This window comes from Protopterus annectens, chromosome 7.part1, assembly GCF_019279795.1.
Source record: "Protopterus annectens isolate FY-2018-M chromosome 7.part1, PAN1.0, whole genome shotgun sequence".
Lineage (NCBI taxonomy): Eukaryota > Metazoa > Chordata > Ceratodontiformes > Protopteridae > Protopterus > Protopterus annectens.
The window spans coordinates 105,257,350-105,329,438 of NC_056740.1; positions in this window are offsets into that span (position 1 = coordinate 105,257,350).

Sequence of the window (72,089 nt, forward strand, 5' to 3'; positions counted from 1 at the left end):
GTTGTCTTTGGAATCTTTGGCAATTTTATTTTCGTAACTAGCTTTGGAGGATTTTATGAGGCATCTCAGTTTCTTACTGAGGCCAGTAAGGGAGTTTTGCATCCCAGGATTTTCCTCTTTTCTGCAAAAGTTTCTTCCTTTTGTTGTAAAGTTTGTTTATGGCAGGGGACCACCAGATTGGCTTCCTTTTTTTGGATGAGAGCATTTTGGTTCTATTTGGGATGGCACGATTCATGCATGAGTGGATGTGCTCGTACAGTGCCTTAGTGTAGGATTCAGCAGTTGAACTTTCAGTTCCCGTCTGCATGGGTGTTATGAAGTTTGTCACTTCTGACTTGAGTAGCATGAAGTTGGCTTTGGAGAAGTTTTTTATGTTGGTTTCTTTACTGGGGGTGGGGTGGGATGTGGATGTTAAGGGTGATTAGCTTATGGTCAGACCTGACTAACGAGGGGTGACCATAGGTATGGAGCATTGATTTCCCATGTTGGTAATGACCAGGTCTAGGATATTGGAGCCCCTGGTGGGACTATGGATTAGTTGATCCAGGGCATTGGAATTTATGAATTCCAAGAACCGTTGCGAAAAGGTGTTGGGACATGAGTAGTTTTCCCAGTTAATGGCAGGGTAGTTAAAATCACCCAGTATTAGGGTGTTTGGTTCTATCTTAATATTTTCCAGTATGTTTAGAAAGTTGTAGTGAGAATCTTGGGGTATGGTGGGGGATCTGTAGCAAGCTACAATTTGGATTGCAGTCTTACCTAGTGTTAGTTGCACTTGGAGAATTTCAGACACATTGTGTTGGCCAACTAGCCTGGTGGTGTGAATATCCTTGGTGAATATCCTTGGTGAATATTGACACTCCTCCACCTTTAGCGTTTCGGTCCTGGTTTTGTGGCCGAAAAGTGTGGTAAGAGTTGTAGCCTGGTATTGCAGGGGTGCTCTCTGGAGCCTTGAACCAGGTCTCAGTTACTGCACAGATATTGATGTTCTCCATTTTTAGGAGTGCCTCGAGAGAGTGCATTTTGAGGTTTAGACTTCTAGCATTGAGTAGCATTACCTTCAGATTTTGCATGCTTGTACCTGTTACGGTGGTGGTTTTGTCCTTTGAAGTTTGCCTAAAAAAGCACTATAGGGGTGGCAAAATCCTTAACCAGTAACCTGAATCCCTGGGCGACAGGTGCAGACCATCTCTGGCAAAGCATCGTGGTCTGTCAATCATGTCATCCCAGGCAGACAGATACTGGATCCCCTTTGAATGACACCATAAGCTTAGCCAATTGTTGAAGTCAATCATTTTATCCTTATATTGTGGTATCATTCTGGGCGAAGGCAGGATGCTACTCAGGGCTAGGGTCATACCTGCCTGGGCCACATGATCCGAGAGCTCTTCCATGTCTCTTTTCATGTAGTCCAGGGAGGTACGTCTCAAGTCATTCACTCCAACATGGACAATGACAGAGTCATATTTGTACTTGTTGTGGAGTGACTTGAATGCATGCGTTATGTGGCGGATCCTGGCACCCGACAGGCAGCTGACTGTAATTTTCTCCTTATTCAACCTGGTGAGAGGGACATCAGTGTGCCAGACTATAGAGTCACCTATGACTAAAGTGTTAGGTACATTGTCTTGCCTTAGGGGCTGTTGCTGGGTGGCACACTGGTGTTGTGAACTATGTGACACATTGGTTGTGATTGGTGTTTGTTTGCAATTCAGCTTCAGAGGTCTTTGTTGCTTGGGCAGGTTACAGTTAAGGGCCTCTGCATATGTGGATTTAGTGTTGCTATATGTGGGTGTTGGTGGTGCAGGTTTAGAAGGGCTATGTGTTGCTTGAGATGTAGTGTGGGTGTTAACCTTCTCCTCTTGACTGTTTAGCACAATCTTGGGTGGAGAGAGCTTTGCTTCCATTTTGGCTATGTAAGTGCATCTCTCACAGGTTGTAGTGTTGGGTGGTAGGAGGAGAGGGTTGTCTGTGTACATGAGGCAATTGCTGCATTGCCCCAGTATGCCCAGATTCACCAGGTGGACAGGAGAAATCACCGGAAGCTGACCCCTGGACATGCTTGGTTTGGAGCTTTTTTTTTTCTTTGTAAAGTATAGGAGCTGTTTACTTATCAAGGTACTTTGCAATTATAGGCTGTTTAGTGCCTACTATTAATTTCTCCTTGTTAACAAGGAGAGTTCAGTGTTTGTATGAGTTTAAGGCTTCCTAGTGCTTTCCAGCAGGTATTAGAGAAAGTGCTAGTCACAGGGATGCTTAAAGGTAAGATTGAAAAGAATGCACTGCAGTGTGCACTAGAGAAGTTAGATGTGAAAGTAGGTAACTTGAGTTTTACCTGTTTAAAAAGTTAAGGTTTAGTGGAGAGTTACTATTTTTAAAACAGCAAGATGGATTGAAAGGGGGTGGTCACTTTTATATTTTGGTACTATGAAATACTGTTGTGTCTTGTGTGTATGACTCTGTTGATATTTCTTCAAGGACTATGGTCACTGGTACTGTTTAGATGGTGTTTACATAGTTTCATTGTCAGAACCTGCCAGATGATGTTAAAAATTAAATTTTAAATTCTCCTTTGGGTAGATATTAAGTTGTTGAGCCTCTCCTACAGAGATAATGAAATAGTGTGATGACAGGAGCAAGCTGATACAGGGAATCTCTAAGATTGTTCAGCTCTCCTTTTCCAAACTTTCTAAGGGAATCTCTTAACTACTCATCCAGTTTTAGTATGAAACAAAATAAACAGTCTCAACAAAATGCAGATAAACAGATGCTTAAGAAGAAATGGCAAGACAGTTGCAAAACAAATTCTGGAAACCCCAAAACCAAGACAGTTCAATAAGTCAGGAAAGACTATTTAAGATACTTTGTTTTCCCTTCCCAGCCCGATAGCTTCTTTTTTTCATCCAGAAAAATCTGAATCTCCAATTTTCTCTCTGGCAACAGATAGGTTCAGACAAATGGGTTCTGATCATTCACCAAGGTTATAGATGATAATGAGAGGAAATTCCTCCTTTCCAGGAGGTAATTCCTCATCCTCCAGACCAGACTCTTGGTTTCTACCTGTACTTCATCAAATGCTGTACCATGGAGTGATAGAACCAATTCCGCCTCCCAGGTGAGAAAGGGGTTTTATTCAAGGATATCTTTAATGCCCAAGAATAAAATCTTTGGAGACCATTTCTGGATCTTTTTTCCTATACTTATCTGTGATAGTGCTCAAATTCAAAATTATGTCACTTCACAGACGGTTACCTCTTCTTACTTATTCAAATTTCCTAACACTAGAGTTAAAAGATGCTTATCATCACATTCCTATTCATCAGATATTTTCTTAACGTTTTGTGCATGTCTAGTTATCAGTTCTCTGCCTTACCATTTGGAATATCCAATGCACAAAGAATGTTCACAAAGTATCTAGCTCCAATTATAGCTTATTGCAGACTAGAAGAAGTCCACATTTCCCATATTTAGATAACTCGCTTATCACTGCAGATTCTTTTTCAAAGTGTCAGAAATCTCTGTTTTGGATGAGAGATCTCTTATGTGAGCTGGGATTCCAAATGAACATTCAAAAGTCTTTACTAACTCCTTCTTATAGGATTGTTTTCCTGGGGTGTCAGCTAGACATTATAGTTCAAAGAGATGTTCTTCCACAAGAAAACATAGAACTGCATTTAATTCTAATTGTAAGGTTTTCAGGTCAGACTTTGTTCAATGTTAGGTGATATCTCAAGGTTTTGGGTCTGATGGCATCTGTGATTCTCGTGTTACCCCTGGCAGGTTTCCACGTGAGAAATACTTTTTTTTCAGATCCTAGTGCTGGGGTTTGTGAGAAAAGAAATCACTTGGTGGAGACAACAAATATCTGTACATCCACATCTTTCCTTCTTCCTCCCTGGTCCAAAGCAGTCATTCTTCACAGATGCATAGATTTTTGCTTGGAGAGCAGTTTCAGGAGGGATAAAAGTTCAAGGTGTGTGGGACACCAAGAACAGATGCAAATATTTAAATATAAAATAAATGCTTGGCCTAATCAAGGCAATCAGCTCACTGAATCATCTTTGGTCCATAGGACCTTTTCAAGTTGTTACAAACAATACCACATTCATGTGGTACATCAAAAAGTAAGGGTGAGGGGGCAGAGCCTGAATGGTTAACTGAAAGCAGCAGTATTTTAGAGCTCCATATAACTAGTTAAATAAGACAGGAAAAATATTCATTTTTTTCCTTCAAAGTATAAAATCTTATAGATAAAGGATGAATTTATATAATTAGAAACGTTGGTGAAGTTTTGCAAATAATTTCCTGTCAAAAAGTTTGGAGATATATTCACTTGTTAAAATGAGCAACTCAAGAAATTCTCACCAGGATGCTGCCTTAAAGAAGATACTACAATAGATGACATCTACCCTGCAGGAGTTATCTTTGAAGATGGATGGTTTTAAAGAGAACCTAGAAAATCTTAAAACAAACAGTCAAAAACAGGCTGACGAAATGCTACAACAACACCAATTAAGGATAACACGAATAGAGGTTTCTCTAAATTACTTAGAAAGCAGACTTAAGGAAAAGGAAACACAGAAAGAACTGCTTCTTAAACAAAACACTTGGTTGGTTAATAAAGTAGATGACTTGGAAAATAGAGAGAGGAGAAATAACATCAGGATTTTTGGATTACCTGAAAACACAGAAGGTGAGGATATTATTTCCTTTTTATCAAGCTGGATCCTTGACTTTTTAAATTTAAAAGAAGGACTTTCCTTTGGCATTGAAAGGGCACACAGAGCACTTGGGAAACCTGCCACTAACTCAAACTCTCCTCCTAGGTCAATAATTATCAAATTTCTTTCATACTTGGACAAGAAACTGATTTTAAGATCTGCTTGGAGGAAGGCACCTCTAAAATCTAAACAGAGCCTGATAAGATTTGATAACAACTATTCATCTAGAATAATGGAACAAAGGAAAAAAGTGTGGCCAATGATAAAGTTTCTGAAACAAAATAACATCAAGACACAATTTGCATATCCAGCTAAGACAAGAATACTGTATGCCAACGAAATGAGGACTTTTATTGACTTAGAAGAAGCCTCTTCATTTATTAAAACTAATAATGTGTTTACTTTACCAGAAGATATGGATTGGATATCACCTTCTCTCAAGAGAACAAAAGAAACAAATGTCTGGACAGATGTCAAAAAAAAGAAGCAAAAGACTGATATTGTTGCAACCAAGTCTCTCAAAGCATCTACTATGATATGAATTGTTTTAACATTACTTTAAAGGACCAATTTTACTGCTTGGAATTTTAAAACAAAGGTAACTAACTACTGGAATCTTTATCTATATTTTTTGAAAATAGATGACACATGAGAGTTTTCACATTACTTCAGGTAAGTAAAACAGGGTACTTTTCTTTCAAAGAAGGAGGGTTATATAGCACATACAATATTTATACTGTAAATGAACATACATAGCATATGTGTATTTTCTATTAATTTTCTCTTTTCTTTATCTCTCTTCTCTCTTTTCTCATTATTTGTTTTAACTGCATCTTGTCTCCCTTTCTAAATTCTCTCTTATTTACTATACTAATATAGTCTGTATATATTTAATATCTCACTATCTATACAGAGATAAATAATAGTCTAAAATAATCTAGTTTTAAGGTAGACTAATTGGAATGGTGAACTTAATTAATTGTTATTACAATATTAGATTAATGATAGCCACTGTTATGCTTATTGGGACTGGGGACATGTTCGTGATTAACTCTGAAATGCTCCATTCATGTACATATGTCCTTTGAATTATTTCCTTTTAGTATTAATAAATATATATATATATATATATATATATATATATATATGGGAAAAATGTACTGTTGGTTAAAAGAAGTGAAGCTTTCTTCACATTCTATTTGCATTGCCATAGAACAGTAAACAATTGCTGCAGTTTCTAAGGACACTGTGAACCTGCAAAGTGCATTTAGCCTCACAGATAACAAATAATAAGAAAAAGTAATGTTGTTTAGTTATTAAAATGAAAAACAACCTAAGCAAGTTAAAATAAATGCATAATAGGACTATTTGTAAATATTTTATGATTTATCCTCGTAGGATTACATATTCCTGGAAACACAACTGAAATGTTCCCAAACTACATGTGCGCTTAAATGTAACTGCTTGATTAAAAAGTATTAGTTTAACATGCTGATTTCACAAGCTGTCTGCACTGTAAACATTACATTTTATATTTTACTTGAAACTGACAGTCTCTAGAGCACATGAAAAGATACATATTACTTTTTGCAACATGTTATCTTTGCAGTTACCTCACACTCTGTACAAACTCATTTGGCATCTGATAGCTATTCATTTAAAATATCAGTTTAAATATTAAATGTACCCTTGAAATGCTATTGACATTTTGACAAAATATAATCTGAACTGTAAAATGAATGACTTGAAAGAAGTGACGTAATGCATAGATTTCAAAAACAGTTCTTGACACTACAGTATAAGTAAAAGTTTATATTCACAAGGAAGTATTGAAATGTTTTAGTCTTCCAGTTAAAATAGCTTATTGTCAACATTTTGCGATATCAGAAAGTTTGAAGAGCTAAGAAATTACTATTATTTGTCTTTATAATGATTATTAGACAGATGTTAGGCTCTGCTTTTATTAATGAATTGTGACACATGTTTATGAGGAAAAGTGGACTCAATTCTCAGTTACTCACATTGGACTATACATTCCTGGAAACTCAACTGAAATGTCCCCAAATTACTTGTGAACTTAAATTAAACTGCCTGATTAATATGCATAACTTACTTTAACAACCTGAATCCATAAGCTATCTGCTCTATATATTCTACATTATATATGTCACTTGCATATGACAGTCTTTAGAGCACACGGAAAGATACATATTATTTTTGCAACATGCTATATTTGCACTAACCATACATTCTAAACTAACTAAATTGACAACTGACAAGTTTATTTGAAACATCAGTTTAAATACTAATTGTGCGTCTGAAATATTGTTGCTGTTTTGACAAAACAAAACCTGAATTGAAAAAGGAATGATGTGAAGCAGTGAAGTATTGTACAGATTTCAAAGACAGCTACTGACACTACAATATAAGTAGAAATGTATACATGCAAGGAAAATTGAAATGCTTTACACTTTTAGTTAAAATAGCTTATTGTTAGCTTTTTGCTTTATCAGAAAATTTAAAGAGGAAGGAAATTATTTCTAATTTGTCTTTATAATGTTTACTAAAGTGATGTTAGTCACTGACTTGTTTAATGGATTGCGAGTCATGTACAAGACAGACTACTGAATGTTATTTCTGTTTACCTTTGTTTGCTGAATTTGTTTTCTTAGTACTGATTTAAAACAAGGGAAAGAAAGGGAAGGGAAATCTCTGTTTTGCTCAAGGGAGGAGAGGATTAAGAGTATTTTAACTGCCCCGAGTACTCGCTAAGATGCTCTAAACACTATTTGATTAATACTTACCTAAGGTAAGTCTTGATTACCATATGGGTACCTACACATTCATTCTAGACTTGATGTTATTACCCATTCTGGAAGCAGGAGGTGCCCTATGCATGGCGGGAATTGTCAGGGTGATCATAGTTCATCCTTAGACTGCTTTGTAAATCTATAAATATGTAAAAACACTGCACACTAGAATGTAGGGTGCCTATACTCAGAGTCAGGATACCACTGATAAGGCATGTCTTTTCATAAGTGTAAGTTGAAGTTGATGAGCTGAAGAGTGGGAAAGTAAAGGAAGACAGTACACCTACAGTAAATTCATATTTCATTGGTAATCACTCATTGTCTCCTACAGAGTCCTTTTAGTCAAATTATTTTAGTAATAATCTATTTGTTGTTGGCTTATTTTGTGTATGCTCCTCTGTTGCATTTAATTTATCCGAAATGACATATCTGACATGTTTTGGGATCTCTTAAGGGCAACTAAATATTGGATATTTTCTAAGTCAACATAATAATTGTTTACACTACTAACATTCCATCCTGATATATAAAATACTACAGAGTGATAATAGAATAATATAGAATTTTATATCTCTTTTAAGAAAATTCTCCATACAATAATTTAACATATGGAACTCAGTTGATATTGTTGGTTAAAGGTATGAATGGTAATCCAATAGCTCTATCTTTATCTATTGGATTAGGAATGACTTTCATTCCACGTTTAATGGGAAATTCATATTTACTTATATTTGATACTTAGGATTAATGTTTTATAGAAGCACTTTTTTAAAGCCTGACCAGAATGTTACCCTACTTGTATTTAAAGAAGAAAGAAAATTAAATTACACTCCCAAGTTTACACACATAAAAATAACATTCAGTGTTATCAGAGAATATGGTATAATCAACATATGATATAATCAAAATACTACTATAATCAAAATAAAAAAAAGAAGCAAAATGTTTCTTCCAAAAATAACTTGAAATGGATTTAACATTCTTATCATTAAATACTAACAGCTTAAATAATGCAAATAAAAGATCAAACTTTTTAAAATATTTAAATCTAAATAAGGCACAAGTAGTATTTCTCCAGGAAACACATTTTTAAACTAATGAGAGCTTTATTTGGAACCCTAAGGACTATACAGTCTTAGCTCAATCCTCCTATAGAACAAAGACAAAAGGACTATCAATTCTCTGGAAGGAAAACATAATCACTCCAAAAGTTATTTATAAATATGAAGACAAAGAAGGTCTACTAGTGTTTGTTATAATTAAAATTAATAACAGGATATGGACCTTAGCTAATCTATATTGTTTCCCAGGAATTGGAGCAGGAATGGTTAAAAACACCTAGGTTTTATTTCCAAAAATTATAAAGAAAATCTTATACTGGGTGGAGACTTTAATTGTACCTTAGAAGCTTCTGAAACCACCAAGAACCACTAAAGAAGTCTTTTTGCATAGTAACTATTTCAAAATCCTTAAAAGGGTGGGTTGATTCATTTAATTTAATAGACATTTTTAAAGTAAAAGATGATAAATCCTTATTATTTTTCCAGAAAGACCATAGATTTGGAACACAAACCAGAATAGACAAATTATTCGTTGTTCAAGATTTACAAACAAAAATCCTCAACTTCTCAATAGTTCCATGCCCCTTCTCAGATCATGAAGCTCCAAATATAGTTTAAAACTTTAATCCTCTCAACTAGAATTCCATCATATATCACAAATATTAAATAATTCAGACCCTGGATGTTGTCAGAACTACAATTATTTCTTGAAATTAATAATACAACAGAAATCAGTAGAGTCATGGTTTGGGACACATTAAAAGTGTATTTATTTGGTAAGACCCTTAGCTGGTACAAAAACACAGAGAGTGGGAATCTGAATTATTAGACTTGCAAACCAGACTCTTAACAGCAAAATCTAAAAAAAAATCAGAATTGTCCAGAAGTCAAAAAAGAAATAGAGGAATTAAATAAAAATATAATGAAATTCTAACACACAAAACTTGTCTAGCCTTGGAAAAATTAAAAATAAACTCATTAGTCACCTCCCCCAGATACCTACATAACTTATCTACAATAATTAAAATACACTCTAAAGCAAATAAAATTAGTAGTATATATCATTAAAAGAAAGGGGGAAAGTATGAGATATAGGAGACATCCTTGATGCATTCTGGTTCCATTATATAGAACACTTCAAAAAATAAGATTTAGATACCAACCAAATAAACACCTCAGAATATATCCATATAACAAAAGGTACTAAACAAGGATGCCCTCTTTCTCCTATTTTATTTGCTTTGGCTAGAGAAGTAGTTGCAGAAATAATATGCAATAATCCAAGAATAAAAGGAATAGAAGTCCATTATCAGTACGTATCTAAAATAATGCTTTATGCTGATGATATTTTATTAACCCTATCAAAATCCAGAGAGTCATTAGGAGAGCTAGAAGAAGCAATGGAGACATTTTATAAGATTTCAGGTCTACACTTTAATAGATCAAAATCAAAATTTCTATTTTTAAATAAGAAAAAACAACTACAAGTTACAAATAAATCCATCACAGGGAAACAAGAATTTATGCTAAATTATTTAGGAATAGTGTTATGCAAAAATATAAACGAAACAATATTAATAAATTATAAAAACATTATTGAAACAATAAAAAATTTTATAGAAAAGTGGAACAAAATTATATTAACTTTTGAAGACAGATTGCAATTAATAAAAATGATCTTATTGCCAAAAATACTATATGTAGCGTTAGCAATGCAGTTAATTCCTGAAAGATGCATTCTTAAAGACATAAATTCATGTCTAATAAAAATTTTTTGGCATCCCCAAAAGAATAGAGTAGCTCTAACTCATCACATCAGACCCTGGAAACAAGGTGGATTGAACTTCTCAGAAATAGAAACATATATAAAAGCATCTGTGCTTAAAACTACAATAGACTGGATAAACCCAAATTATTTTGCCAACTGGAAAGAATTAACAACAGCTATATTAACAAATTAATTTAATCTGTTAAAAATGTTTAATAGTAGACAAATCAAACAAACCCTGGTACATACTATGCATAAGTATACAATATAATATAACAAAACTTTCTAAAACAACACTGACTAATCATTACATCAATTCCTTTAGGAAACATCAATGTAAACATAGATCTAAAACTTTGGTTTGACCTTTTAACCCCATTTACCATCATTAAGAACTTTCCTCACAAAATATATAGGGAAACAATAACCTCCTGGGAACAAAATGGATTATTATGCTGGTTTCAATGTGTAAATAAATTAAATGTTTTAGATATACATGTGATAAAAACTGCTTACAATATTCCAACACAGGGCTGGTTAACCTTACAAAGCATTTTAATGTACACTCAAGATTTATGCAGATTAATTAATAATCCATCATTTAGAGCTATTCCAAATCTAATAAGTTTTCTGTATGAATTTATATATAATAGTTGTGAAAAGAAAAATTCCATTTCAAATCTATATAAAGAGTTAATAGCATATAAAACAATCCCCAAACCATCATACTGGCAGTTCTTAATAAAAGGTAAGTCATTGCATTAAACCGAAGAAATTAAAAGTAACGTCTTGCTATCAGTTAATTACACCTCTAATACACAGTACTGGAAAATATTTAACTGGAAATACTTACATAGAGCATTTTTAACACCAGATAGAATTAAAAATATCAGTACTACTACAAATGTTTTTTTTGCTGGAGGTGTGAAAAGTCAAATAATGCAGACTGGATTCATATTTTTTATGACTGTAATAAAATTAAATCATATTGGAATGGAATCCGTCATTTTTACAAGCTTTATTTAATGAATTCTTTACCTTAACTAAAGCATTGATTATACTAAATGTAAATGAAGGTCCCTATCTGAATAGGACAAATATGCATTTGTTATGGACAATACTTGCTATATCTAGGAAGTGCATAACTAGAAGGTGGAATTCAAATACACCCCTGACCTTGGAAGAATTCTATACTTTACCGAAGACAACTGCATCGATGGAAATAAAAATCAAAGAACTATGGATCTATCCCAGGCCATGTGCAAATAATCCTTGGAAGAAAGTTATATCTTTGCTGGACGCTCTGCAATAATCAATGTTGTATCTCTGATAACTGATCTGTTAATTCTATATTTAATAACATATACAGTGTATATAATTGAAAGTCAGGCTATTGTAAATATTGCATATAGTTGTTTAAAATTATATTTAAAAATATTATGTAAATGCTATTTTAATTGAAAATAATTTTTTTGAGGAAAAAAAAAAGTAAGGATGAGCCAGGTCATAAAGCTTGGGATATAACTTCATAGTACAATCTCTCTACATTCCATCATTGTACAATTGTGTGACAGACGACCTAAGCAGGACAAGGGCAGACCCCCATGAATGGAAAGTAGATCAGGGATCTTCTATGATATGATAAGATATGTTTCTGGGGAATTCCTCATGTACACCTCTCTGCATTCTGTTTGAACAATTATCTGGCAAGATTCTGTTCCAGGACTTAGCACAAGAAGGCCTGGAAGATAGATGCCTTTTCCTTTACTTGGAAGGGAATGTTCCTGTATACCTTTCCACACTTTCCACTAATATCCATGGTAATTGTGAAGATTCAGAAAGAATCTCCTAAGATCATTGTGGGGTCCAGGCAACCATAGTTCTGCTTCTTTTGGAAATGGCCATGGGCACTTACAGCAAACTTCCTCACATACTGGATCTACGTTTACAAGAACAGGATGTTTAATACGCACCTACACCAATCAACTTCAGTAGACTACCTGGATAATACCTGGATAATATGGTCTTAATTTTTTTTTAGTAACCTGTATATCTAGGACAAGCAACAGAAGGCTTGCTTCAAGAAAATCATATATTAGCAAATTGAAAAGATTTTCCAGTTGGTGCCAACAACATAAGAAACACCATTTCAGGGCTATTTGTTCTCTGGTTTTGCAATATTTGTGTGAGTTACTTACTATACAATGGAATTTCTTACTACTCTATGAAGGTTCATTTACCAGCCAGTTCAACATGTCTACCCATGGATCCTCCTCTTTCAATGCTTTCTCATGTCAAAATGTTTTTGAAAGGGATTTTGCATAACAGGCCTTCAAGAAAACAGGTGGCTCATCCTTGTGATCTTAATTTTGTGTTACAAAAGCTAACAGTTGCCCAATTTGAACCAGCTAACCTTGAGGTTCTTAACATGCAAAACAGTTTTAATAATTGCTCTGCCCTCTGCAAGAAGGGTATCTGAGTTACAAGCTCTTATGGTGAGTCAATCTTATATTTTTTTCTACAAGAACAGGGTGTCTTTGAGAAGGTATCCTTCTTTATGCCTAAAGTGGCATCCAAATTTACTTTAAGCCAAACTATCCATCTTCTTGTTTTCTTTCTTGAACACAAAGATAAGGGAGAAAGGATACTTGAATAATACATATCTTGGATATCTACAAATATCTCAGGTACTATCTTGACAGAACTAAATCTTTCAGATCTTTCAATCAATTGTTCTTTTCTTGGGAAGGTAAGAAGAACGGGCAACCTGTGTCAAAACAGACTATTTCCAAATGGTTTTCTATGGCTATTACCTGTTTCTATACATACCACTATGGCTTTTTGGAAATGGTCGGATTCTAGAAGCTGCCCTTTGTACATAGTTTTACAATGGAATAGAACTTTGATTCTTTCTCTAGGTCAAAATCAGGATTTGCAAGGACCATTCTGTAGGGGGTCCTGGAGGCTTCTCCTTTGACCCCCCCCCCAAATTAAGTGAACTAGATTAATCTATCCGTATAGCTACTGCAGCAGTGATTGGTATGATGAACATTGCACAGTTGTGTAAGAAAACTTCCCATAATACCGGATGTTTGAATGATCACTGCTGCAGTAGCCACTCCATCCCTCCATCCTCCTTACTTTTTGGTGTGTTGTTTATGCCAGGGTGTGGTTATTTATTTTTTGTTCTTCCTAGCATTGCCCTTTCAGGGCTTAGCCTCCATCTCCTGTTGGCAGGAGAAGAGCTCTGAAGGTCTCCGCACCCAAACTTGTCTTTTAATTAGCTGACCTTGAGCTGCTGACAGTTTGTGCACATAGAAGATTCCCTGAAACTTTGGAAGATGGCTGGCTGTAGGATATACTCCAAATAGCTAAGGCTACTACAAGAATTATCATTTGAACATCTATTGTAATGGTAAATGCTTACACAACTGTAATTTTTTTTGTGAACCTTGTCTTACTTCACCCCAGTGGTTATTCAAGGGACAATAAATCTCACTAAAAAGAAACAAGCTAAGAAGTATCCTTTATTCTGTGGAAATGACACATATTTTAAAAGTGGGATCCCCAGACTTTTCTCATCTGTTTATTTAACAGAACCAAAATTCACCCATCTGCACTTTATTTAATTTACTTTCAAGCATCCATGGCTTATTCACTTATACAAAGAGGAACTTGTTTGAGACCATCCCATAACAGACTCTTTAACTTAAAGCACATATAAAGCAAATAGACCACACATTGAAAATGTGGAATGGTAACCCCAAGGATAACACTTTATGCAACACGTGTGAATCTTGCAATGCATGCTAGCACTCATGGACCCCCTATAAATCTACAATTAGTACTGAGTTAGCCAATTTTATTTAGGGGCCAGCAGGCTGATCAGTTCAGGATTCCAAAGATATTACTTAGGTCCCTAAAGACTTTGAATGTGATTGGAACCCTTGCATACACCCACTACCTATGTAGCAGCTGTTGATAGTTCCTCTAACATGGCCTCTGCAAATTTCAGGGAGAATGGAAGAATAAAAAATAGATTCTGTCCCCACTGGCAATACATTTTTTTAACCTAATGTCCACTGAGGAGGTTGGACAGAGTAGAGTAACACTCCTCACTTCCCTTTTCAGGCCAATTACAACTAATGTGGCCAGAGAGGAATGGCCATGGGCAGAACAGGAACAGAGGACATTGCAGATCAACTGTATCTTGAATTATATTTTTTCTAAGGACCATAATCTTGTTCTTTTGGGTGATAACATTTATAATTTCAAAAATGAGACTTTTACTGATGAACTAATTTGTTTAAGTAAAGGATTTTCGTTTGTTTCTAACAAGCATGCTAATCTAGCAAGGATGTTGATAGACTTGAAACCATTTTATCAAAAATTAAATTTACAATATTTATTTAGAGATGTTAGTAGCAATGATGGTTTTAAATTTATGTGGATATGACCACAAGTAAACTGTCCAAAAGGATAAAGGAGCACTTGTATTCTATTAAAAGGAAGGATGAGAATAATGTTTTCATTAAGCTCACTAGATCTTGTCTATCTTTTAAAAAGTTTTATTTTAGTGTATTGGATAGGATTCTCCTAGAATATAGGGGTAGTCATTAGAAGGAAACATCATGGCAGATCAGGTTACAAGATTGCAAATTTCCAGGTCCACAAATACAATTGATTATTTATTGGTTAGTATGCATTTTTTAATGATTGTTTTATATTATATTTCCTGGAATAAGACATAAATAAAACAATTACATGTATTAAAATATTGTAAACAAATTAAACATAAAAATAAATATATTTATTGTAATATATTTTATATTAACATTTACACAAAGCTTTTTGTGTGTGTACGTCTTTACAGACTTTTAATTGATAATGTTAATGAGTTGTTAGTTTTTTTGGTTGTCTCCAGGTATGATGGACTATAAATATATTTTCATTGAATGTGGCAGTTATTCTGAAGAAATCAGGTGTTTATTTGTGGGTTGATGAGAGCACTAAATTTATTCACTTTTTTCATTGGGGCTCACTGTTGTTGGTGTCTTTTGCTTTAAAACAGAGTAATAGCCTAAAAGAAACATATAAGTCCTGTCTACATGAATTACAGAATCATAGACATTTTATTCTTTCATTAAGAGAAACATTATTGTAATAACTATAGAACAACCACTGGCCAAATAAAAATTAACACTATAGCATTAATTTTAATAACTAAGATCTCATGACTACTTTTTTTGACTTTCTATATAGGTTCATAGGTTCATAGGAAATTACTAGGCTAGCAGCCCTAGAGCCCTTACAAGACTGTTAATCTGAAGTTGCCTCAAATGTCCTTATTAAGTGAAAGTATTTTGCACAGCTATTCTATTATCAAGACCAACTTCTCCTGTCCATGAGGGACATGGGTGCCACTCCTGTAGTGAATTTGTGGTCTCCCATCCATTTTTCAAGTTGCGCTTGAATAGGGAGGGGGGAGGGGCTTTGCTTCATGTGAATTGGAAGTTTGTTCCAGAAGAGTGTCAGTCTCCGAGAGACATATTTGTCTCTCCAAAATGCTCTGTTGATGTCATAGACTAGGTTAAAATCCCTAGATTGAGTGACTCTTGTGCCATTACATTTGCGGATAAGAAACATATCCATCATGGTAGGGTTGGAGACTGCCCTGTAGGCCAGATACAAGTCTCCTCTCAGCAGTCTATATGATGCAAAGTGCAGTGTTGGGGCTTTTAGTCTATTCATGTATGTCATGGTGTGGATGCCATGTATTTTCTTGGTGAGGAACCTCTGTGGTTTCTCCAGCTGCTGTAGGCATCTGTTGAGGTACATGCAGAAGGGAGCATTGTACTCTATTAGTGGTCAGTTGAGGGTCAAGTACAGTGGGGCTAAAACATCTTTTGATCTGGATGCTATACCCTTACTTATGAGGTGCACAACATAGAAAGTTTTCCTTGCCACAATGGAAACTCAGTAGTCAAAGCTCAGATTTCTATAAACCTATGTTCCTAGATCTCTCACCTCTGGGCTTGAGCTTAGGGGGGTGCTGTCAATACTGTATTTAGCAGGGAATTCTACTTTGGAAAAAGGAAATAATAATGCACTTACTTTCAGACAGTAACATTAGCACCAGTTATTTGACTGTGTTAGCAATTCCTGTAGTATGTTAACATCATTGGGGGACACAGTGTTTGCACCCAATTTGCAATCATCAGCAAACTTGGTAAGCCAAAGGCAGTGTAATTTAGCCTGGACTTCAGAAAAGTAGATTCCGAACAGTAAGTGACCCAGCACATAACGCTGCAATACGCCACTGGTGACAGGTTTACTGGTAGAGGTGGAGTCACCAACTTTGACATTATATGTTCTGTCGGTTAGCCAATTGGCTATCCATCTTGTGATGTAAGGGTTTATTCCTAGGTGATAGCGTTTTTCAATGATACCTGAGTGTGGGATTGTACCAAAAGCCTTGGACAGGTCAAGATAGGCGATATGTACTGTCTTATCTACATCCAGGGCTTTGGTACCTTTCTTGAAGAAGTCTGCTAGGTTTAATAAGCATGCTTTACCCTTAACAAAGCCAAATTCTGCTGGGTCTACAGTTTGAAGGTTGCCTATATCCTTGTTGATAATGTCTATGATAATTCTTTCCATGGCCTTGCAGATGAGACTAGTTAGATTTATGGGTCTATAGTTCCCAGGGTCTGTTTATGGCCCCTCTTTGTGCAAGGGGATTAATGCTTTTTTTTCTCCACTTTGCTGGAACAAAGCCAGCTCTCAGGCTATGGTTAAACATAGTGTTAAGTGGGTCTGCTAGGTCATGTTTTAGATTGCTTAATAAATGCATGTGTTCAGAATTCTATAATATTACTCTGTACAGAAAACCAGTCTTTTTACATTTTTTCCCTGTCAACAATTACTAGTATTAGGCAGGAAGCAAATCATCAGTTACATACTGAAAACACTGAGGAATCCATCTTATTATGAAATTATATTAGAAATGAAATATACGCACTAACATTTTTCTTTCTCTATATGCTTCACATTCTTCTATCTGATGCTGTAAAGCATTACTCAAGCCATAATGTTTTTCAGTGACTGAACAATGATTACAAATCTTCAGATGAACAGACACTTTTTCACTGGTTATCAGACATTCTTTGCATGTTGTTGCTTTCTATTTTTGGCATAAACAATATTTACATAGTTGCTTCAGAAATAAACTTCTAACAAATAAAACATGCTTATGTCTTGATAGGTTCTGTTGGTTCACATAGTCTGATGTCAAAGGGATCTTTGTGCACAAGAGGTGGTCCTTTTGACACGTGACACATGGTTTCAGGTGACGAGGCCTTCACAACGAATTGCAGAAGCACTTGTGAGCAAACCCAAGTAAGGTCCTTTTCATCTGCGGCTAAGCGAGGTTTTTTTTTTTTTTTTTTTGTGGAATGTGTTTCAATGAAGACAAAGTCTCCGGGTTGCATGTCATAATGATCCTGCTCTCTGGGTCATTGGACTGCATGCAGAATGACATTATGTTATTTCTGTAAAATAGGACAAACAGGTTTACAAATGAAATTATACATTCAAAAACATTTTGTAATTCTAAGTTCTTAGGTTTAGGAGTAGCAGACATTTTCATAGGTCTGATGATGAGGACTTTACAATGGGGATAATTTTCTGGTGGTACTAACTGCACTTCTAATACTAAATAAAATTAAATACAGTGCTTCTAGTCATTTGAGACCAGTCTTCTCAAAAACCTCAGCTAATCTTATTTTTAATATCTGATTGTCTCTTTCCACTATTTCTGAAGCCTGTGGTCTATAAGGACAATGGAACTGCAATTTAACATTTAAGATTTTGTAAAGTTGCTGTACCAGTTGGCTAGTAAAATGAGTGCCCTGGTCTAACTCTATGCAATAGGGAGCACCAAATCTGGGAATTAATTGTAACCAAAATGTGTTTGTCATTGTGTCTACATTATGCTTCAGTCATGAATATGCTTCTTTTCAGAGAAAATGTCAACCATAATTAGTACACAGATAAATTTCCACACGTGCAGAAGTTCAATAACGTCCCACTGCAAAAAGCAGAATAGTTCCCAAGGCTTTTTTAATCATTGAACAAGCGCAGTTACTAAATTAGTCACATTATGTTCCAAACAAACTACACAAGTATTTACAAAATGTTGAGCAACTTCTGAGAGGTGCAGGGCATACTAATCAGGGGAAATCTGTTTTATTAATATTTTTTTGTCCAAAATAAAAGATAGACAGCAGGCTTTTACCAGTTGATTTGGGACATTTTGTGGGGTTACTAGCCCACTGTCCAGATGGTGCAACTAAAGGTCTGGATATTGACTGTAACCATTACTTATCCACCTCCTTTTCTCAGTCTCTTCTTTCTGATCTTGTAAAGACAATAACTCCTACAAAGAAACATTTTTATTTGTAGCCATTTGCTGCAAAATATAGCCTGGATAGTATAATACAATGCAGCCTGTCTTGCTGCCATAGCTGCAAAAGTTTTACCCTTTGTTACAATGAATCATCTGTCTTGTGTTTGGTATACTTTACTACAGCTATTATCTTTGGTAGTAATAAGTTATTATTAATAAAAGCATCATTTTAATAACTGTCCCTGCTAATGTTAAATGGCCTCTTTTTTTCCAGTGTTCCAAAATCATGAACTACTCCATAAGCATAACAACAATTTGTAAAAACGGTTACCGACTGATCTTTGCCAGTCTTACAGGCTTTAGTAATAACTGCAAGTTCAACTATTTGAGCAGAGAGATTTCCATTTAATTGTCCAGGTTATTAAATTGTCTTATGTGCAAATAGAAAAGGCTGCTTTGAGTTCACCATTATCTATTCAAACCCTGGAGCTATCCACAAAAAAATTAGGGTTGGATTCTTCAAAGTAGCATCTTTCAAATCTAATCTAAGAGAATGCACAGTGTTAGTAACAACTACACAATCATGATGTTCTCCTTCATCTGCTGCAGAGATTAAAGAATTGGAGTTAAGTGGTGGACACTGAACAATTTGTAATGCAGGGTTATTAAGTAATGACAATTCATATTTGTGCTGCAGATAAATATTGTGTTTTAGACTTGAATAACAAATATCTAGAGAATGCCAAACTGCCATGTAAGTCTCATCCCAGAAAGACAGTGCAGTTGCTGTGTTTGCTAAGATGGCCACCACGGCCACCACCCTAAGGCAGTAGGGGAGGGCTGCTGCAACAGGATCAAGATTTCTACTGAAATAAGCAACTGGTCTAAAACCAGTCTATGTTGTGCTAATAATTCTAATGCCACTTTATTTTTGTGTGTCTGGATCACTATATCAGTTACCCTTTGGACTCTCCTCTGCACCAGGAGTGTTCATAAAGTGTCTGGCTCCATTTATAGCTCATTGTAGGCTACAGAGTTGCTACATGTTTTAATATTTCGACAACTTGCGTATATTTACAGTCTTTTTCAATGTGTCAGTAATTTCTTTCTTAGGTGAGAGACCGCTTACACAAGCTGGAATTCCAAGAGAACATTCAATAGTCTTTATTGACTTCTTTACACAGGATTGTGTTCCTGGAACATTAACTATACACCCCAGTTCAAAGAACTTTTTATCCACAGGAAATAATGGATTTTATCTAGATCTGTTTCTAAGGTTTTCCACTCAGACTTTGGTAACTGCGAGGGAATATCTCAGAATTCCAGATCTCATGGCATCTATGATTCCCATGATACCCCTGGCAACACTCCACATGAAAAAATACTATGGTATCTCAAATCATTTTGTTCCCAGCATCTACACCATTTATCTTTTCAAATCCCAGTACTGAGTTTTGTCAGAAGAGAAATATTTTGCTGAAGAAAATAAATATCTTTAATTCTAGGTCTCCCCTTCTCCCTCCCTGCTCCAAAGCAGTTAACTCCAAAGACACATCAGACTTTGCTCGGGGAGCAGTTTCAGGAGGGATAAAAGAGTGGGGGATTTGAGACAGCAAGAAGATTTGCAAGCACATAAATATCAAAGAGATGCTTGCCCTAATCAAGGGCCTCAATTCTTTTAATCATCTTAAGTCCTCATGACAGGCTGGGTAAAGGTCCACTCTGCCAGGGCCTTGTCTTCATCTATGGCTTTTTGGAAAGGGCTGGATTCTAGAAATATTCTAGAAGCTGCTACTTAGACACTCTGTACATATTTTAAAGAGCAATATAAGCATGATTCCTTCTCTTGGTCCAGATTAAGGTTTGCTAGGACCCTTCTCCAGGGGCTCTTGGACTTTTTTTTTCCACCTCCCAAATGTACTTAGCAAAGGTAAGTTACCCATATAGCTAAGGCTACTGTAGCAGTGATCAACATGTTATATAAGTAAAGCTTACCATAGCAGTCTATGTTTGAATGGTCAGTGCTGTAGTAGCTGGTCTCACCCTACATACTCCTTGTTTCCTGTCATAGGTTCATAGGTTCATAGGTAGGTACTAGGCTATTAGCCCTAGGGCCTATATAAGCCTAGCCAAAAAGGTACCCTGGCTTTCGCCACCAAAGAAAATTATTTTCCTGTGCCCCTGTCAAGCAGAGCCACAGAAGTGATCCCTGGGGTGAATTTTCTATTTCCCGTCCAATCATCAAGCCTTTTCTTGAAGAGTGCTAATGAGGAGCTTTGTTTGACATAGATAGGTAGTCTGTTCCAGAGTATGGGAAAGTCTCTGGGACATGAATCTATCCCTCCAGCATGTTCTGTTTATTGTGGTGACAAGGTTTAGGTCCCTAGAGTGTGTAGCTCAGAGGGATTGGGATTTCTTTAAGTGGAGCATGTCCAACAGCTCTGGGTTTGACATAGCTTTGTATGTTAGGCAGAGATTGCCTCTGAGTAGGCGATATGCGATGGAGTAAAGCTGGAGTTTTTTGAGACGGTCTACGTAGGGCATCTGTTTGAGACCAGTAATCCTCTTTGTGAGGTATTTCTGTGGCTTTTCCATTTGTTGTAGATGTCTTGTGAGGTACATACCAAAAGGGGCGTTGTACTCTATAATGGGTCTAATGAGTGATAAGTGATGAGGTGAGCCACGTAGAAGGATTTCCTGACCACTGTGTCGATGTGATTATCAAAGGAGAGATTACTGTCCACCTGTGTCTCAAGGTCTCTTATCACACTTTTGGCATTAAGTAGACTACCACTTATGTGGTAGTTCATGGATACAGAGTTTTTACCAAAGGGGATGACAATACACATTTTTGCATTGAGCTTCAGGCCATGGCTTTGACACCAGGCATCTGTCTCAGTGAGGCCCTTTTGTAGTATGTCCACATCATTAGGAGTTTTGATTATGGCTCCTAGTTTGCAGTCATCTGCAAACTTTGTTAGCCAAAGACCTTCTGTGTTAGCCTGTACTTCAGAGAAGTAGATACCAAACAGGAGAGGACCCAAGACTGAACCCTGCGATACTCCACTTGTCACTGGTCTGAAGTCGGATTTGGAGTCTGCTACTTTCACAGTGTGGATTCTGTCCGTGAGCCAGTTGGCAAACCATCTTGTGACATAAGGATTTATACCTAGTTTAGTGAGCTTATCTATAATTCCAGAGTAGGGGATGGTGTTGAAAGCCTTGGCGAGATCTAGATAAGCTGTGTGAACCACCTTACCCTCGTCTATGGCTTTGGTGACTGCTTCAAAGAAGTCAATCAGGTTTAGGAGACATAATCTGCCTTTTACAAACCCGAACTGGGTAGGGTCCAGAGTTTGGAGATTACCAATGTGTTTGGTTATGAGTTCCATGATGATACGTTCCATGGCCTTGCAGACCAGGCTCATCAGGCTAATGGGGTGGTAGTTCCCAGGGTCCGTCGTGGCTCCCCCTTTGTGGAGTGAGATAACCGTCATGGTGCACCATTCAGTGGGCACAAAGCCTGAGGTGAGGCTATGATTGAATATGGTACTTAAGTAGGGTGCCAGTTCATTCTGTAGTTTGTGTAGAATGCAGCCTGGGATATTGTCAGGTCCCATGTGTTCTTGGCTTTGGAGAGTGTGTTTTTTACCTGTGCAGCCATGATTACAGGAACTTTGCATTCTTCCGGTATAGAGATGGGCCCTCTAGGGGGTGAGAGGGGGGTAAAGTTAGCACTGAACCAATCTGCCAGGATGTTGGCAATATCAGTTGGTTCTGTATATTTAGTGCCATTGTGCTGTAACTCAGAGCAGATCTGAGTGTTGCCATTGAGATTCTTGACATAGCTATAGAATGCTTTGTGGTTGTCATTAGAGTCAGCGGCAATTTTGTTTTCGTAACTTTGGAGGATTTTATGAGGGATCTCAGCTTCTTACTCAAGTTGACCAGGGAGTTCCTCCAGTCATGGGAATTTACTCTTTTTTGCAACAGTTTCTTTCTTCTGTTGTAGAGTTTGTCTATGGCAGAGGACCACCAGATTGGCTTCCTTTTTAGGAGGATAGTATCTTGGTTCTATTAGGTATAGCATGATCCATGCACTCTTGCAAGTGCTTATAAAGTGCATTTGTGTAGGATTCAGCAGTCGTACCTCTATTGTCCGTCTGCATGGGTGTCATGAAGTTTGCCACTTATGTCTTAAGAAGTGTGAACTTGGCTTTAGAAGTTTTTTACAGTGGTTTCCCTAATTGGGGGTGGGGGAGGGATGTGGATGTCTAGGATGATTAGCTTGTGGTCGGATCTGACCAATGAGGAATTGACCTCTGGTGTGGAACACCGGTTGCCCATGTTGGTAATGACCAGGTCTAGGATATTGCTGACCCTGGTGGGGGTGTGAATAAGCTGATCCAAGGTGTTGGAATTTATGAATTCCAAAAAACGTTGAGCAAAAGAGTTGGCACATGAGTAGTTTTCCCAGTTAATGGTGGGGTAGTTAAAATCGCCCATTATTAGGGTGTTGGGTTGTACCCTAATACTTTCCAGTCTATCAAGAAATGAGGAGTGGGAATCCTGGGGCATGGTGGGGGGGGCTGTAGCAAGCTACAATTTGGATTGCAGTCTTGCCCAGAGTTAGTTGCACTTGGATAATCTCGGATGCATTATGCTGTGCAACTAGCCTGGAGGTGTGGATATCCTTAATGAATATGGAAACGCCTCCACCTTTAGTGCTTCGTTCCGGGTTAGGTGGCCGAAAGGTGTGGTTTAAATTGTAGCCTGGTAATGCAGGGGTGCTCTCTAGAGCTTTGAACCAGGTCTCTGTCACTGCACAGATGTCAATGTTCTCCATTTTAAGAAGTGCCTCGAGTGAGTGCATTTTGAGGTTTAGACTTCTAGCAGTGAGTAGCATTACCCTCAGATTTTGCTTACTTGTACCTGTTACGGTGGTGAATCTGTCATTTGAATCTTGCCTAAAAAAGGCACTATAGGGTTGGAAAGAGCCTTTGCCAGTATCCGGAATCCCAAGGGCGACAGGTGCAGGCCATCTCTGGCAAAGCATCATGGTCTGTCGATCATGTCACCCCAGACAGACAAATACTGGATCCCCTTAGAATGACACCAGAAGCTTAGCCAATTGTTGAAGTCAATCATTTTGTCCTTGTACTGTGGTATCATTCTGGGTGATTGCAGGATTCTACTCAGGGCTAGGGTCATACCTGCCTTGGCTACAAGATCGGAGAGCTCCTCTATGTCTCTTTTCATGTAGTCCAGGGAGGTACATCAAAGGTCATTCACACCTACGTGGACAATAACAGTGTCATATTTGTACTTGTTGTGGAGTGACCTGAGTGTGTGCATTATGTGGCGGATCCTGGCACCTGACAGGCAGCTGACAGTAACTTTCTCCTTGTTTAGCCTGGTGAGTGGAACATCAGTGTGCCTGACTATAGAGTCACCTATGACTAGAGTGTTGGGTACGTTGTTATGCCTCATGGGCTGTGGTTGAGTGGCACACTGAGTATGTGGGCTATGTGTCATTTGGGTTGTGTTGGGGGTGGAGTTTGCTTGCGTTTCTGCTTTGGAGGTCCCTGATGCTTAGGCAGGTTTTTATTGAGAGCCTCCGTGAATGTAGGTGTGTGTTTTGTGTTTCTATGTGTGTGTTTTGGTGGTGTAGGTTTTGAGGGACTATGTGATGAGTGTGGTGTGGTGCAAGTGTTTTCCTTCTCCTCTTAACTGTCTAGTCCAGTCTTGGGTGAAGAGAGATTTGCTTCCAGTTTGGCTATATAAGTGCATCTCTCACAGGTTGTAGTGTTGGATAGTAGGAGCAGAGGGTTGTCTGTGTACATGAGGCAATTGCTGCATTGCCCCAAGATGCCCAGATTCATCAGGTAGACAGGAGAAATCACTGGGAGCTGACCCTTCGACATGCCTGGATAGGTGCTTATTTATTAAGTACTAAAAACTGCTTTCCTCTAGACAAGTGAGGAAAGTTGAGTGCTGTAATAATTTGCAGCTTATTTAGTGCTTACAATGAGTTCTGAACAAGTGCTGAGTTCAAAGAAACAGATTTGAGAGCTGAAACTAGAAAAGTGGCTAGTTCTAAGAAATAAAATTAAGCTAGAAGGCTTCCCTCCAACAAAGAAAGGCTTGGGGGCTCAGAAGCTCAGAAACAGTCTAGACCACTTACAGGAAAGGCAGGAAACAAGCTTCTTTTTTTTCATTCCCAGATGCCTTCTTTGTACACAGAAGGAGTGCCTGAAATCAAAGCAAATGAGATGGGCACAGAAGGAGTATCCTAACACAAATTTAGAAGAGGGGCGGGCAGTTTCATAGCCGCCAAGATTAACACCAAAAAAAAAACAAGGAGGGTGGGTGAGGAACTAACTGAAAAAAACAGTGTCAAAACTTCCAGTTCATTTAATATTCAGTGCAACACAAATAAATCAATTAAAATGCTGTATTATTTGAAAAAAGTGCAGATAAAAGGTACTTAAATTCTCTTATACGTCCAGTTGAATACAACTATATCTTAGCCAGCCAAAGCTCAGGTTTTAAGCAGAAAATATTCCAAAATGTACCACTTAAATAGGCATTAACAGGATATCAATGAATGAGACTGCCCCGCCTGCAATTACTGTCTATGCAGGATTCTAACAGGCAATAAAATCTAGCGAACACTAACTGAAAAAACAGAGTCAAAACTTCCAGTTCAGTTAATATTCAATGCAACACAAATAAATCAATTAAAATGCTGTATTATTTTAAAAAGTGCAGATAAAAGGTACTTAAATTCTCTTATACGTCCAGTTGAATACAACTATATCTTAGCTGGCCAAAGCTCAGGTTTTAAGCAGAAAATATTCCAAAATGTACCACTTAAATAGGCCTTAACAGGATATCAATGAATGTGACTACCCCCGACTGCAATTACTATCTATGCAGGATTCTAACAGGTAATAAAATCTAGCAAACACTAACTGAAAAAACAGAGTCAAAACTTTCAGTTCAGTTAATATTCAATTAGTCATTTTTTTAATTTAATTTAATTTATTTTTTTTTTAATTTAATTAATTTAATTTTAATTTAATTTTATAATTTAATTAGTCATTTTTTTAATTTATTTTGTTTTGTATGCCAGGGTTTTGAAATTTATTTTTTTGTTGTTCCTAGCATTGCCCTTTCAGGTTTCAGCCTCTCTTTCTCTGCTGGCATGAAAGCTCTGAATGTCTCTACATCCAAATGTGTGTTTTAGTCAGCTCAGTGTTGGGACGTCTGGAACATACCTTGAAGCTTTGGAAACTGGGTGGCTGTTTTATCCTTGGCTAGATATAACCCATATAATTATGGCTACTGCAGTGGTGATCATTCAGGCATCTACTGTTATATTGTGTTTTACTTATACAGATTGTTATATGTCATTTGATAAGCATTTTTCTTTTTCTCCTCTCCAATTGAGCCTATATAATTTCTGGTCAGTCAATCACCCCAAAACTGTTAGTCAGAACAGGAAGAGCAAAGTGTTTTATACACTGGACTTTATTCCTAGATGTCAAGGCAGTTTTTAGTATATGTCTTCTGATATATTCCTTGCTGAGTTTTATTTGCATTTCATGTTTTATTGCCAATCTTTCATCAGTTCCCAAATAATTATACAGTCCTTCCTGTTCAAGTTCTTTTATATCACATTCCTGTCACAGATTGATATTTTTCTTGGTGCTGCAGCTTTCCTGCTTTAAACGTTGCTTTTGTGCATTTATCAAGACCAAACAACATTCTTATACCAACTGAGAAAGTTTTAACCACTTGCATTTCTGCTTTCATCTCATTTGATGAACTATATAGTTTTAAGTCATCCACAAAAAAAAAAAAAATTAAAGAGAAGTCTTTGAACAAAGCTGTCTTATGAGTCAAATTGTAATCATAGCCTAATCTGTTAAGTAAACAGCTTACTGGGTTAAGGTCAGGACAAAACAGCACTGGTAACAGAGAAGCACCTTGGAATATACCCCTTGGAATTTTTATCGTTGGGATAATAATTTTCCCCTTGTCATGCCTTATTGCAAAGTGGTTTGAGATTGTTTCAAGTTCACTGCAATGTAATTAATCAGTTTAGGGTATATCTTATAAATCTGTAGTCATTCCCTTATCAGTGAATGTGGGGTGATGTCAATTCCTTTTTTGTAATCTGTCCGATGACACAATTAGATTCTTCCCCTTTTTATAATTCTCTGTTATGGTTTTAGGAGGAAGTAATCCTTTGTTACATGTAACTTTATTTGGTTACCCTTTTGCTCTATTGCCATAATTGATTTTTGTATTTTTAAATACTATAAACCAGGGGTGGCTCATGGTACTAGCAACTGGGCTGCAGCCTCCCAGCTGAAAAAAAAATCATCAATCGGGTAAGATATGGAACATTCAGCAGTGACAGAACTGTTGCTTAATGAGCAACTCACCGGATTGCTGCATGGTAGAGCAAGGACTGCTTGACTCAAGAAGTAGGAAGTATTTAATGTATAATAGGAAGCTCCAGCATGGAAAAAGTTTTTTTTTTTTTTTTTTGTATTTTAAAGTACGTTTTAGGCACTATGTGTGCTACTGTCAGGATATGGGAAGAAGGTAAGTACTTAAAGTGTGTGTGTGTGTGTGTGTGTGTGTGTGTGTGTGTGTGTGTGTGTGTGTGTGTGTGTGTGTGTGTTTACGCTTACAACTGTTTAATTTTGATGTCACTGAAGTGCTTGTGCACACACTGAAGGGTCATTGGGAGAAATGTTTCATTTTGGTGTCAGTGAATTGCTTGTATAAATATATATATATATATATATATATATATATATATATATATATATATATATATATATATATATATATATACATGGACAAACTATTAAAGGGGTCATTGGGGAATTATTTCATTTAAGTGCTTGTACATTGTTGTTGTTTGCCTTTCAGCTTTTTCCCGATAAGGGGTCACCACAGCGGAACTCCTGTCCGCTAATGATTGGCAGTAGATTTTTACGAAACGCCGAGGTGCCAGCTCGACGCACAACCTTCAATGAAGGCAGGCCCATTTATGCACGCATGTCTTTCGAACGCTACCCAACCACGAGGAGGACATGCAGACTCCACACAGAAGGCACTCCCAAGCCAAGCCGAGAATCAAACAGGAGAACCTCTTGCTTGTACATACATGGTTAATTGTTTCATTTAAGTGCTTGTACATACATGGTTAAATTGCTTCATTTAAGTGCTTGTACATACATGGTTAAATTGTTTCATTTAAGTCACATACATGGTTAAACTACTGAAGGGATTGATGGGGAAATTATTTCATTTACTGATCGTGCATGCATGATTAAACTACTGAAGGGATCAATGTGGAAATAGTCGATGGCCACATCTGTGTAAGGGGGCATAAAATAAATTGCTTTATCCAGTTGTTGCTATTTTTATTTTATTACAGCCTAATATCTGAGGTGTATTCAGACAATAAGGCTTTAATTGGATACAAAGGTTGACTGTGGATAAAAGTGACTGACACTATTGTCATTTGTTTAAAATAAGCGTGTATTATTCTGGCTTTGCAGAAGTAGTACATAATTTTATTTTTTCTCTTTCTGTAACAGTCAAAAATCAGCATTGCACTCAATAATAACTTTGACTTTTGACTTTCACCAAGTAGCTGTCTGTGGTGCTCTGGGCAGAATGTTTGGGATGACAACTAATAATTGGCACAGTGTTGTATTTAGCAGTGTTACCATACAGCAGCACTTGGTTCCACTGTTGAGGTCTTAGCTTTTCATTCCTTCTATGTGCAGTCCTTTTCTCTTTATGGATTTTATCTAAGTCCTTTGGTTTATTATCCCAGACACTCAGCAGTATAATATATGCCTCTAACCATTTGCTTGCTTAGATTTTTATCCCAGTCTAACACCAGAGTAGTACACAGAAGATAACAGTCTTTTTAGAGGAGTAGAAAGGCAGGCACTATTCCCAGAAAGACTGAATATATTTCCTTATTCAGGATTTTTTCTTCAGGCCAGTGAAATATTAGTTAAAAAAAATCTAAGATGCACTTCACTGCATCTATAACTTTGACTTCTGGGGTCCTAGCAGACCCCCATCTTAATTCAGTTACTTTCTCCTGACTTAAATTACACTGGAGTCTTAGCCAGTTACCTATTAAAATAATTGGGGGGGGGGGAATTAAAAAAGTAAGACAAAATATGAAAAAGAAAAAGAAAAAAAAAAAGAAATAATTTATGTGGATGGTGTGGGGCAAGGATGAGGAGAAAAACAGAGGAGGGCACTGGAAAAGTGCAGGTCGACCCATGGACTGTTGATTATGGTTAGACATAGGGGTGCACAGTGGTGAAGCAGATAACATTGTTGCCTCACTGCAAGAAGTTCTCTGGTTTAATTTTTGGCTGGAGTGCTTTCTGTGTAGTGTCATCATGTTCTCCCTCTGTTCACATGAGTTTCCTCCAGGTCTTCCTGTTTTCTTCCCTCATTCCAAAGAAATGCAGTAGGTAGACTGGACACTCTAAACTGGCCATAGATGTGAATGTGTGTGCGAGTGTTTATTCTGGAAGAATAGTGGCAACCGGGTTAGGAACCCAGCAGTATGAAACCTGTAGATGATTGCCACTGTTAGAGACACCCTAACCCCATGTGCAAAAATGGGAAAAGAGGCTGTAGATGGATGGATGAATCTAAGGTGTACATAGTCAGTAAAATGGCAATAATGAGTGAGTTTGTACTGAAGCAATCTGTGGATGAAAGTGAATGACCACATCTGTTCGATCATGGCAAATGCTTCCTGACCTGCTGTAATACAGCCCCTCCTTACTGTATTTAGCTCCACCCATTCAGTTGCTTTCAGCAGCACCCAACACTACTGCTATAAACTCTGTATTAACTCCAGTATATAGTTTGTATCCCATCAGAAGGCTACTTATTGGTCTATAGTTTTTAAGATGGCTTGCAAGTTCACTGTTATGGAGGAGTTTTCCTCTTGTCAACCAGGTTGCTGTCTTTTGTGGATGTGCATATAACTAATTATTCAGGGCTAAATATTTGGTACTGTTGTTAATACTTTTAGCCAAAGGTTAACCTGAGGTTTTCCATTTAGGAGCTTTTCTTAATTTTGTTTCAGTTTCTCTGGCTATTACTACATCCCATTTCATATCTTTTACATTACAACTCCTTACTGTTTCTTTTCATTTTATGTCCATTTGGCATCTTTGTTATGTTCCAGAGAGTCTTCATAAATATTTCTACAAAATGTGTCTACTTCTTCTTTTTCTGATGGTGTTTCGATTACTTTTGATTTGTTTTCCAATTGTCTATAAAACTTTTTGGGGTCATCATTGAATTGCTTATTTTGTACTTTTCCTTTAGATTTATCAGCACATCTTTTAAGTTTTTCTGTCTGTGCTGATATTTCTAGCTTATTATTTGCAATAGTATATGATAGATCCTGGTCTGATCTGATACTGTGCATTCATTGTATCACATCTATTTTTAAAGTATTTTCAATTATCTGATTGTTCCCTCGTCTATATTCTTCTAATGCCGATACTTCTTGTTTTGTTTTGTGGTTTTCTCTATTCGATGCTTTCATGGCGGCATTTTATTTTTTCCCTTCCTTTCCATTACTGCTCTACATTTTTGTGATAAGTTGTTTTATTTTATTAATTTAACTGCATAGTAATGTATCCTATTTATTTCTGTTATCACAGCAATTTATCTTAATAGTCTTAATTAGTGTTAATCTGCTTTACTAAACCTATAACATTTGGGATTGTATTTACTTTCTGTAATTTATTTCTTTCATCAATCTGTATATCAGTTTCTATTAAATCAAGGAATTGTTCCCTTAGATCATATTCTTCTAGACTGAGAGCACTTTCTTTTCACTCTATTTCCTGTGGTTATTCTACATAAAGTTTCAGAACATCATCTGGTGACAGATACTCTTAAGATGAGCCCTACTTTATCTGCTGCTCCTTCATATGGGAACTTATTGGCCCATCACTCCACAACATTGCCTGCATCAGAGTTGCCACTGTTTCCTGTTCCTTCCTTTGTTGTGCGACTTCAACTGAACTTTTGTACTGCTCTCCTACAGAAGGCCCCAGAGTATCATCACATGGCAAGTCTTCAGATTCCTCACGCTCCACTTGTTGCTACTTAATCATGGACTCATTCATTACTCCATGATATCGTCACATTGCCCATGCTGGATTTTATAGACTAAATGTTTCACTTCACCTATAATCCATGACTTCAATTTATATTTGTTTAACATCTACCTACTAATCCTGTTAACTAACCTCCCCTTTTGTTTTCTTATTTATTTATTTTTCTTTTGTATTGTGAAATATTCCATAGCTGGATGCCTTTGATACTTGGAGGTGCCTTTTTTGTATTGTTTAGTTTGACTTTCTTCTTTGCATAAATATTTTGCCATATCAGACCTTTTTCCCCTTGCTCATATCCATCTTTCTTTTTATATATTTCAAAAATCTGTGGGTGTTATTTCTATTTTTCCACTTCCTCTGTCACTTATTTTTCCAAATGGCCCAAAGCTTCTTCATAATATTTTTCCATGGATCTGTTGTATTAATGAACACAAATTTGTATTTGAAATGTTGACAGTTTTTCTCGCCCATATATTTTTCTTTCCTCTGATTTTTCACTTAATCTTTCTGAATATCTTCCATTCAGATGTTTTGGGATAATTTGCATAATAGTAACAATATATAATTTCTTCCTTATTCTCAGTACGCCATACTGTCACCATTATGGCTCTTTTCTGGCCTATCCTTTGTTGTGTTTTTTGGGACTACTGCTTCCTTCTATCACAGCGGGACCATCATCCACAAGCTTGATTTTACTCCTTTGTAGGAATGTTTCATTGTCCTGAGGATTCTACACTACTGCTTTTTCCAGTCCTGGCACCAATTCATACACCGGGATTGGGCACTTTATTATCCTAGGACCTGTGCACCTAACTGTCTTTTCCATTTTATAACCTACCTCTCTCATGATATATAAAATACAGCCCATATATCATTGTTGATAAGATTTTATTAAAACAGGATCCACAACTTGAAGGTACTCACCAAGACTTGATGATGAATTCAGTTGCAGCACTACTACTCTCCTTTTTTTGCTGATTTCATCTCTCCATTCGGAATGCTTTCATCTTTCCATCTGGTCCCCATTTTCCCATTGCAGTTGACCTATTGCATCTGAGTTTGCAGAAGCACTTCATTCCCCCCTGCATTTTGACTTGACCATAAAGTCAGTTAACATTGTTAATTTTCTGGATTTCAGAGAGAATAAAGTCCAGCAAGGGCTTAGTAACATTCCAGGGCAAATGCAACCAGTTCTGCCTTCTCATTATGTAATCTATAGTTCACTTGGGGTATCATCTCCTCAGTTTTTTCATGGTTAATCTCAGTCAGTTACAGTTTTCCTCAACTATGCATATTTCTGTTCTTCCCAGAGCACACTATTAGTAAACCAGATTATAAAGTGATTGTGTTAGTGTGCAAGAGACTATCTTGTATTGTCTGAAAATGTTTATCACTAGCATATAAGATTCTGAGCTAATGCTTAATTAGATAAGCTCATGCTTAAAATTGACATTAGTATCACTACAATGGACAAGTGTGTCACATGGCAACATTATCATCTCTGAAAATAAACTTCTGAAAGAAGCTTACAAAAGTAGTTCAGTAACTGTCTTTAAAAATAAAGTAATAAAGTAGTCATCTAGATAGGTTTGAATAGATACTCACATGGAATCACGCCAGGCAAGATCCTTAAGACAGTACGATTTCTATTGGATGCATTTATGTTATAATGCTCAGTGAAGTATTAAAATGTTTTCCCATTCTATTATATTGTGTAAGTATTTGCTTTGATTACTATATTAACACATTTAGAGAGGAATGATACTATCCATATGCGTAAATTCCTAAATCTGACCCATCTTTTGCTATAGAGACATGGCCTGTAGCCATTATTCAAGGAAAAGAGGGACCGTGCCATTACAAAGGAAAGTAATTGTGTTTAAATGTGAGATTATTCCGCAACATCTTTTATCTAAATCATCTAAAAGCTTTCTAAAGATATATATTAGCAAACACTATATAACACCCTTCTCCACTGTCTAGAATATTCAGATCTTTCAGATGTTTTGTCATTTATAGAAATTCAATTACCAACTGATCTTTTCTGCATGTGGATTATAAACAGCATATGTGACAGTTTTGAATACCGAATGACTCCTTCTCCACTGAGTCATATCCTAAATATAATCCAGCATACTAAATACATTTCCACATGTGATTAGGTGGATAACAAATGAGCATAAAGATAGTCCTGCTATAAAATGCTGACTTCCTGAAAGTTGACATTCCAAAACAGTGAAGAAATATGCTCAAAATCCAAAAGAGAGAAAAAACTCTTTTTTTTTTTTTTTTTTGGCTGGATGTCAAGCCTCACTACAAGACACCCACAAATTTATACATACTAACTTGATGGTTGCACCAACACAAAAAAATCTCCCTAAAGAAGTAAATCAATGCCAGAGCAGGATTAGAAATTGCACTTGCAACGATTCTTACTGGAAAAGCATTCTGCATTATGCCTTTTGTTTATTTTACCTGCGTGCTGTAGATGTTTCAGCAATTTTACTGCAAGCGTGTGTAAGGGGAGTCCTTAAAGATAGAACTCATATAGTGAAAGTAGGGCATGCATCCAAAAGAGCACAAAGGTGAGTAGGTATGCCAGGATCCTGGAAAATGTGGTTACAACACAATAAATAGATCTGACATTCATGTACCAGCCTTTACAAAAACTTTTATATGTAATATTTGCTATTCTGTTTTCATTTGTAGAAAAAAAGAATTTCTCTCTTATTGTTACAGTTGTATGTATGATGTAACTAGTCCTATTGTCCCAGTCCCCTTCAATAAATGCACCACACCAAATGGCATTTGACGACCTTTATTAAACTTTCATAAACATAACTTTATTGAACAATATTTTAATTTATTGATCACAGCATGACCATCCAAATAACCATTTACTAGGGCAGAGTAACCTCATGCACCCTAACCAAATAAGCAGCATCCTAACCTCTGCTCACTTACTGTTACTTATCAAGCAGAATCCCATCACTCACTTTAATTCCCCAGCTCATTGAATTAAACATCCAACACCAGAGGAGGAACAGAAGAGGGACAAGCCTAGCACTGTTCTCTACCTAAACACCAAACCTGTAAAATAACCACACAATCTTCAATGTTCCTAAAGAGGGAGGAAGGGTGGGTAGCATGTTCATGCCAAAATCTGATTCCTTACCCAGTTATACTCACATAAAACCAGTTAAGCCCCTCCTTGCACTTATCTCATTTCCTCCCAACAGTCCTACTTTCACAATTTATTTATTTAACATTTGTTGACTGGGAAAGTCCGACTAAGACAGAGCCTATTTTCAGTGAAGGTCTGGGGAGAAATGCTCCAGATGCATGTCTCTGGAATGTGGGAGGGAACCCATGTGAATGCAGGGAGGACATGCAGACTCCACACAGAAGGCACCCCAGCCAAGAATCGAACCAGATAACCTCTTGCTGTGATGTGACAATGTTAACCGATCCCCACCACACTAAATTTCTTTCATTACCATCTTAACTTCCAACAGTATCCCTACCTGACCCTCCCCCAAAGATGTCCCTGCACAAATTGGTTTGCTCTCAAACCACATTTGTCTTAGTTTCCTTAAAAAAATATACCACACCAAATTACATTTGATGACCTCTATTAAACTTCAATGAACATAACTTTATTGAACAATATTTTAATTTATTGATCACAGCATGAACATACATATAACCATTTACTAGGGCAGTGTAACCTCACTCACCCTAACCAAATGAGCAGTGTTGTCACCTCCAGTCGCTTATTTTTACTTATCAAGCAGCATTCTCATCTCTGCTCACTTATTTTTACTTATCAAGCAGTGTCCCATTACTCACTTTCATTCCCCAACTCATTGAATTAAACATCCACCACCAGAGGGGGAACAGAAGAGTGAGAAGCCTCTCCCACTTCTCTGTCAATCAGCCTAACACAGACTCTTCTCCCTCATTCACTCCAAAACCTTCAGCAAACTCTCCAAAATAAACCTAAGTGCACATTAAAGAGGTTGAAACCAAAATCATTTAGGTGTACCCCATCCTCTCTGAACCAAACTAGGTTCATGTCATTGACATCCCAATGCCCTATCATATAAATACCCAAAGCAGCCAATTACCTAAGTAGCCTAACAAACTGATGAGCCCTCTGCAAAGCCAAAATAACCATGATAACACCTATATCCACACAATACACATACCTGGGTATAACCTCATTAAAATAAACAGGCCCTCACTTATTCTAACTACCAATTGTAGCTTCAGAATTATTCCCAGATTGTTGCCTGTCAAATGTACCACCAGGACTCTAAGGAGCCCAATGCCACCTGAAACAATGCAGACCCAACTGTCTAACTGCAGCCTCCCATTTGCTGCCCAATGGTTACAAGAATGACCAAAATGAGATTTCCTTTCCTAGAGGACAAAAAATATATATTAATTTAACAGTAACCCAATCACTGTACCCAATTATCTAAGAAAAAAAATCATTTGATGACCAACACACTTCAGTTAATCTGCCTTCCCTCACTAAATCCAATACCCTTCCAATGTGCAATGAATGAGTGGAAAACCTCTGTTCCAGAAAACCAGCACACTGAAAAGCTCTCCTCATCCTATATACAAAATTATTATGTCATGACCTTGACCCCTACTGATCAAAATGAACTCCCAAGAACTCCTAACACAAGACCATAACAACCTTTTAGCTCAACCTACTGGACACAACCAATCATCCCTGCCCTTTCCCAGTACAATCTGTATACCCTTCCCTAACTGATCCATTTTAGATCTATACAACCAAATATATATGGTGGCAAAACAATGAAACATCATGCCAAACTAATGACCAAAACAACTTTAACTCCTTAAGACCTCCATAATACATCCATAAAGTGAACATCAAAAATAAGGTATAGGCCAATGAATCTCCATTTAGCAACACTAATCCCTGCAGCAAAATCTTCAAAACCTGTTTTGTCGATAGCCATCGACTGTCGGTCTTCACACTATCTGCCCAACCCCAACCTTTAAACATACAAACCACAATCCAAGATTAGAAAAGTCACACCCATGCAACAATACTAATTGCAACTAAGTTCACCTTGACAGACTGAATTGCCTTACCTTGTTCCCAAGCCTTAACTAAATATTTCAGCAACAATCCTTCCCACCAAACTCCTTCCTCCTCAGTCAGCCACAACAGAAATTTAACAAAATCTTACAAAGCCCTACCATATGCCTTCCTTTTAAAAAATACTCAGGATTCCTGTACCAAGCATCTGATTATTCCAAGTCAACCAGACACACTTCTTCTTGCAACTCCAGCACCTCATACCACTGGCATGTTGTCCAAATGAAAATGAACCCTTTTCCCCTGCAACTTCTACTGATAGACCTTCAACGCCAGCCAGATTGGTACTAACTCCATTCAGTCAACATCCCTCCTCCAATCATCTTTCCATACTGCTGGCCAGAGAGTCACAAACTATTCTCCACAAAATATGCCCCAATCCCAATACTTCCTGCTGCATCTGTAAACAATTGCAAATCCCCTTGAACAACCCAATCCATTTGCCAAAAAATCCATACCATTAAACTGCTCCAAAAGAACAAACACAATGCTAAATCAGCATGCACCAACTTAATAACCCTTACCCAATGATGTTTGTTTACCCTAATTCAACAAAAGGCCATGAACCCACAAAACAAATGACCCAAGTGAACTGATCGACATGCAAACTTCAAGAGCACAGAAAGCTCCATGACATCTTTAATCCACACCTTGTCCTTGGATTTCACATTCAAGTCTCTTCTTTCAAACATGTTACCTTCACATCTGATAAACAAAACAAACCATGGCCTGCATCCACTAGCAATCCCAGAAAACAATGCCTTGCTTGAGCCTTCTAATTTCTGCCAGGCAAACATAACACCCAGTTTCTCCCACATCCATTAAAACACATGCATAACTTCCAATGTGCCACAAACCCTTCACCTACTCTTAAGAAGTCATCCAGATAAATGTACCACCTTCTGGTTGCCCACACAGTGCTGGCAAATCCAACAGAGAGCCATGCTAAACCTCTGAAAAGTAGCACAAGCTACCAAGCTTCCCATCAGCATAGCCTTGTCAAAGCAAACTTAAATCCAACTACTCTGCCCAGCAATGGTCACTCTTCCTGCATTCACAATCCGGCTTCTTAGGAACCAAGCCCTTCAGTGAGACCTTAAAACACGTAAAAAAGAGGACTGACAAAAGGTGAACCAATGACCTACCCACCCACTGTTCCTTCTCTACAAAACCTTCCAAACATCTTCATTCCTCCACCCCAAATGCAAATGTTTACAAACTACTCCTTCTCCACAACTTGATTTAATAGACCCCCCAAAAATGTGTCCCTCCCTCATAGACCTTCCAATTCCTAAAATGAAGAAGATAACCCACCAATCATCCGAAGGTAAACTATTGATCTCATTGCTGTCCCACCTACCACACTTCACACTGGATGCATCCCTGAAAACATGGAACAAGTGTGCGAGAACCTGCATGCCAGCCCTAATTCCTGCTGCTTCGCTGGACTCCTGACATGACATGACCACCCCTTCTACCCAAACTAGACCCAACCCACACCATGTCAGACATTCTTACATGAAACTCCTAACAACCTGTCATAACCTGCGACCATAGCATGTGGAGCTCCAGTTGGGACACATCCCTTGCAATAGTGCCCCTTGACTGCCATCCACATGCAACTTCCCTCATTGCCTTCTCTTCTTCTAGCTGAACTCACCAGACTCTGTGCTTCCACCTTCTGCCACTCTGTCCTGTGTCACCGCTAATTGCATGATCCAGCCAACTGTCAAAGAAAGGAAAACAATAATTACTATCCACTGGAGAATGAAAAACTTCTTTACCCGTCCACTGCCCATAACATTCTTCTCAACTCTATACCCTCACCCCTATGTTATCTTATTAGAGGCAGCTAACTTCAAGACTGTCAACATGCACTAATTGCCCCCCAGATAATTACTGTCACTGTATATCACCAGTCAGATGTGCTTCCTTATATAGCGTATGACCCAGTCAGATAGCCCTGACTTCCAATACAAAACACAATAAGTAAAATAACAAACTTAAATCACAGGTGTCACCGCTAATTGCATGATCCAGCCAACTGTCAAAGAAAGGAAAACAATAATTACTATCCACTGGAGAATGAAAAACTTCTTTACCCGTCCACTGCCCATAACATTCTTCTCAACTCTATACCCTCACCCCTATGTTATCTTATTAGAGGCAGCTAACTGGTGGGTTATCTTCTTCATTTTAAGAATTGGAAGGTCTATGAGGGAGGGACACATTTTTGGGGGGTCTATTAAATCAAGTTGTGGAGAAGGAGTAGTTTGTAAACATTTACCTTACAACCACAAGGTGCGGGGTTTGAGTCACACAAGGGATAACTGGCTAGGCTTAAAATGGCTCGCAAGGGCAGTTAGCTTAGTACTGATCTATGAACCTATGAACCTGCAAAAAAAAAAGGAAATCCATAACACAATAATTACCGAAGAAAAATTGCACTTAGTGCAGACAGGAGACCATCAATCACTCTACACATATGCTCGACTAATGGCCATTACTCAAAGCTATGCCCCTTCCTGAGAAAAGTGTTTTTACTGCACTCCCCCATAAGCTTTGAATATCAGCCCCTATTCTCAAGCAGAGCTAACGACTCTTACACTTTCCTCTTTTTTACCTTTTATTTTTTTTTGACATCCTTCAAATAACTGACAGCTTATGGACTGCTTTAAATTTTAATTCTAACATAGAATCTTGACATATTCATGGTCCAGCTCCTACTAACCAAGATCATTGTATTGTGACTAATTTTCATATTGTTTAAAATGGTGGTAAGATGCATATTATAATGGACATATGGCCAAGCAAAGCAACCTCCCCTATCCCGTCTCTTCCCAGTGCACCGTATGCATGCTTCCCCACTCACCAACAACCCCTGGTCATGCTACTGAGCATTCACCACCACCGGCTATGACTTGCAGCCATCTCATACCCACAAAAGCTGTTACCAGTGACCAGGGAAACCTGTTTACACCAAAATCTGATCCCTTACCCAGTTACACTCGCACAAAAACATTTAAGCCCCTCCTTGCACTTACCTCATTTCCTCCTAACCTTCCTACTTTCCCAGTTTAAACCTTCCATCCCCACCACACTAACTTTCTTCCACTATCATCTTACTTCCCATTAATATCCCTACCTGACCCTCCCCCAAAGAGTTTCCTGCACAAATTGGTTTGTTCCCAAATCTCATTTATTAGCAATTCATGTAAATCATTTTATCAAATGATTTCATGTGTCCATGTAACAGCAGTAGTGAAAAAAAAAACATAAGGAGGTCAGGATTCAAACTTGTAACATTAATTACCCAAGACTATTCCTGTATCCAGTACCCATGAATACTCCTGTATCCACTCCACCAACAAGTAACTCAATGGCAACACCTGCACAAGTCTTCCTTAACTTACAATAGTACAGATTCTCTGGTGCCACATTTTTTTAGATGTATTCTTCGATTTACTTTTGTCGATGATCTGAATGTTCACTTAACAGAACAATCAATCATAATTACTTGCATATTCACTGCTCAAACTCTCATTACTCATCCATAAGTTAGAAAGCTGAAAGCTTCACTCTGTGTTTTGTAATACAGTCAAGATAAAGTACTGCATGGTTTAAGTTATTTGAATATTATAATATTCTTTCTGAAATTCTGCCAGCTCAGATAAATTGATGAGCTTTCAGTTCCTTGAATTGTCCTTCTTTTCATTTGATACTTGCGTACTTGGCTGATGTGTCCTCTGTTCATGCAGTATAACATTATTTACAATCTGTTGCCTCAGACCAATTATTATTTCCTCATTCAAACTGGAAACAGAGAGACAGACAAATTAAATTTGATTTACCTGGTATTGCAAACTAGAAAGACATGTTTACTTTAAAGTTTGGTAAGGAAAGTGTGATTTAAAAAAATTGCTAAGGATAATATGACATAAAAAAATTTGGTAAGGATAATATGAATATAACTGTGCACAGGCTATTTCGCCAGTACAAAAGCAGCATTTAGCAAACACACATATATTGTTCCCCTATGAAGCACCATTATATACATGTTAATGCCTTTTGGCAAAACATAGCCCAGAATATTCAGATGTAGAAAGTGTTTATTCACAGTACTGCATCAAATAGTCTTCACCACCAGAGGCAGAGACTAGAACTCAGTATTAGAGTAACTTGATTTAAAATGGCACCTGTTTTTGAATGTCATGAGGGCACTGGGTCTACATGACAATATTAGCATTTATAATATTAAAACCGGTCCTTACAGTAAAGGCAGAGTAATAGGTTGAATGGCTTTAACAAGAATTGTATATTTTCATATTTTTAACATTTTTACATTTCATTAGTCAGAAATTCTCTCACATGACTGGTCAGTTTTTAAATCCTGTCGTTTTGTAAAATCACTTAGCTTCATTTGCTCTGAAGAAATCTCTGGAAAACTACTAGATGAAAGCTCTTAGCATTTTTTTAAGACAAAGAGTTTACAGTTTGAGAAACTGTGTAGTTTACAATTTTTTATTTTATTTGGAACTTAAGTTAATTCATTGTGACATTTATGTTTTGTTTGTTTTATATACTAAAGAAGAGTGTGCAAGTGTTGGACATTTCTCAATTGTCTCACTCGTGTAGAATGTACACACACAGACTGTTTGAGCCAAACAGAAAAAAAAAACACAACAAAGGTCAGGATTCAGAAAGTCTTATTATGATGCAGAAACCTTAACTCTGAAGATTCCCATATCAAAGGAAGCTTTTCTGACCCATACACTGATCTCAGGCCATTGTTACCCCCTGATGGTGGTTGTAGCATGAAAGGTGGTCTGACTGGGGGAGGCTGCATGCTACTGTGACAGTCGGGGGGAGGAAAACATGAACTCTTGTGGATAAACATAACAGACTCGTATGTGTGACCCCATGTTTCTATATGTGTGAACATGTGTATTCATGTCTGTCGCAAAATGGGAGTGTGTGATCCCATATGTGTATATATATATATATATATATATATATATATATATATATATATGTGTGTGTGTGTGTGTGTGTGTGTGTGTATGTGTGTGTGTGTGTGTGTGTGTGTGTGTGTGTGTGTGTGTGTGTGTGTGTGTGTGTGTGTTGCCTTTATCTTAGGGGTTACCATGAGTCAGTGAGGAATAGCACTCCAGAAATCCTGAGGTATTTTTTTTTTCCAAGCAAGGTCTGAATGAAGGTGCCACAACATTAAGAGTTGAGAGACTTGTTTGGCATCCTTCTGCTTAGATGTATGATGCAGTCCAGTGCCATTTTGCAGCCATGGTGATCGGCTAATTTTATTTTTTGTTTCAAAATTTTTGGGGCTTTAGAGTGTGCAATCTGAAGAGTGATTTACAAGTTGTAGGCCCAGAGGCAGAAATGGAGACGTGGTTTGGACTATCTGGGAGTCTGGTTAGACCCTTCCATCACCTTTCAGCTTACACAAAAATCAATAAATAAAGGCAATACTCTTTTCCTGACAACCTAGGCAATCTCAGGTGTATTAACTAAGGTGGACAGGAAAGTAATAGCAAAAGAGGTCATGGTCAGTATACCTTTCCAGTAATACTGAATACGCCTTAACATTAACATTAGCAAAACAGCTAAGACAACTTTAAAACAAAAACAATATCCATAGCATGATCACTGGAACTTCCAAGCAGCGGTATCACTAGCCTCTTGACCAAGGCAAAATGCCTCCCTAATACTGTCTGGGCCAAACTGCAAATTTGTGTATCAGTTTACAAACTGATTTTTTATGAGCAGTGCCACCTGGCAGAAAGGCACCTGACATTTAAAATAGTAGCCAGGACATCTAGATCTAGTACATATGATTCTAGTTATTTCTATATCCCACAATACTCATTATTATTATTATTATTATTATTATTATTATTATTATTATTATTATTATTATTATTATTATTATTATGCATACTCAGTTCTGGGGTATAAACTATGGAATACTCTGGTTTCTTTTATATGTAATGCTGTTTTTCATTTGGCTGGTTGAGGTTTTTGTGACTTTAACTTTTGTTTAATCTCATTTATTGTAAGTTTCATTTCAAGGAGTTTTATTTATGTGGGTGCTGGTGTTTTTCTGGGGATCCTAAGTGTTCAGTTTTTTTTTCTCTTTGTTGTTTTGAGTGGGACTGGGTTACTGTAACTTGGTTATGCAGCTAAGACTGTTAAGAAATGGTTGATGAAATACAGACAGGTGTTTTGATCCATTTCTGGGAGTATGGACTCTATCTGAAATATGGTTACTACCAGATGAGCTTTATTGCCATTTGTCTAATATAATCATAGGTGTTTTAATTGTGCCATTCCCCACTTATCACCTTCCTCTTTTCATTGATCCATCTGTCTGTACATAACACCTTTTTCCCATTTTTGCACATGGGGTCAGGGTGTCACCTCAACAGTGACAATCATCTAGAGCCAAGGTTCACACTGCCACATGGCTAACTCTGCCTTGGTTGTTCTCCCATACCACATATGCATGTGTACTCACACCTGTGGCCATCCAGGCTTCTTGTTTAGGTAGCTTGTTTGCATTGTTCCATTTTTGTTGGAATCCCTTTCATGCTTTTTATACTGACTTGTCAGCTCTATGCACAACTGCCCCTTTTCAGTGTAATCCAGAAACATACTCTGATTTAGTAACTTACCCAGAGTCGTACAATTTTCAGGTAAAGAGCTGACTGGAGGGACTGACCTAAGGAAGCCATTAGTCTGTACTCTTTCCTGCATCTTGGCAATGATGGCACTGCAGGACCCTCTAGCCCTGGCAGCTGAGTGCCTGCATTACCACAGAGCCCTCCCAGTGTGCATGAATGCTTCCATCCATGGGGCAGTGCTGAGTATTGTCACAAAATTGGTCATCATGCCTCCCCAATTTGTCCTTTATCATTTTGATAAACTACTAGCTGTCTTGATGCCTCTACACCTGGATGCATAGTTCTTGCAGTGCTACAGTCTCTTCTGACTTGTGTTATACTTGCAGTTGGTGCTTTATTCTATGCCACAGAGTTGGTTATTATCTAAGCTGGACTGCTAAACAAACCTCCAAATAGAGTAGCCTTTTGGCACAAGTTCATTCTTTGTCATTGCCATGGCTGTGCCATGTTGTTTCAACCTTAAGACATGGTAGTGGGAGGGTGGGCAGCTTCCTGTAGCTAGCACTGTACTCAAGTTTGGCTTTACCATGAGCACCCAGTACTTGTTCCTATCTAGTAAAGTACAGTTCCATTTCTGGAGCTGACAGCGGTAGTGTCCTTGACCAAAGCCCTCTCCCCGCATACCTTATGGTTATAAGGCCTTGACTGCAGCTTGGTAATGCGTACCTTATGGTTATAAGGCCTTGACTGTAGCTTGGTGATGCTTTGAAGAGCAACTCAAGGCATAATTAGTGACAAGGGAAGGATTTCCAAATATGGTATTAGTGGATGGTTTACTGGATACTGGCCTTCTAATGGTTGCAGCTTGGAAAGTTCAAAGGTAAGGTTGACTGGGTAATTTGTGCATCTGACATAAAACACCTCGGGGTGGCAATAACAAGGTGACCATCTACCCAGTTTGATGCTGTAGTTTTCAGATTTGTCCTGGCAATAATATTTGCACAAATATACTCCCACATACAGACATTTATGTGTAACGTGGGTCCTTGATTTGGAGAGCTTTTTTCTAACACACTGCATTGCCCGACATTGCCGAAGATAGATATGTATATATAATAACAATAATTTTATATATATATATATATATATATATATATATATATATATATATATATATATATGTATGTATGTATGTATATCTGTGTGTGTGTCAATAGAAAAGGGCTTTGCCTACGTTTCCACATGATCGCAAGCTAGGAGCATTCAGTCAGTCTTGAAATGACTTGGCCATCTTGCAGGAAGGTTTCTCCCAAAGAAATTCTGCCAAAATCATGGACTGAAACAAATTCCAAAAAAATCATTATTGTATCCTTTGGCAAGTCATCCACCTCAAGGGAAATACCACACTGAAAATACACCCCTATGAGTTGACCCAGTTGTTTGTTTGGGAACTTACGTGGACAGCGATCTAACTTTGGCCCACCATGTGCCATTGTTATAAGAAAGTCCTTCTATATTGCACAGCTTATAAAGGAAGGTATTGTCAGAGCCATATATTTTGGTCATTTTTATTGGGTTTGTCAGTCATGTGTGGGATTTTGGTGGGAGGAAGGGCTCATATCTAAGTGATATAGTCTTTTACTGAATTACTTGGTTTACATTTTTCCATTTTGTGCAATGTTTCTCAATAATGCTGCCATGGCACATGGCAACAAGGAAAAGAATGACCACAAAAAAAAAAATGGAAACTTGTATTCCTTTATTCTTGATGTTATTGATGGATTGTAATAACAGATGTTTGAGTGCCTGATATTGGTGGATCACAATAACACAAGTTCATGTGCCCTTTTATAGTTGTAATTTCCTGACTTGGGCAGTTTTGTCATGATTGCCTCATATGGTTTGTTTCATTGGATAGTGGAAAATGGTTCAAAAGTATAAATGTAAAAGAGGCTCTAAGAAGTGATGCCATTTTGTATAAGGGATATAATTTCCTTCTTCCTTGGACCTACATGTGTTACCTGCTGAAGGGTTTATTGATGGAATTTTTGCATTCTGGTGCTCGTGCATAGTAGGACAGACTGCAGAATGGGTCACTGGGGGAATGTCTCATTTTGGGTTTTTTGCATACTTGGAAGGGCTGCTGAAGGAGTTGGGCATTGCTCAACCAGATATTTTGGACAATATTTCAGCCTTTTGATGTTTTGTGTTATACCCAGAGGGCTGGTTAGGTGAGAACATGGATTACTACTTTTTGGATTAATTCATGTACAGATCAGCCAGATAAAGTTGAGATTTTGTCTAGCCTTATTGCACTTCTGATTATACTCAGTAGTTGTCTGAGTGAGATAAAGGTTCTTACTTGATGACTACTACCAGCATGGAGCTATGTTTTATATTGTGGAACTTGTTCTTGGCTTTGTCTGTAATGTGTGGAATTTAAGTGGGAGGAAGGGCTCAGTTTTATACTGTGTTACTGAATTACTCAGATCCTCTCCGTACCGATGATAATGAGTCTGTGTTACATAACAGCTGCACAAGGTAATATAATTAATGCCTATTCAACAGGTTATGTGCAGCAATTATCACCAGTGTCTGAGCATGCATAACTTTGTAGGAATGAAAGGTAGGTCATTACACCTTAGCAATAAGTCACTTACAATATAGCACTGACTCATTATTACTTCTCAGGTAAAACTCTCAGCAGCTGTCACTGTTATTCACATAAGTAGAAGTTGTTATCACTTTAATGAATGCACAAGCCAGATTGTGTTTTTTCTCTGCTTGGAGTCATTGCAAGTCACCCCCCCCCCCAAGTCTGCATCAACTACCTACTCTCTGAAACCCCTGATTTTGTTATTCCTGTACACACACATACACACGCACACACACGCACGCACACACACACACACACACACACACACACACATATATATATATATATATATATATATATATATATATATATATATATATATATATATGGGTCTACTACGGTTGATTGAAAACTCACTTGATTAAAAAATGAAATTACTAGGACCACTTCATTGAAAGCTCACTTCACTCATTCACTCAAAACTCACTTGGCTGAAACTCATTTCACTGAAAGTTATAAATGGCCTTTTCCCCACTGTAGTGCGATCCTGGAGTTAGTATATAAAGTAAGGGGGGGTGAGGGGTGAAGCCCCCCACATATCTTGGTTATATATTCTCATTTGGAAACACTTATTCATTGCACTTGTAAGTATCACTGTGTATAGTTTAAAATGTTTATAGTATGTGGGGGGCTACGCCCCCCACGCCCCAATGTGGGGGGCTGTGCCCCCCCAATTTATATACTAACTCCAGTATCGCACTACAGTGGGGAAAAGGCCATTTATAACTTTCAACTAAATGAGTTTCAACTAAATGAGTTTTCAGTGAAGTGAGCTTTCAGTGAAGTGGTCCTAGTAATTTCATTTTCAGTCAAGTGAGTTTTCAATCAACCGTAGTAGACCCATATATATGTGTGTATGGATATATATTTATGTATGTACATAATTTCTGTTATTTAAATTGTTTTATTTCATTGACATTTCTTGTTTGGTGCATGTACAAACATTAGCAATTGATGAAAGCACATTTCTGTTCCTTCCGTTTATGTGTATTTTCACGAGGAACATACTGATGCAAGTAGCCATTTTAGTAACGTGGTTCATATCTTTGTGAGTTATTGTAACTGAACCGCATATGATGAAACAGTGTAATGTCTCAAACAATCACTACATAGTGCCTGTTGTGTTGCTTTGCAGCTGCCTCTGTGCCATGCAGTATTTCAGCTTTGCACTATATGTATGAAGGTCAGGGCAGCAATTAGTGAGTTACTTCAGTCCCTCATCCCTTAGGTCCATTGTTGAATGGGCACATGTAAAGAGAAAAGGCAGAGGTAAGGCAGACTGCTGACACTGAAGGAAGTCATGAGACATTAGTGGTATCAGCAGTCTAACTGAGCAGCCAGCACTGGGGCACTTCAGATAGCCAACATCTGGAGCCCCATGCCTGTCTTTGGCATATTAGTGGAACAGCAGTCCTTACCCTGCTTTTTCTCTTTACATGTGCCCTTTCTGTGCCCCCTTGTCAGTCATTGTGTGTAATTTGGTGTTTTCACAGGTAGTAGGTATGTACCTCTGAAGCATCATCACCACTTATGTACCTAATGCAAAGAATACTGCCCCTGTGGATAGGATGGAAGATTTGGATGGGCTAACCAGGTAATGCATAATAAATATATATATATATATATATATATGTATATATATATATATATATATATATATATATATATATATATATATAGTCTTCCAATACATCTGTCAAATATCAGTAATAATCTGTTTGCGTTTTCTTTCCTCTGCAGGTTTGTCCACCTTCTGACACTGACATGGTTTCACGACCAGGAGAACGGCAAGTGAGAGTGTGGGTATGTGGCCATTCCTACATTCACTGGGCTGCCAGACATGCCTTCGAAACTGAACACTGGTACAACTTGAGCTTCTCCACATCCAGTGTGAAGGTATACTGGATTGCAAGAAGAGGTATGCATTGGAGTGGACTACTGTAGTTGTTGGAAGAGAAGTGCTCCATCTACCCTGAGCCTGACATTCTTGTGCTGCACATTGGAGGGAATAATGCCATCAGTGAACCACTCGGAAGGCTACGGTTTCAAACCACAGAAATTTCTGAAGACCTGAAGTCTTGGTGACCACGTTGTCATTTTGTTTGGTCTAATATAATTCCTCAACAGATATGGAAAACAGCAAACAGTCAATGGGCAGCTCACAAGGCCAGACGTTTACAGAATGGGTTCATGCATGGCTTGATGCACAGGGTCAGTGGATCTATAATCTGCCATGACAGCATCACCATGGAAGATGTTCACCTGTTCAGAAGGGATGGCATTCACCTAACTGAGGGAATTGCATTGTTCTTGACCAACCTCCACAATGGAATGAGGAAAGCTATGCAGGATTGCTAACATGCAGCTCGTGAGAAGAATAGAAAACACCCATGACCAAGTAGGACCAGTATAGTAAGTAAAACACTATTATGAAATGTATTGTGTAAAATATATTTCTCTGAGTTTGGCAAATAACTGTGGTAAGGAGCTGGTGAGGGTGCTGAGAAAGAACAACTGTTTCAGGAGAGTGCTACTACATACAATCTAATATGTCAGTGACCATCCTGCAATACGTCTTTTTTTAGTCTGCTTTTATCAGGCATGTGTAGAGTTTAGATGACAGGAAGGGCTTACTAATACAGAAATTGATCCCTTGGGTCCATTGCTGAATGGACACATGTAAAGAGAAAAGGCATAGGTAAGGCAGACTGCTGACACTGAAGGAGGTCATAAGACTGCAGTGAAATCAGCTGTCTGAGTAGGTAGCCAGCACAGCTATCAGAAAGATGAGATGGCCTTGCCTGCCACTGAAGTCCTATGCCTGTCCTGGGTTCATTAGTGGAGTGGCGGTCCTTACCTTGCTTTTACTCTTTACATGTACCCATTCAGCACTATGTTGGCTACACCAGAAATGTGTATATTTACATTAATATGTGTCTACATGGTAAAACAACTTCTTCTGAATGTTATACACATGTACATATATCAGTTTTGTTAGGACTTAGGTTATGGAAATTATGATTTTTTTTCATATTTTGGTAAATAACTTTGCAAGGGAGCATCTGAATGTGCTAAGTAATACCTCATTTTGAAAACAGTATTGATAGTCCAAACATGGTAAAAGAAAGGTGCATATCTGTTGTACTTATCTGCAGATATCAAAGTTTGTTTTGGACTTATGTTTTTTTTTTTCATATTTTGGTAAATAAATTTGCAAGGGAGCATCTGAATGTGCCAAGTAATACCTCATTTTGAAGACAGTATTGCTGGTACCAACATGGTAAATGAATTGTGCCTGTATGTTGGACATGTGCAGATATCAAAGTTTGTTTCAGACTTATGATTTTTTTCATATTTTGGTAAATATCTTTGCAAGGGAGCATCTGAATACGCTAAGTAATATCTCATTTTGAACACAGTATTGATAGTTCTAACATGGTAAAAGATTGGTGCCTGTATGTTGTACTCATGTGCAGATATCAAAGTTTGTTTCAGACTTAGGTAATGGAAATTATGATTTTTTTTCATATTTTGGTAAATAACTTTGCAAGTGAGCATCTGAATGTGCCAAATAATATCTCATTTTGAAGACAGTATTGGCGGTTACAACATGGTAAAATAATTGTGCCTGCATGTTGGAAATTTGTGCAGATATCAAAGTTTGTCTCAGACTTAGGTTATGGAAATTATGATTTTTTTCATATTTTGGTAAATAACTTTGCAAGGGAGTATGTCAGTGTGTCAAGTAATACCTCATTTTGAAGACAGTGTTACTCCTTACAATATGGTAAAAGAACTGCATCTGTGCACTGTACACATGTACAGATCTCATAGTTTCTTTAGTCTTGTACAGTTATGAAAATTATATTTACAATACTTCTCTCATTCAATTCTCGGCTGGAGTGCAGGGAGTGCCTTCTGTGTGGAGTCTGCATGTCCTCCCCGCGTTGGTGGGCATTCAAAAGACATGCGTAAATGGGGCGTGCCTTCGTTGAAGGTTGAACGTCGAGCTGGCACCTCGGCATTCGTGAAAATCTACTGCCAATCATTAGCAGACCGGAGTTCCGCTGTGGCGACCCTTAACCTGGAAAAGCCGAAAGACAAAAGCAACAACAACAATACGTCTCATTATTATGCCCATATCTTTGCAAGGGAGCATGGTGATCACACAAATGATGCATCATTTTGAAGCTGACATTCAGATGCACAACTTCTACACTGATATGTAGGCTCTGTCTGTTACAGGTGATGAGATATTATGCTTTGTTTATTTATCAGTTATGAGAAATAATATATTAATCATATTTCTGTGAATATCTCAAGAAAGGAGTGTCACACAGTAATGGTTAAGGTATCATTTTAAAGCTGACATTCATACTAACAAATTAAATTCAAATTGTATGGGTCTGCATGGTACATTGATCAAGATATTGTGCTTTGCTTTTCCAAAAAGGTAAAAAATATGCCCATTATCAACATTCCTTGCCAAATATTTAATAATGGCTTTCATATGCACTATCAACATTTACACTGATGGAAAGGTCAGTGTCTGCTGAACAACTTTTGGGTTTACATTTTTAGTCTAGCTCTTATAGTTAAAGAGTTATGAACATTTGTTTTCTGTATGGTATTACAAATGGATTTTCTGAAAATGAGCTCAGGCTGCACTGTTGTTCCTATGGTGGAATTAAGGAGGCAGCTTTTTTTGAGCTGCTTTGGAGTGAATGAGTTAATTCATACTGGATTGCTGTTAACATACTTACTGTTACGTTACTTAATGTTGTGTTGCACATAATTTATCTTAATATGTATTTGGATTAATAAATATTATGTTCCATTCTGTTAATATTAACATTGGTTTGGTTATTACTAACCTTAAACTTATTGTTATAGCTAGTTTACTACAGCGTGTCAAGGTAGGCCGGTTCCTAGTGATCCCCATACCTTGCCTCCTCCGGCCATGGCACTGGGTCCCAGCACATCTGGAACCCAGCCTGGTGATGCCCCCTCTACTGCCCCTGCACTACCTATGGTGTCATGTAGTACTGCCCCAAGGGATGTGGCCAGGCAACCCCCACTGGGAGCAGTGGTGGAGTGTGAGTTATTACCCATGATGAACTGCTGGGTTTAGTGCCCAGGATCATCTCCATGGGTTTGGATGATACCTGCATTGGATGGAGAACATGTTGGCCACTCTGGTGGGGCAGGCTTGCCCTAAAGTCCAGCCTCCGCCACTGCCACCCTCGGGGCAGTGACGGAGCAGTACTGACAGTTCCATGGGTGGGGATGTGAGTCATGTTGCTAACTTGTGGAGGCACATTGAACTGAGATTCCACAACACCTTCCCATTCCAAGGTGTTTAGCCCCTCTTGTATCACACATCACCCCTTTCTGCTATCTTGTCTGTTTTGTCAGTCTAAAAAAGCTTTCTCACCTACAGAACTTACCTTCCCCACATGTACCTATGTCCCTTCCCCAGCATTCAACTCTCACCTTTAAAAAATGGGCACCTGTCTCAAAAAACAATATATTGTCCCATACATAAAACTCCATATCACACACATGTCCACTGTGCACACATAATTTAGTCCAATTGGCTTAACAACACACTTATGGTGTCCTCACTCCTCTCCCTGGGAGTTAGAGTCCAAAGTAATCTACAAATTCTGTCAAAGTGCACAGTTGTTGCTGTACAAGAAATGGATAGCTATGGTTCTTTCCCACACCCTTCCTGTATATGCCTACCTGTTTTTCACTATGTTTCCCCCCTGCTTGCACCCCATTTCACCACTTTCCTATCTCCCCATTTTTCTTTTCTTTATATATTTTTAGAGTGACACTGTACAGCACACCAAGTTGTGCAGCTTCTCCAACCTCAGCTAAATGGAGTTATATTGATGCATGTGTTTTAAATAATAAACATGTACAAAATAAACACCTATCCTCTATTTTGAACCCAAGGCCATCACACCTGTAGACTGCTGCATTAACCTGTCACACCACACAGCTGTTAATTAAAACAGGTGATTTAAGTAAAACAGTAATTGCAAGTTACACTCATTAAGCATGTTTATGTGGAGCAGTGCATCGTGCCATGGTGCGCAAACTTGTTTAAAGATAAATGGAACAAATGGGAGTGCACCTTGGAGTCTGGTGCAAGACTATACTAGCAGAAAGCCAAACACAGAATAATGGATGTAAGTGAGGTCTGTAATAGCAGATACATTTCCCCTTTTATCATCAACAATTACAAATACACATGCTAAGGCATTACTGTCAAAATACATGTTCAAATGGGACCCAGGTGCAGAAATACATCCATATAAAGCCATACACATAATGATGGCCATAAAAAAGTATGTAATAGCCTGTATGTGTGTACTTACATCCTGCAAATACAGCTGCGGCAACAGTGACTCAGTAACTCAGTCTGTTAAATGCCTTGAAAACAGTACATTTTGCAAGGACACAGTCCTGGGTTCAAATCCAGTGGTGTGTAGCATTTAAATTACATTACTGTGAAGTCAGCAATTAATGACTAAGTCATGCACTCTTTATCCACACAGTGCATTTCAAATAAATGTCTACTTGTCACTGATGGAAGTCACAGATAGAAACACACTTCACATATCCCTACAGCAAACCTATAAGTGCATAAAGTGTCACGTCATGCATTAATATGCATTCACAGAGGATTTTAACTCATGTAATCCAAATCAGGCTCACTACTATCAGACTGCAGTACACAAGCCTTTCAAACTCACAGTGCAGATTTGCACAACTAACATACACATATGATGCCACTGCTTGTAATAAGGACTACTAGCATACATGTTCCAAATTAGTACCAGACTGTAACACGTGGCCTGACAGTTGCCCACCTAGTGGGCATGATGTTATATTTATCCCCTATGTTGCTCAAGGACACAACAAACATGTAGCCTAGTACTCTGTTAATTATACCATTGCCTAACATAGTTACCATAAACAAATGCATTAACTGGAGAGGAATGGATACCCTCACTCTGGCTATGCCTCTACTACAAGGCTGACACAGCTCCCAGAGTTACTCCTACAGCTTGTTGTCCACCAAAGAGTTCACACTCTCTGCCTAGGCCTATTACCTGAAGCAGCAGCTACAGCCTGTAGCACACACATCTCTATGTAACAGTAGCTGCTACAGACCTTGTCTCTGCGATAACATAGTTTCCTCACCTAAGTAATGTCCAGCACAACATATCAGAAAGGGCTTTGAATCTACATGAAGGCCTTATATCATGTAAAGTGGTTGCATGGCTGATGATAGTGCAAATCAGCTGTGTTGGCTGCAATTAGCATTTAAGAATTACAGATTGGTTAAGAGGCAATCACCTGCTAATGAGAAGCATGTTAAAAGGCAAACATGCTGGCTATGGGGAACCATTCTGTATGAGACTTTCTGCACAGAGAACACGTGTTTGCAAAAACTTACAAAGCACTATATATAAACAGAGGAGTTTTACACTCCTGCAGGTATGTAACCTTTTTGTTTACAATAGGATGCAGATGTGGGAGTATACTTAAAGGGAATAGGGATTACAGCATTAAGCCATTCTTAGAAGTGTGATAATGACATGTCATTGATCTCCAGATTTGTTACACCTACAGAGGACATACAATACATCAAGGATGGAATGCTTTTTGTCAATGTGGCATATTGGTCTCATGGAACTGTTCCTTTATAGTGGTTGTAATAGCACACTGTTATTTGTTTGGCACTGTTGTTTTGACATATTATCAGGAGGGCTAACCCCTAGGGGACACACTACAATAGACTCCAGTGTTGGGTGTATAATCACACAGCAGTATCTTTCATGGCATACACAGGAATAGCTGAATATTGTTAGTATCTTCAATGTATCCACATGCTTAGTATATTTGCATACTGTGGACTATGACATGTGTGATCAATCAGTGGATACTGCCAGCCATTCTGTTCTTGCTGTATCTATACATAGTGTACTTTCACTTATGTGATCCTGACTTGTTTTCCCATTTTGTTGTCTTTCAGGAAACATGTACCCAAGATGCTGTGCACTGTTCATGGATGCAGAGAATGATATTATACTTAAAGGCCTCTGACAACACTCTGAACTCCTGCAGTCCAGGATGAGGCAAGACAGAAAACAGCAGGCAGCATTGTGGGCTGACCTTGTCCATGACAAGAATGCCACAGGTCATCAGAGCAGGACATATGATCAGGTTCGGCACCACAAAATGGGCATGATCAATGTTGCATGCAGAAGAGCAGAAGATGTAGCCAGGGATCGTGGCATCAATGATGGGGTGCCTGCAGCAGAACAACCACTCTCAGCCACTGAGGAATTCCTGGCAAATCTTGACACACACAACAGCTCCCAGGCATCCAGCACACCGTACATCATGTATGTGGGTGCCACAGTTTCCATGTCAGAGGAGCATGCAGAAAAGTTTAGTTTGATCACCATTGCAATACTGTAGCATTCAGTATGTTAGGGTGTACATAATCTTACGTGGGTCTGTGTTCTTTTGGGGGGATTGAACTGCAGTTTGACTCTCATCTTCAGATGTTGACTGATATAATAACATAGTAGCTACTGTAAATGTGAGATATATAGATGTATTACCTTGCTTTGATGCAACATGTGGTAGTATGACATTACCTCTCCCTCTACTTTTCACAGGTCTGTCAGCTATCAAACAAGGCTGTGATCCTGTTCCTTGTAAGCACAACACTGTTTTGTTATAGATGTAGGTTTACAGCAATGTAATCCCTAAGTGGTCATCCCAGGCCTGCTGCCTAGAGTGGTGTACTGTCAGCATGATTGCCAACTGAACAGATAATTTCTGACTCTACACGTTACAGTCATATGTATGCCTTGTAGGTGTGACCACACTGATAGATGTAACAGTATTGTCAGGGCATTGCAGATTGCCATATGTGTCAACTCTGCAGAGTCCTCACAAATGTCAACAGTGTATCTCACTTTTGCTAATGGGATTGCTAGTCAAAGAACTTTTGTTTACAAGTAACTACAGCTGTTTGTGGGAATAGCAATGTTCTCTTGTCCTACTATATGAGGTTGGGGTTTCAACAGGTCTTTAATAGTGCCAACAGTGTACAGAGCTATACATTTATTGCAATATAGTACTGCAGAGCATAATAGTATTGGTATTAATGTACTGCTCTTTCCTCTCTTATTGCAGGTGACCAGGGGCATTGGTCTCTGTTCCCTATGCAACCTGATGCCAGTGTCTCTTCAGACTTTGATTATAATGGTGGCCACAGTGAGGCACAGATGGGGGTCTTAGGGGCTGAATTAGTCCCAGAGGTTGACATCGCCCTTCTGCTCTCATTGTCACCACACACAGTCAGTAGGCCTACACATACTCAGTCTCTGGAGGCCACAGATATTGGACAGTCAGAGGTTGGGGACACTGAACAGGAAAGAGTGGCAACTCAAGTGAGTGTAGACACTGGCCATAGCCAAAGAGCTGGTGAGGTTCCACGCAGGCGGATTGACAAGGGTGCTCATAGGATGATTGCTGTCCATCCACCACCTGTTGTAGGTGTCACATCATGGGTCACTCTGCATATGTTTCCCGCCATCATGGAGGCACAGACATGTTCGTAAAGGAACTCCAGACATATGCTCATTGTTATGGATGCAGCATACTCTGACATCCATGACTGCCTTCATCTCATTGGTAACATCATGGTTTAGTTCACTGATGCAGTGGAAAGAGGGTGGGCTGAGACAGTGTCTGTCTTGGAATGCACAGTATCTGGGCTGGAATGTGTGGTTGGAGTTGAGTATCAGCCTCATGGAAGGAGGTCAGCAACCCCATCTGCTGAGAGTCCACGTGGCCATACACAGTCATGCTCCCATAGTGCCAGTACATCCAGTGCTACAGAGGGGAGTGCACTGTCCACACCAAGACATGGAAGGCCATGGGTTTATGGTCCTGGGCATTCCTGTGGTGGACTCAGCCCCAGCAGACAGCAGTCACTGTCAGGTACTAACACCGCTTCTGACCTTGGTCATGGAGTTGCCAGTGCAACTCCTGGCAGAGCCAGTTCCTGTGTTCTGGGTTGGAGATGGTGAACTGTAAGTCAGCTCTACCATGCATAGTTCAAAGCTGTCCAACATACACACATGTATGGCTAGCACTGAGCTTGACTGTGTACATGCACGCACTCGCAAACCACTGTCAAATGCAGGTCACCTACAGACATACATGGCACATTTCCATGGTCCATCATGCCTGCTTCCCTTCCTGACTAAAACACACACACTGTCAACCTTTTGGGTCAGCCTAGGCCTCCTGCGCCTCCACACAACACCCTGTGCAAATGATGATACCAGTGCCACAACCCCATCATCCTCATCATTAATGCAAGGAAGTTAAGCTATGTGTCTGATGCACAGGGTGACTACATACATTAACATGTACTTGTGTAATGCATTGTAGGTTTTCCATGCCACTTGTAGTGGTTAACTGACAGACACTTTATGCTAACATTTGTAATGAGTAAGCCACATAAAATTGTCTACCTTATGCTGTATGATGTTGCAATGGCTGTATAATTCATAGGTTCATAGGTTCATAGGTTCATACTAGGCTATCTGCCCTAGGGCATTTATAAGCCTAGCCAGAGTGTGTATGGCTTTCGCCACCCATTTAAAATTAATTTTGCTATGCCCTTTTTCGAGGTTAGTATACTGTGCCTCTGTCTAACAGTGACACAGAAGTGATACCCAGGGTAAACCTATGATCTCCCATCCATTCATCAAGATTCCTCTTGAAGAGAGTCAATGAGGGACTCTGCCTAACCTGGACTGGGATTTTATTCCAGAGTGAAGGGAGCCTCTGGGTTATGAATCTGTCCCTCCAGCATGTCCTATTTATTTCAGTGCTGAGGTTCAAGTCCCTCGAGCGCATAGCACAATGGGATTTGGATTTTCTGAGGTGCAGCATGTCCATTAATTCCGGGTTGGACATGGCTTTATATGTCAGGCACAAATCACCTCTGAGCAGGCGGTATGCCACTGAGTAGAGCTGGAGTTTCTTTAACTGGGCAGCATACGGCATCTGTTTGAGCCCCTTGATTCTCTTGGTGAGGTACTTTTGGGGACTTTCCAGTTGCTGCAGGTGTCTGGTAAGGTACATCTCAAAAGGGGCATTGTACTCAATTATGGGCCTGATGAGGGATGAGTAAAGGGGCACGATGACCTCCGCTGATCTAGATGTGAATCCCTTCATGATTAGGTGGGCTACATAAAATGTTTTTCTAACCACTTTGACCACATGGTTGTCAAATGAGAGATTCTGTAGCTTACTTTGAACTAGCCTGAACTGTTTTTTAACTGATTGCTGCATTTATTTTAAAATCTGCACTTAAAGTTACATTTAGTCGAATTTGATCGAAAGTTTGCTTGTTTGTTTGTTTAATTTAACTGTGGAGGCTGCCCACTAAAGTGTGCTAGCCTGTGTAACTAATTTATCACTGTCTCTGCATTTTCTGTGTGTTTCTACCAAAAAAAACAAAAAAATAATCCTTGTTTTCCCGCCTTCCTCGACTAGTTTAGACCAGTTTACAGGCATTGCTGTATTCTGGGCTGTGGTGTAGTTCCTGTGTTGTCCATTACCTTACTTGGATAGAAGGAAGTTTCTTTGGTCACCAGTGGGAGTGGGGAGCCTTGAGCAGCCTACCTGTCCTTGGGGGAAGTGACCTCAGTACAAGAAGCTGTAGTAATTGGTTGTTTGGGACCATTCCTAGCTCTTTTGTAGTTCACTGTTTAAAATCCGCCTCTGGGCATTTTTTTCTGGCTATACTGCTCAGACAAGCTCCACGTGGGTTTACAGAGTGGTCCTAGCAGCAAGGAACTCGAAAAAGCGACTACCGTCTGGATTTAAGTATCTTTGCTTTTTTTTCACTGGAAATAGCTTCTGTAGCTTACTTTGAACTAGCCTGAACTGTCTTTTAACTGATTGCTGCATTTATTTTAAAATCTGCACTTAAAGTTACATTTAGTCGAATTTGATTGAAAGTTTCCTTGTTTGTTTGTTTAATTTAACTGTGGAGGCTGCCCACTAAAGTGTGCTAGCCTGTGTAACTAATTTATCACTGTCTCTGCATTTTCTGTGTGTTTCTACCAAAAAAACAAAAAAATAATCCTTGTTGTCCTGCCTTCCTCGACTAGTTTAGACCAGTTTACAGGCATTGCTGTATTCTGGGCTGTGGTGTAGTTCCTGTGTTGTCCATTACCTTACTTGGATAGAAGGAAGTTTCTTTGCTCACCAGTGGGAGTGGGGAGCCTTGAGCAGCCTACCTGTCCTTGGGGGAAGTGACCTCAGCACAAGAAGCTGTAGTAATTGGTTGTTTGGGACCATTCCTAGCTCTTTTGTAGTTCACTGTTTAAAATCCACCTCTGGGCATTTTTTTCTGGCTATGCTGCTCAGACAAGCTCCACATGGGTTTACAGAGTGGTCCTAGCAGCAAGGAACTCGAAAAAGCGACTACCTTCTGGATTTAAAGTATCTTTGCTTTTTTTCACTGGAAATAGCTTCATTAGCTTACTTTGAACTAGCCTGAACTGTTTTTTAACTGATTGCTGCATTTATTTTAAAATCTGCACTTAAAGTTACATTTAGTCGAATTTGATCGAAAGTTTGCTTGTTTGTTTGTTTAATTTAACTGTGGAGGCTGCCCACTAAAGTGTGCTAGCCTGTGTTACTAATTTATCACTGTCTCTGCATTTTCTGTGTGTTTCTACCAAAAAAACAAAAAACAAGTAAAAATCCTTGTTTCCCACCTTCCTCGACTAGTTTAGACCAGTTTACAGGCTTTGCTGTATTCTGGGCTGTGGTGTAGTTCCTGTGTTGTCCATTACCTTACTTGGATAGAAGGAAGTTTCTTTGCTCACCAGTGGGAGTGGGGAGCCTTGAGCAGCCTACGTGTCCTTGGGGGAAGTGACCTCAGCACAAGAAGCTGTAGTAATTGGTTGTTTGGGACCATTACTAGCTCTTTTGTAGTTCACTGTTTAAAATCCACCTCTGGGTATTTTTTTCTGGCTATGCTGCTCAGACAAGCTCCACGTGGGTTTACAGAGTGGTCCTAGCAGCAAGGAACTCGAAAAAGTGACTATCTTCTGGATTTAAGTATCTTTACTTTTTTTTCACTGGAAATAGCTTCTGTAGCTTACTTTGAACTAGCCTGAACTGTTTTTTAACTGATTGCTGCATTTATTTTAAAATCTGCACTTAAAGTTACATTTAGTCGAATTTGATTGAAAGTTTGCTTGTTTGTTTGTTTAATTTAACTGTGGAGGCTGCCCACTAAAGTGTGCTAGCCTGTGTAACTAATTTATCACTGTCTCTGCATTTTCTGTGTGTTTCTACCAAAAAAACAAAAAAATAATCCTTGTTTTCCCGCCTTCCTCGACTAGTTTAGACCAGTTTACAGGCATTGCTGTATTCTGGGCTGTGGTGTAGTTCCTGTGTTGTCCATTACCTTACTTGGATAGAAGGAAGTTTCTTTGCTCACCAGTAGGAGTGGGGAGCCTTGAGCAGCCTACCTGTCCTTGGGGGAAGTGACCTCAGTACAAGAAGCTGTAGTAATTGGTTGTTTGGGACCATTCCTAGCTCTTTTGTAGTTCACTGTTTAAAATCCACCTCTGGGCATTTTTTTCTGGCTATACTGCTCAGACAAGCTCCACGTGGGTTTACAGAGTGGTCCTAGCAGCAAGGAACTCGAAAAAGTGACTATCTTCTGGATTTAAGTATCTTTGCTTTTTTTCACTGGAAATAGCTTCTGTAGCTTACTTTGAACTAGCCTGAACTGTTTTTTAACTGATTGCTGCATTTATTTTAAAATCTGCACTTAAAGTTACATTTAGTCAAATTTGATTGAAAGTTTGCTTGTTTGTTTGTTTAATTTAACTGTGGAGGCTGCCCACTAAAGTGTGCTAGCCTGTGTAACTAATTTATCACTGTCTCTGCATTTTCTGTGTGTTTCTACCAAAAAAACAAAAAAAATAATCCTTGTTTTCACGCCTTCCTCGACTAGTTTAGACCAGTTTACAGGCATTGCTGTATTCTGGGCTGTGGTGTAGTTCCTGTGTTGTCCATTACCTTACTTGGATAGAAGGAAGTTTCTTTGCTCACCAGTGGGAGTGGGGAGCCTTGAGCAGCCTACCTGTCCTTGGGGGAAGTGACCTCAGTACAAGAAGCTGTAGTAATTGGTTGTTTGGGACCATTCCTAGCTCTTTTGTAGTTCACTGTTTAAAATCCGCCTCTGGGCATTTTTTTTCTGGCTATACTGCTCAGACAAGCTCCACGTGGGTTTACAGAGTGGTCCTAGCAGCAAGGAACTCGAAAAAGCGACTACCGTCTGGATTTAAGTATCTTTGCTTTTTTTTCACTGGAAATAGCTTCTGTAGCTTACTTTGAACTAGCCTGAACTGTCTTTTAACTGATTGCTGCATTTATTTTAAAATCTGCACTTAAAGTTACATTTAGTCAAATTTGATTGAAAGTTTGCTTGTTTGTTTGTTTAATTTAACTGTGGAGGCTGCCCACTAAAGTGTGCTAGCCTGTGTAACTAATTTATCACTGTCTCTGCATTTTCTGTGTGTTTCTACCAAAAAAACAAAAAAATAATCCTTGTTGTCCTGCCTTCCTCGACTAGTTTAGACCAGTTTACAGGCATTGCTGTATTCTGGGCTGTGGTGTAGTTCCTGTGTTGTCCATTACCTTACTTGGATAGAAGGAAGTTTCTTTGCTCACCAGTGGGAGTGGGGAGCCTTGAGCAGCCTACCTGTCCTTGGGGGAAGTGACCTCAGCACAAGAAGCTGTAGTAATTGGTTGTTTGGGACCATTCCTAGCTCTTTTGTAGTTCACTGTTTAAAATCCACCTCTGGGCATTTTTTTCTGGCTATACTGCTCAGACAAGCTCCACATGGGTTTACAGAGTGGTCCTAGCAGCAAGGAACTCGAAAAAGCGACTACCTTCTGGATTTAAGTATCTTTGCTTTTTTTTCACTGGAAATAGCTTCATTAGCTTACTTTGAACTAGCCTGAACTGTTTTTTAACTGATTGCTGCATTTATTTTAAAATCTGCACTTAAAGTTACATTTAGTCGAATTTGATCAAAAGTTTGCTTGTTTGTTTGTTTAATTTAACTGTGGAGGCTGCCCACTAAAGTGTGCTAGCCTGTGTTACTAATTTATCACTGTCTCTGCATTTTCTGTGTGTTTCTACCAAAAAAACAAAAAAACAAGTAAAAATCCTTATTTTCCCACCTTCCTCGACTAGTTTAGACCAGTTTACAGGCTTTGCTGTATTCTGGGCTGTGGTGTAGTTCCTGTGTTGTCCATTACCTTACTTGGAAAGAAGGAAGTTTCTTTGCTCACCAGTGGGAGTGGGGAGCCTTGAGCAGCCTACCTGTCCTTGGGGGAAGTGACCTCAGCACAAGAAGCTGTAGTAATTGGTTGTTTGGGACCATTCCTAGCTCTTTTGTAGTTCACTGTTTAAAATCCACCTCTGGGCATTTTTTTTCTGGCTATGCTGCTCAGACACGCTCCACGTGGGTTTACAGAGTGGTCCTACAGCAAGGAACTCGAAAAAGTGACTATCTTCTGGATTTAAGTATCTTTGCTTTTTTTTCACTGGAAATAGCTTCTGTAGCTTACTTTGAACTTGCCTGAACTGTTTTTTAACTGATTGCTGCATTTATTTTAAAATCTGCACTTAAAGTTACATTTAGTCGAATTTGATTGAAAGTTTGCTTGTTTGTTTGTTTAATTTAACTGTGGAGGCTGCCCACTAAAGTGTGCTAGCCTGTGTAACTAATTTATCACTGTCTCTGCATTTTCTGTGTGTTTCTACCAAAAAAACAAAAAAAATAATCCTTGTTTTCATGCCTTCCTCGACTAGTTTAGACCAGTTTACAGGCATTGCTGTATTCTGAGCTGTGGTGTAGTTCCTGTGTTGTCCATTACCTTACTTGGATAGAAGGAAGTTTCTTTGCTCACCAGTGGGAGTGGGGAGCCTTGAGCAGCCTACCTGTCCTTGGGGGAAGTGACCTCAGCACAAGAAGCTGTAGTAATTGGTTGTTTGGGACCATTCCTAGCTCTTTTGTAGTTCACTGTTTAAAATCCACCTATGGGCATTTTTTTCTGGCTATACTGCTCAGACAAGCTCCACATGGGTTTACAGAGTGGTCCTAGCAGCAAGGAACTCGAAAAAGTGACTACCTTCTGGATTTAAGTATCTTTGCTTTTTTTCACTGGAAATAGCTTCTGTAGCTTACTTTGAACTAGCCTGAACTGTTTTTTAACTGATTGCTGCATTTATTTTAAAATCTGCACTTAAAGTTACATTTAGTCGAATTTGATCGAAAGTTTGCTTGTTTGTTTGTTTAATTTAACTGTGGAGGCTGCCCACTAAAGTGTGCTAGCATGTGTTACTAATTTATCACTGTCTCTGCATTTTCTGTGTGTTTCTACCAAAAAAACAAAAAAAAATCCTTGTTTTCCCGCCTTCCTCGACTAGTTTAGACCACTTTACAGGCTTTGCTGTATTCTGGGCTGTGGTGTAGTTCCTGTGTTGTCCATTACCTTACTTGGATAGAAGGAAGTTTCTTTGCTCACCAGTGGGAGTGGGGAGCCTTGAGCAGCCTACCTGTCCTTGGAGGAAGTGACCTCAGCACAAGAAGCTGTAGTAATTGGTTGTTTGGGACCATTCCTAGCTCTTTTGTAGTTCACTGTTTAAAATCTGCCTCTGGGCATTTTTTTCTGGCTATACTACTCAGACAAGCTCCATGTGGGTTTACAGAGTGGTCCTAGCAGCAAGGAACTCGAAAAAGTGACTACCTTCTGGATTTAAGTATCTTTGCTTTTTTTTCACTGGAAATAGCTTCTGTAGCTTACTTTGAACTAGCCTGAACTGTTTTTTAACTGATTGCTGCATTTATTTTAAAATCTGCACTTAAAGTTACATTTAGTCAAATTTGATCGAAAGTTTGCTTGTTTGTTTGTTTAATTTAACTGTGGAGGCTGCCCACTAAAGTGTGTTAGCCTGTGTAACTAATTTATCACTGTCTCTGCATTTTCTGTGTGTTTCTACCAATAAACAAAAAAAAAAATAATCCTTGTTTTCCCGCCTTCCTCGACTAGTTTAGACCAGTTTACAGGCATTGCTGTATTCTGGGCTGTGGTGTAGTTCCTGTGTTGTCCATTACCTTACTTGGATAGAAGGAAGTTTCTTTGCTCAGCAGTGGGAGTTGGGATCCTTGAGCAGCCTACCTGTCCTTGTGGGAAGTGACCTCAGCACAAGAAGCTGTAGTAATTGGTTGTTTGGGACCATTCCTAGCTCTTTTATAGTTCACTGTTTAAAATCCGCGTTTGCACGGCTTTGCGTGGTCGTGCGCATAGCGCAGCGCTGGTTAAACTTGGTTAAAAAAAGTTAAACTTTTTCTGGCTCTGCCAAGTCTGCTCTTCAATTTTTTCCCTTAGAACTGTTCTGCTTGCAATCTAAACAGCCTATACTCTATCTGAAAAGCTCAGCACTTGCTCCTAAAGCATTTTTTTATACAGGTAAAGCACTCTTAAACAAAAGAAAGTACTTCATTCACCTAATTTCCCTTGAGTACCCATTTCCCTATAGGTCCTTTCTGACTCAGTTACACAGCAATCTTTTTCACTATTTCTAGCATGTTGAAGGGTCAGTTGCTGGCGTCCTCTCCTATCCAGCTGGTGAGTCTGGAAATCTTGAGGCAATGTTACAATTGCCTCATGTACACAGACAACCCTCTCCTCCTCCCAACAAATACAAATATATGCGAGAGATGCAACTATATAGCCAAACTGGAGGCTGAGCTGTCTCATTTAAGTACTGGCAAGACCAGTCAGGAGGAGAAGGTAACCACGCACACCACAAACCCAGTCTCACATAGAACTATAACAAATGCAAACCAAACACATAAACACACAAAAACATACTCGGAGGGGCTGATTAAAAATCTACCAAAACAACAGAGGCCTCCAAAGCAGACACCCAAGCAACCACCACCTCAAGACATAGCACATGCAACACATAGTTCACAAAGTCAGTGTGCTAAACAGTCACAGCCCTTAAGGCCAAACAACATGCCAGACACACTTGTAATAGGTGACTCCATAGTCAGACACACTGATGTCCCGCTCACCAGACTGAACAAGGAAAAGGTCACAGTAAGCTGCCTGTCGGGAGCTAGAATCTGCCACATAACACAAGCACTCAGGTCACTCCACAGCAAGTACAAATATGACTCAGTCATTGTACATGCCGGTGTGAACGACCTGAGACGTACCTCCCTGGCCTACATGAAAAGAGACATAGAGGAGCTCTCTGATTATGTAGCCCAGGCCAGTATGACCCTGACCCTGAGCAGCATCTTACCCTCACCAAGAATGATGCCACAGTACAAAGACAAAATGATCAGTTTTAACAATTGGCTTAATTACTGGAGTCATTCTAAGGGGATCCAATGTCTGTCTGCTTGGGATGACATGCTTGACAAGCCATGCTGCTTCACAAGGGATGGCTTGCACCTGTCACCCCTGGGCTTCCGGATATTGGCCAAGGCTCTTACCACCCCCATAGTGCCTTTTTTAGGCAAGGCTCAAATGACAAACCTATGTCCCTAGAAAACACAAGTGGAAAAAAACTAAGGGTAATGCTGCTCAATGCCAGACATCTAAACCTCAAGATGCACGCCCTCAAAGCCCTCCTCAGTATGGAGAACATCGATGTCTGTGCAGTGACTGAAACCTGGTTCAAGGCTCCTGAGAGCACAACAGCACTATCAGGTTTTACCTCATATCATGCTTTCCGGCCCCAAAACTTGGACCGAACCACAAAAGGAGGGGGAGTATCCATATTCATCAAAGATACCCACACCTCCAGGTTAGTGGCAATGCACGAAGCATCTGAGACCATCCAGGTGCAACTAACCATAGGCAAAACTGCCTTACAGTTTGTAGCATGCTACAGACCACCCTCTCAAACTCAGGAACCCCACACAGCCTTCCTGAATACATTGGAGAGTATGAATGTCTCTCCAAATACCATCATTTTGGGAGACTTCAACTACCCAAACATAGACTGGGAACATTACTCAAGCCCCAACACCCTAGCCCAAAGGTTCCTAGAATTCATAAACTCAAATGCGATTGAACAACTAGTCACCATTCCCACAAGAGGAGACAATATACTAGACCTGATCATCACAAACATGGGGACAAAATGCTCCACACCGGAAGTATATCCCTCTTTGGTAAGATCAGACCATAAATTAATCTCACTGGAAATCCACATCCCACCCCCACCCCCTGCACAAAAGACCACAGTGAAGAACTTCTCAAAAGCCAACTTCACACTTCTTAAGACTGAAGTGGTATCCTTCAAGGCCCCTGGGCCAGTGGAAACCACAACCCACACTGCTGAATCCTTTGCAAATGCCTTCTATGGGCACCTTCAAGAATGCATGGATCATGCAATCCCAAATAAAACCAAGACCCATTCCCCCAAAAGCAGGCGCCCGGTCTGGTGGACCCCAACCATAAACAAACTTTACAACAGGAGGAGGAAGCTACTACATGACAGAGCAAAATCCCTAAAAGGGAAGGCATCTCTTATCAGTACTAGCAAAAAACTATGATCACTCATAAAATTATCCAAGGCCAACTTTGAGAGAAAAATCGCAAAAGACACAAAGACAATCACAAGGCCTTCTTTAGCTATGTTAGAAACCTGGGTGGAAACTCCCAGATATGCTCAGAGTTAGTCCAAAATGACACAAAATACACTGAACCCACTGACATTGCCAACATTCTGGCAGACAGGTTCAGTGCAAATTTCTCCTCCCCCTCCCCCCCAAAAGGAGAAATAACTATCCAAGCAGAGTGTAGCCTCCCTAACATCTCAGATTCCCAGGTGAGAGCTGCCCTTTCTAAAGCTAAAAACACAGCATCAATGGGACCGGATGGTGTCCTGGGCTGTGTGCTACATGAACTCCAAGAGGAACTACCCCACACATAAGGCTGCTGTTTAATCTTAGCCTTACTACAGGATACATACCCAAAGAGTGGCGTACGGCAACAGTGGTCCCACTTCACAAAGGCGGTGCTTCTACGGACCCTGGAAATTACCGCCCCATAAGCTTGACGAGCCTGGTCTGCAAAGCTATGGAGAGGATTATTATGGAACTCATAAACAAAGACATTGGGGACCTACAGACATTGGATCCTACCCAATTTGGCTTTGTCAAGGGCAGATCCTGCCTTTTGAACTTGGTCGACTTTTTTGAAACAGTCACTAAGGTCATTGATGAGGGTAAGGCGGTTCACACAGCCTACCTTGATCTTGCAAAAGCCTTTGACACAATACCCCACTTGGGCATCATAGACAAACTCACCAGGTTAAATGTAAACCCATATGTCACAAGATGGGTTGCAAACTTGCTCAAGGACAGAACCCACAGGGTCAGAGTTGCTAGAGCTATGTCAGACTCTAATCCAGTCACAAGCGGTGTCCCACAGGGCTCAGTCCTGGGACCCCTCTTGTTCGGCATTTATTTTTCCGAGGTACAGGCAAACATAAGAGGATTGTGGCTGACAAAGTTCGCAGATGACTGCAAACTGGGCACCATAATTGATACTCCAGCGGACACAAACATCCTTCAGAGAGCCCTCATAGAAATGGATAATTGGTGCCAGAGCCATGGCCTTAAGCTGAACGCCAAAAAATGTATAGTCATACCCTTTGGGAAAAACAAGGTACTGACAAATTACCACATAGGTGGTATTCCATTAAGTATGGAAGAGGTAATCAGGGACCTAGGGACCCAGGTTGACAGTAACCTCTCATTTGACACTCACATTGCCAAAGTGGTGAGGAAAACTTTCTATATTGCCCACCTTATCATGAAGGGTTTCACATCTAGATCAAGAGAAGTCATTGTGCCCCTGTACTCTTCTCTTATCAGGCCAATGATTGAGTACAATGCCCCATTTGGGATGTATCTCACCCGACACCTGCAGAAGTTGGAAAGACCCCAAAAGTTCCTCACCAAGAGGATAAAGGGTCTTAAACATATGTCATATGCTGCCCGACTGAAAAAACTCCAGCTCTATTCAGTCACATACCGCCTACTCAGAGGTGATCTGTGCCTGACGTACAAGGCCATGTCCAATCCGGAATTAATGGACATGCTGCACCTCAGAAAATCCTAATCCATCAGAGCCATGAGATCAAGAGATTTAAACCTCAACACAGAAATAAATAGGACGTGCTGGAGGGACAGATTCATAACCCAGAGGCTCCTCACACTCTGGAACAGAATCCCAGTCCATGTTAGGCAGAGCCCCTCACTGACTCTATTCAAGAGAAATCTTGATGAGTGGATGGGAGATCGTAGGTTTACCTCGGGGGTCATCTCTGTGTCACTACTAGACAGAGGCACAGTAAACTAAACCCTAAAAGGGTGTAGTATTCTCATCCTAAGGGGTGGTGAAAGCCACACACACTCTGGCTAGGCTTATAAATGCCCTAGGGCAGATAGCCTAGTACGAACCTATGAACCTATGAACCTATCAACTTGGGTCCCCAGGTCCCTAATTACTTCTTCTGTACTGGATTACCACCTATGTGGTAATTTGTGGGCACTTTGTTTTTGCCAAAGGGGATGACTATACACTTTTTGGCATTTAGCTTGAGGCCATGGCTCTGGCACCAGTTGTCTGTTTCTATGAGGCCCTTTTGGAGGATGCTTGTGTCAGCTGGAGAGTCTATTATGGCACCCAGTTTGCAGTCATCTGCGAACTTGGTCAGCCACAGTCCTTCCATGTTGGCCTGTACCTCCGAGAAATATATACCGAACAAGAGAGGTCCCAGGACTGAGCCTTGTGGGACGCCACTTGTAACTGGTTTGGAGTCTGACATGGCTCCAGCTATTCTAACCATGTGGGTTCTGTCCTTGAGCCAGTATGCAACCCATCTAGTGACATAGGGGTTTATATTTAAGCTGGTGAGCTTATCTATAATGCCCGAGTGGGGTATTGTATCGAAGGCTTTTGCGAGGTCCAGGTAGGCTGTGTGGACCACCTTCCCCTTGTCAATGGCCTTGGTGACTGTTGCAAAGAAATCAACCAGGTTTAAGAGGCAAGATCTGCCCTTAACAAAGCCGAACTGGGTAGGATCCAGTGTCTGTAGGTCCCCAATATCTTTATTTATAAGGTCCATGATGATCCTTTCCATAGCTTTGCAGACCAAGCTAGTGAGATAGTTTCCAGGATCTGTTGAGGCACCACCTTTGTGGAGAGGGACCACTGTTGCTGTACGCCACTCTTTGGGTACATATCCTGTAGTAAGGCTGAAATTGAACAGTAGTTTTAGGTTTGGGTTTAGCTCTTCTTGGAGTTCATGTAGGACGCAGCCTGGGACACCGTCTGGTCCCATTGATGCTGTGTTTCTTGCTTTGGAGAGGGCAGCTCTTACCTGAGCATCTGAGATGTCAGGGGGGCAGCACTCTGCTGGGATAAATATTAGCCCTTTTGGTGGGGAGAGGGGGGAGAAGTTTGCGCTGAACCTGTCAGTTAGGATGTTGGCAATGTCTGTGGGTTCGGTGTATTTTTTGTCATTTTGGACTAATTCTGAGCATATCTTGGAGTTCCCACCCAGGTTCCTAACATAACATATCTTGGAGTTCCCACCCAGGTTCCTAACATAACTAAAGAAAGCCTTGTGATTATCCTTAGTGTCCTGTGCAATTTTTCTCTCGAAGCTGGCCTTAGACGATTTTATGAGTGCCCGTAGTTTTTTGCTAATACTGATCAGAGATGCCTTCCCTTTTTGGGATTTTGCTCTGTCATGTAGTAGCTTCCTCCTTCTATTGTATAGTTTGTTTATGGCTGGGGTCCACCAGACAGGACGTCTGGCTTTGGAGGATTGGGTCTTGGTTTTATTTGGGATTGCATGATCCATGCATTCCTGAAGGTGTTCATAGAATGCGTTTATAAAGGATTTTGTGGTCTGGGCTGTATTATCCACAGGCCCGGGGGCTTTGAAGGATTCCACCTCGGTTTTGAGGAGTGTGAAATTTGCTTTAGAGAAGTTTTTCACTGTGGTTTTCTGGGCATGGGTTGGGGTCGGGATATGAATATCCAGTGAGATTAGTTTATGGTCTGATCTTACCAGTGAGGGATACACTTCTGGTCTGGAGCATAGAGTCCCCATGTTGGTGATGATCAGGTCCAGTATGTTTTCCCCTCTTGTGGGAGTGGTAACAAGTTGTTCCATAGCATTTGAGTTTATAAATTCTAGGAACCTTTGGGCTAGGGTGTTGGAGCTAGAGTGATGCTCCCAGTCTATGGTTGGGTAGTTGAAGTCACCCAATATAATGGTATTTGGAGAGACCTTCATATTTTCCAGTGTTCTCAGGAAGGCCGAGTGGGGTTCCTGGTTTTGGGAGGGTGGTCTGTAGCAGGCTATAAACTGGAAGGCAGTTTTACCCACTGTTAGTTGCACATGGATAGTCTCTGATGCTTCATGCTGTGCCACCAACCTGGAGGTGTGGGTATCTTTGATGAATATTGATACTCCCCCTCCTTTTGTGGTTCAGTCCAAGTTTTGGGGCCGAAAAGCATGGTGTGAGGTATAACCTGTTAGTGAAAGGTGTGTCATGGATCTGTTTCTGGATTCTTTTGGAGACACCTATGGATACACAGCAGCATTAAAGCCATAGATGTCACAGCACAGGATGGAATGTCAGCACAGAAGAAATATGTCCTCAGCAAGGTACAGCTCTATAGGTGCATGGATCTATACGTCTATATGTGTATAACAGGCAAAAAAGGACAATGGCATCATTCAGTGTACTCATGCATCTCTAATCTGACAAAAGGTCTGACACCCTCGAAAAGTGTCACCAGGGTTTTGGGAGATAACACATCTACAAGCTCCGGTGCTGGGTAAGACCCATCTACAAATTTCCTGTATTCAGGACTGTCATTTGTCTGACAACAACTATGTTCATCTTATTCTGTATCCCATGGTGTAACCTAAACATGATGTGTGTCACAGCAGATGTGTGCTTCACATGCATGGGGGGGGGGGGCTGTTACATATAGGATTACTGTCTGGGTTACATACCTGTCTCTCCAGCATGTTCTATTTATACCATGGTGATGGTGTAGGTGTGTAGGACAGGTAAGACATGTGTTAGTCCTGTCATGGATACACAGGAGGTACACAGGGGGATCTGTCACCTCCCTGTATGGCAGCTATACACATCCCCTACAAAGCAGTTATGAAACAGATTACACATGTACAGTCTTGACACAGACACCATAAGACATGTTATCTGCAATGTGCATTTCTGTACCATGGAACCTGTGTGGCTGCTACAGTTGTAAGACATGCCTGTGTAGTGACATAGGAAGGGTACCATTGTACACAGTGATAGGTGTGATGAGTTCCACATTCAGTATGATAATGACAGTCTAGAAGTTACATCATAGACCTTTCTGTTTAGGTTGTACAACACTAAATGCATCCCCACATCTCACCAACCAGTGAAAGTCAAAGGCTACATTACACTCTGTATTAATAAGTCCATGAGTAATGTCTCAACCGTGTATGGTGTGTGGTCACTACTATGTTTTCCAGGGGTGGATGACTTTCCAAAGGATAGTATTGTGCAGTTGTTGGCATTTAGTATTTGTCAGTGGCTCAGACAGCAACTGAATGTGTGTCACTGGCCATTCTGGATAACATTTGGTTCTGTGTGGGATTCAGTGACAGCTCCTGATATCCAATCACCTGCTAATGTAATCAGTCAGAGGGTACTCACAGTGGCTGTGACTGCAGACAGATAATGGCTAGAAGGGGTACACCATCAATGATGTCTGGGGAAATCCACTGGTGACTGGCATCATTGCAGTGTAGGTCTCCCAATCCTATCTTTCCAGATTATGACTGTCAGACACTTGCCTATCCACCACCTGACATAACACTCTGTAGATAGCCTATACAGTTTCCAGCAAGGCCTACTGGCCTAATATTGTCAAACACCTTGTCAGGTCATGGTAGATAGAGTGAGTAATATTCCTGTCATCCATTGCATAGTGTAACACTCAATGGGGTCCACCAGTTAGAGTCGGTTGGCATGATTTGGCCTTGAGAATAACAGTGTGTGGTTCAGTGTCAGTAGGTGTACAACAGTGTTACTGCTCATATCCATGCTAAGTCCTTTCATGACATTTCATGTGACATGACTCAGAGATCTGAGGACACTGCTTGGTCCTACATGCTAGTTGTCTTTTGTGCAACTAAGTACTGCAGTTGCTTCCAGCATGCTCTAAGAAGAGAGTCATCCAAGCTGTCAGTACAGAGCACAGACAAACATGTTAGGTAAGTGAAATTTGTATAGCCTTTGAAGGTAAGGTGGGGGATTTACACAGGTATTCTGCAGTTGGACCCTACCCAAGAGGTGTGCATTGGAAGGACACAATTACCTTGTGGAGACTGTGAAAGCAGGGGAGTCCACAGAATTGCCAGTGCCTGGCAACTACTAATGCTGGTCTCGCCAACACCATTCTCACATAGAATACCATGCTCCAATACTTCTTCTGTCATCACACACAAAACGTTACTACGAAACCCCTGATGACAAGCAGGACACAGCCTCTTTTCTCTTCTACATTGCTATCCCACACCATGAAAGGCTCTGTAGGTTTCATATACCCTTTTCCAAGTAGGTGCCTTGATTAGCAACCTGGGCAATCAGTTGACCTTTGCATGTGTTATGCTCTCTGTTCCAGGGTTGGTGGTATGTCACTAGGGAACTGACAGGAGGGGGATTAGTAGTGCTGCTGTAGCACTGCAATACAATGTGCAATGTCTATTGACATAGATGCCCTGTCTTGTAACAATTAGCACACTGGTTGTGAGCCATCCAGGTGACACTTTCACAGCACTTCATGCATCCTGCCCTTCAACAGATTACTTGTGGATATCTGCGTTATATGGATGTGAGGCCTACTGCAGCAGTCTGGCTACCTTGGCCAATGTGTGTACACCTGTTACATGTCATAGGCATGTCATACTGTACAGGTATGTACCCAAAATCCATGGTTGTGTTCCCACATCATGTCACACAACAAACAGTGTGCTGTCTAGTTGCTTGACAGGCATAGTAGGCTTGCAAGGCCAATGTAATGTCAGCAAAGTCGAACAAGTCCTCTATGCATGCATGAGCATCCACATCTTTGCTGCAAGGTTTGCCTACAAACATTGTATATCAGGCTGTCAACCCCAAGGATGTGGTAGCAGGACCCTACATTTGCAGGACCTGCTGCTAATATGGTGGGCGTGTCCCCACCCCTCTACTCCTATGGCACACAAACACAATATGACAGATGTGACTCCATTTCAAACCTTGGTGTCATGGTGTCTCCAAAAGCAGTCATTACATATGGCAATGAGTACTATGCCAACATGCACAGCTCACATCCTGCAACACCTACACCCACATCACACACACATGCATGTGTACAGCTCCTTACCAGACACATTGCCAGACAGTCACCTGAGAAAATACTGCCTCTGGAGTGCACAGTACACAT